Source organism: Calonectris borealis, chromosome 10 (assembly GCF_964195595.1).
Source record: "Calonectris borealis chromosome 10, bCalBor7.hap1.2, whole genome shotgun sequence".
Lineage (NCBI taxonomy): Eukaryota > Metazoa > Chordata > Aves > Procellariiformes > Procellariidae > Calonectris > Calonectris borealis.
The window spans coordinates 5,020,842-5,092,930 of record NC_134321.1 but is presented as its reverse complement, the minus strand read 5'-3'; the positions used below and the strand labels follow the sequence as shown (position 1 = coordinate 5,092,930).

The 72,089-nt window shown below is 46.2% G+C and overlaps 1 protein-coding gene across 1 annotated transcript; it reads right to left on the bottom strand.

Annotated features, from left to right (window-relative positions):
* Positions 1 to 26,966: 26,966 nt before the first annotated feature.
* RYBP (RING1 and YY1 binding protein) lies at positions 26,967 to 70,618 on the bottom strand. Its single transcript, XM_075158617.1, has 5 exons — positions 70,386 to 70,618; positions 69,329 to 69,454; positions 33,178 to 33,354; positions 32,965 to 33,063; positions 26,967 to 28,745 (listed from the first exon to the last, which is right to left on the bottom strand). The coding sequence occupies exons 1-5, from the start codon at positions 70,415 to 70,417 to the stop codon at positions 28,493 to 28,495; spliced, it is 687 nt and encodes a 228-aa protein (XP_075014718.1). The 5' UTR covers positions 70,418 to 70,618; the 3' UTR covers positions 26,967 to 28,492.
* Positions 70,619 to 72,089: the final 1,471 nt, after the last annotated feature.

Genomic DNA, 72,089 nt, shown 5'->3' with positions numbered 1-72,089 from the left:
TGCTAAACATATCCAGTTTGTTGGGGTTTCATTCAACTCTTCAAATCACAGAAAGATTTTTCAAAAACTTGAGTCATCTTATCTTGTCACAAGCTATTATATTTTTATGCACATGAGAGTTTACTAGCAACAGAACGTATAAATATATATTCCACTCTTAGGAACATTGCTAGGATCCTTGTCTAAAGCTCTCGAAGGGACTGATAGGGTCAGCAGGTTGTCATTTGGAGAATTCCATCTGCAGACGCCATCGGGGGCAGCTTTTTGGGGGCGATGACTTGGTTGCTGCACGTTCTGCTCACGCCGGGATTAGCACAAAGCGGATCTGCTATAACCCACGAGAAAGGACTAAAAACTTGGAAAAAGATTTCATAAAAAGTCTTGTTTCCATTTTGTAAACCTCTGGTCCACTTCTGTGGAGCTTTTCCATGCTCTCCTAATGAAAACTGGTTCCCAGGAGCCACGTATTGCTGCTGAAAGCTGGGGCTTTGGTAAGCGCAGGGAAAAATTGATATTGCATAAAAAAGATAGTGATGGAAAATTTTAACAACGTTGATTGTTTAGGCTTTCTTCCCCTTTTCAAAATGAAACACTTTTTAAATCAAACCTTTTTTTCACTGGGAGCGTTGTGAGCACGTTTTTTCACCTGGTTCCAATCTAGACACTGTTGCAACGCAAACGAAGAGCGAGAGCATCCGGCAAGGGAGAGTGCGCTTGCAGCACAGCAAACCTTGTGCTTTCTGAATTCCCCACCAAATCCTGTGACTTATCAGAAAGGAGCACAGAATAAATATGACTTGATATACAACATACACCCTCCAAGGCATGGAGGTAGCAAAAGGCCTTCCCTACAGACTGGTGGTTTGGTGGCTGGAAGGCACCAAAACCTCTTTCTCCCTGCTGACGGCTTAACGGGTTTACACCAAACAAGATGGCAATTGGGGTCCAGACCCTGCTGAAGAAATGGTTCCTTCAGAAGCCACCCAGCAAAATATCACTGAAGCATAGGGCTGGGAGGGCTCAGGGGGAGTGAAGAGCACCACCAATACCCCTGAACCCTGAAGCATCAGGGGACTTGTTGAAATGTGCAGGTGATCCAGCAAGGTACAGAGAAGAGCAAACCAACCAGCCATCCATGGAGCAATGCTGCCCAGCCTGACCTGGGACGGGGATGGGGCTGTCCTTGCCCGTCCCGCTGCACCCACAGGGCTCCAGGCCCTGGTTGCCAAGTGCCTGCCCTTGCTGCAGCCTCTCTGCAGAGCTTCAAAGGGAGGGGGCATGAAAACTAACCCTAAAAGTCAAACACCTATCTATGGTACAAACCCCTCCTGGTGCAGCTCATGACCAGGGGAAGTCTGAATCCATGGAGGGAAGGAGCGAAGTTTAGATAAACCGGGTCCTTCTCTCCCTCCAAGCCGCTCCGAATCCCAGCACTTGGGACCCAAGACACCGGTCCTGCGCGGCTCTGCGGTCCTCGCCACCGGTTTATCAAACTCCGTCCTGAAACAATTTCAGCCTCGAACAGATTTGTTAAACAGTGCAATATGAAGATCAAGGAATAAAGATGAGGAAAGGCGAAATTAGAGTAACGATGTAGATAACTTTTGAGTATAACTAATGCCAAATAGCCAGAGGGCAACATGTCAACAATTTAATAGGGCACGACGTAAATTAATGTTTTCAAAACATTGGATGCTTCCCCTTTGAATCAGATAAAGTGTATCACTACAGAGAGATTTGCTTTCATCTGTTCTGCAGCAGAAGGTCAAGGGTGTCTAAAGCAGCTATCCAGAGCTTGTGAGTAATAGAATTAAACGGCTCAGATCACTTGATACATCTCTGAGCTCTCAGCATCCTCCAGATGTGGGGCCAGCCCGCGGGGTGGGGAGCCGAGCCCCGTGCCCCCGGCTGGCAGCGGTATTGGGTGCTGGCTCTGAGCCCGGGCTGCTCGTGCCACCCCCAGAGCTCCCGCGGGAGCAGCCTCCGCTGCCCACGGAGACTGGCAGAGGTTGGCACCACAGTCACGCGTGAGGGGCAGCGCAGGGACAGTGTTGTCTGGCAGAGAGACCAACCCCAGCTCACCTACACACTCCCATCAGTTTAAACTAAATAGCAGGGAGGCGTACGAACCCCCCGTGAGGTCTCCTGGGGCTGGGAGGGATCTGAAAGTCAGGATTTCTGCACCCGCGTTCGTGCAGAAAGCATCTCTATTTCTAGGAAGCCGAGGCAGCACCTACCTTCGTAAAGGATTTGTCCTGCACAAATTAATTCACATTAGTTGTAGGCATAACTAGATATTTATGAAGCCTGATCATTGTAAGGATGATTTAAGCCCAAAGCCGTTTTCTACCCATGCTAAAGGTAACAAGCCCAAACTCTGCCATGCCTTTTGCTGCTTCTTGCAGACGAGGCGAGGATTTCACATTCGGTGACCCGTCTTTCCCTGGCCAGCAATGGGGAAAACACAGCAGTCCGCGCTGTACAGTATAAAGGAGAGCCTGCAGCCGCGGGGAGGGTGCAGCCGGGAGCCCGACCCTCGGCCACAGCACGGAGCGGCAGGCAGCGGGCGAGCAGGCAGCGGGCGAGCAGGCAGCGCTCCCGTGGGCTCGCCTGAGAAGAGCCAGGCCACAGCAGATCTTCTGTTCATATGCCCCTTGCAGAGAGCACAGGGCCAGGAGCCAGTTTTACCTGCTCTCTTATTCCAGTGGGTGAGAAAGATGCTTGTGGGGCACAGCTCTCCTCTCCCCTGCAAAAGGAAAGATGAGGTGGGGGATGAAGGCAAATAACGCGGGGAAAGATTAAAACAGAGCATCAGATATGTTTCTCAGGGCCACAGTACACAGCACCGCAGCATGCCATGGTACCTATCTCTGCTCTCCCAACTGTAAAATGTAAGTAGGGGCTGGATTAGCCCATCGACTGCACACCCAGCAAAGGAGGTGCCACACAAAACACCTCCTGAAGGTCCAGCCACAGAAGATGCCATCTCCCAAGCCAGGAGATGATGGCATCAGGCTTCCTCTTGGTAGGGACTCCATGCAGTAGTCTCTGCACTCTCCCAAAGCACAGGCACGGATTTTAAAAGCAAGATCAGGTTAAGAGCCCTTGCAAGCACCATCTGCATGAACAGGCAGAGCCACGCAGGAGTGCTGCGAGAAGCCCTCTGCACCTCGACCACCGCGCTGCCGGGGCTGCAGCAGCTGCCGGAGCGGCGCAGGGGCCTCGGGGGACTCCCTGAGAATGAAGGCAATAATAGGACTCATTTATCTTCGGGATGTCACCCTGATAGCACGCTGCTGGTGCGGCACCGGCACGCGCTGGGTAGCTGCTGTACTCGCTGGCTGGTACCTGATGGGAAAGGACAGCCAGCACGGCGTCCCTCTGCACATTTCCCTGTGGATCGGATGGCTTTTGAAGAATTATAACCTTACCTCCTTTCAGAGCTTTGGGAGTTTTTCATTGGTTTCTTTTTGCACGCTTTTATGCTCCTGACGGGAGAAGCGGGCTCTACGCAGCTCTGTTAAGGGGTACACACTTCATCCAGCTCAGGCACTTCTTGTTCAGTTTTAATTTATCTGAGACACGAGGAGTTCACCATTTCTCTTGGCATTCAGGATTGCTCTCCCATCACCCACTCATCTCTTTCCTCCCCAAATCACCTGACAGTTGTCCCAAATTGTCTGCCCAGTTCAGCCAGCATCTCTGCAGCCCTTCGGTGCCCAACAGAAGTTTCTCCCAGGAACCAGCCGTCCCACGCCTGCCCAGCACCCAGCCACCAAAAAGTCCAGGGCTTTGTCAGGCATTTGCCCAAATTCCCTCTTTGCACACAGGAGCACCCAGCCCAGTGAAGCCACAGCTGGGATGAACCTTCGCTCGCTCGTGATGCTCCTCCAGCAGCTTCTCAAAGCGACAGGTTTTGCATCTGTTAATCAGCTTCGCTTTCTCCGGAGGAGCTGAGGAGCCGTTTGCTTCCGCAGGCTGTCACGTCTCAATTAGCTCTGTACCTTTGGCGGGGGAGCGTGTGACAAGGGGTTACGGGTCTCCACAGCTTTGTAGCTTTAGCACGGAAAGGTAAATACATCTGCAGCGCCCAGCGGTGCTTAGAGCTGCCCCTTCGCTGCAGGGGCCTGGCCCTAGACAAGGGACACGGAGCGGTGGGTGCCACAAGGACCCCTAAGATGAAGGCAGAGGCCTCTCCTCATCCTGACTCCCCAAACAGAAAGACAATTCAACAGAGGGATCACCCAGCAGAGATCTGCCTGGACCATGTCTAACGACAGCCCTTCACTGCAGCCCTGTTAATGAGATGCTGAAGACAGGCAGGTCTAAACCTTGCTCCGCCACAGATTTTAGTGCTTTCTGCAGAGCTGCCTGACAAAAGAGCCTCTGCCCTGGAGACCAGCATTTAAAAGAAAAGCAAATACCAAGAGGACCTATAAATTCTCCACCTCCTGCTGCTGGAGCAGTCCCAATTGCTCGTCCAGCAGCAGCTTGTTCCAGCTCTCAGCTCATCCCTCCTGCAGCCCAGCAACCCCACCCTACCTGCCTCCCGTAATGCTGGGCCCCTCTGTGCCTCCCTCTCCATCACCAGGAACAGGCTCCTACCATTACCCCAACATCCTGGATGGCCCCACGGCTCTGACCTTAAAGCCAGGGGCAGAAAACAGGCAGGCAGAGCCGGAGGAAAGCCATGGGCTGCACGCTGCAGGGTGAGCTCGGGGAAGGAGAATAAATTTAGCCCTGACTTATCTGGGATAAATTTGCCATCTTCAGAGTGGGGCTTGTCAGGGATGCACCAGCTATGTGTAGCTCTGGGTTAACGGGGAGGGCTTGATGGCTGTGCCGGGCTGCGTTCAGTGGCCCATCGTCCCCCGGGAGGAAGCACCCAAGCTGGGGCTTCACCCATCACCTGCTTCCAACGTGGTACCCACGGGTTTTGCAGCTGTGGCGGTGAGGGTGGGACTAGGCTGATCGCTAATTACTGCAGCTTGTAATCAGTGCAAGGGTTCTCTACCCAGAAAGCTCCAACTAGCTGTCCTGACATTTCGATGCCAGTTGCTGGAATGCACGCGCTAGAAATAGCTATAACTGATAAGGCAGGCAAGCGTTAACAAAGCTGAAATTTGGACAAAAATGGAAATGAAAGTTTGTGAAAATGAGAACAATTTTTCCTCTCGCTCTAACAGTTGGATACAACTACGCATTATTTATGGCTGTTTTTTCTATTACAGATGCTGAGGAAGAAATGGATTTCCACTCGGAGGTATGTGCTCTGCAGAGAGGGGAACAAACAGGAGCGCTCCGGCTCGGCTTTCCCCTCCTCCCCGGCAGCGGGGCTGCTGCGAAATGCGCTGCTGGGTCTTCCTCACCAGGGCCTCAATGGTTGCTCCTCCGTGTGCTCCTTACCTGCTTGCTCCTTGCTACGGTAACGCCCCAAACTAGTGGAAGGAAGTAGGTAAAAGGAGCCATTCAGAGAAACTTCATCTGAGCTGTATAGCACAATTCCTGAAGTAGGGATGTAACCACCACCCCATCATTAATTTGGGGAGAACTTAATTTTGGGGGTGACAGCCCATTGCCTTTACAGAAAGGACAGACCAACAGGCACACGAGCATGAAACACTCACTCTACCAGCTATTAATGAGTAAAAGCTATCTTCTTCCTCCTGGCCTTTCCTTCCTGGCAGTTTTGGCTCAGCCGTCTCCTCCTGACGCGTGCCGTCGACAGCGCGGCTGGCAGAGGGGAGGGTGCTTGCTCCGGCAGCATGCACTTCCAGGCCCTCGGCCATCGGAGCAGGAACGCACCCTGGGTTAGGAGTGAGCTCTGTCAGCACCATCGCTGATTTGCTACTTGTCTCGTTTAAATTATTTATTACAAGAGAATTGCCCCTGGCAGGGCACGTCCCTGCCCACCGCCACCTCCTGGAGGGGCTTTCGGCAGCAGCGGCTCCCCGTCACCCCAGCAAGAACCACCTCCGGAGCCACCGGCATGGCTGCAGGGCCCTTTCCAGAGCTGAGCCTCGTCTCATCCACCTTCGCTCAGCCTCGCTCACCGGGGCGGTGCAGAGTCAGTCCCGAGCAGGCAGGTCCGGCTTTTCCCGGCTGCGCTGGGGCTCTCGCACCTCGCGGCTTCCCAGGCTCCGGGTTGGCTTCGGACCTTTGTTCTCGCAGCCGAGTTTTCCCTCCCTGTCTCCCCTTGCCTGCTGCGCACAGCGTTTGATTTGTGACGGTTTAATACGAGATCTCTGAGCGCGGCCATCGCACCCCCGGCAGTGGTTTCCTCTAACAATTCACAGCTGGAGCCGCACCAACCCACCGAGTCCAGTTTATTCCAGCATCAGTAAGTCTTTTGGGTCAGTCCCGTCTCACAGCCGTTGTGTTTTACCCTAAAAACCAAATGCAGAGGACACAAGTGAAGAGAAAGAGACGGCAACACGTTGCCCGTCCCCACCCCTCGCCCCTGCCTCCCTGCCCAGCAAAAAGGGGGGTTCATCCTACCGACTCCGCAGCATTCGACATCGCAGTGTGCACGCGGCGTAGGCGTTGCTTGTAGGGTTTTTGGGAATCGTCTAACACTTACACTTTCGATGCACAGTGTTTGGTGCAGGTGGTTTGGAAAGGTGGAAGTTGGGGGGCCCACCATGCCGAGCTGGCCCGCCGGCAGCCACGGGCTTGGCTTGGTGGCGTCGGGGAGGAACCATCTCCGTTTTGGCAGGAGCCCGTGGCTAGGCGGGTTGCGGGGGGTGTGAAGCACCAGGCTGAGCCCGCTTTCTGCAAGATGTCTGGCAGAGGTGACGCATTTTGCATCCCGTGTGCTGGCACGGACCAGGCAGGGCAGGACAAGCAAGTGCCCATGGCCACCCCAAGCCCATGAGGACGGGACAGGTCCCATCCCCTCCCATCTCACCCCGAGGTGCTCAGTGCAAGGGAAAACAACCAGGGTGGCTTTTTTCCTCCCACAAACCAACCAAGGAGCAGACGGAGGGGAAAATCCCTCCTCTCAATTCCTGCTAGACTAACATTTTACCTGCAAAATTGAGGTAGGAGGCTTTTAAATGACTTGTAGGTGGATCTGGTTCTAGAAACATTTCTGTTTTACAACAAGTCTTTCTGTTTGAAGGAGGCGGGTGTAACAGCAAACAAGGAAATGGTTAACTGCAGCCTTGGGTTTGCACTTGCTTTCCCCAGGCTGCTGAAACGTAGGGATTCAGGGGTCGCAGTCACAAATTTACCATTAAAGCAAATGCCTGTTTCATCTGTTCCGAGGGTGGGTTTTCTTTAAAGCTTTCATCCTGGCAGAGATATTTGAGGAGCTAAAAATAGGCAGCAAAGTCACGTGAAAACCTCCGGATGTGAGAAATCACATAAAAGATACGAGCGTGAGTCCCTGTTTCCTTGGAAATAATAGTAGTAGTAATTCTTGAATGTGAGGTTGTAATGGCGAGATTTGAAACCGGCCCGTTGTTCTCCGAAACCGTCTGTGAGCAGCCAGGGCAGGGTAAAACCCAGGTGCCAAGAGAATAAACCGCCCAGTACACAGCACTGTGCAGAAAAGCCTTCCCTTGCAGAGCTCCGGAGAACGAGCCGGTGCCAGAGGTTTCCACGTGTGCAGGATCAGACCCGGAGCCGCTGCTCGGAGGGGATGGGAGAGCTCAGGCAGAGGGGATGGCACAAGGATCCCCAAGACCTCCGGCGCTGGCTGGTGAAATTTGGGTTGCAGGTTTCAGTTCGGGATGAGCCCAAAGGAAACCACTCAGTCACTGCACCCCGAAACTTTGGGTCTGGGTCTGGATTTACATCCAGAACTGCAGCTGGTGCTGGGTGGGAGGGCTGGCTCCAAGCCTGGGACTTGGACACCTCTGGGGAGGTTTCAGATCAGGAGCCAAATCTGTGGCATGAGCCCGTCCCTGGTGGGAGACAGTGAGCTCAATGGCCACAGTAAAGGGCTCTCACCCATCCACATGGAAATTGCCTATATTTAAATGTTAACGTCCCCAGCCTGAGCACTTGAAGGCACTGAACACATTTAGCTCCAGCCGATCCCCGGGGACCTGGGCAATGCTGAGCATCGTTAGGAGAAACACGGCGACCTGCAGGGTGAGAAAGACTGCTTCCCGCAGCCGCCGTGGGGTGTGGGCACCGAGCCACCCTCCAGCCCCAGGAGCTGCCACGCAGGGTCCGGCAGAGGCACTACAGCAAACGACGTCCTGGGTCCTGCACCCGTCCATGCATCACGCTGCATTTCCCATTCCTGCGTTGCCAGCTTGAGCTGCACGCCACCTCCTATAAATCCTTTCTAAATGAGCATTAGCATTTAATTTATTTCAAAAAGACTTACTGCTTGGTCTGTATAGATTCTGCACGGGAAGCACGGGTGAAGACCAGTATTTAGATCCTGGAGCCAAACACTCACCGGTTAGTAAATGCCAGAATTAAGGTTTCATAACCTATCCTGCCAAGTCAAAGCTTTGCACTAAAAGACAGCGGTACTCAAACTTTCCACTAAAACAGTTCCCAATGCCAAGCATATTATTGGGCACCACTGTTAGTCACCTAGAGACACAAAAGCAGATATGGCTAAAATCCTTTCACTGCTGTGGTTGCGAAAGAGTCTACTGGCAGTGAAAAACTGCCAAATTTTTCAAATTTTTGAGCTGGAAATTCTACTTCCCTGGGCTCTTCTCCCTGCTCCTCGTCTCTCTTCCTATTGCTGCATCATCGCATTTTACCAGAAAACAAAGATGAAAACAAGAGGAGCAGAGGAGGGACCGGCCGTGCGCAGCGCTATGGGTTGCACGTGAGGCCCCACACCCGCACGACTCGGGATCCATCATTTCCGAGTTTCAGCTGGGAGGCACGAGGCCAGACACCCACCCTCACCTGCACCCCGCGTTATGCCTTTGAACTCTGAGCTGCGGCCCGGGCAGGCGGCACCCAGCAGGGCTGGCAGACAGGGTGCTGCAGAGCCCTCTCACCTGAATTTTATACTCAGGCTCACTATAAAGACCTCAAAATCTGCCACGAGCATGGATTTTGCTGAAATAACCATCGTGCCTGGTGCTCCAGCAGTCCACCACGGCCTGTCCGTCACTCCGTTTGCCAGATGCCTGCGTGAGGTTTTGTTCTGGATGACCAGAAACCGAATTAGGCTGCATCCAGAGACGGCGCAACGTTGCTAGGCAATTACGTCTGGCTGAAAGAAGCTGACAGTCACAGCGAGTTACTGATCTGTGCAGGATGCGGCGATAAGGTTATCTAATTCTGCATATGTGTCTCGTACACACGTGTGCTAAATATGACTCCGGCCCCTCAGGTCAAGAGGACTTTGGCTCAACTTCGAAACTGATGGAGCTCGGGAGCGGGGTGGGATGGGGATGCCGGCAGGGTCATCGAGCAGCGCCTGCAAGGAGAAACAAATTATGGGACAACGGAGGCTCCAAAATCAGATCCCACTCCTAAGTTTAAAAAAAAAAAAAAAAACAAAAAAAAACCTCCACCTTTGATATAGGGTGAATTGCTTTTCTGGCAAGGAAAATGGCTTTTCCTCCCCCCAAGGCAGTGTTATTTGAACAAAATCTTTGTTCTGCCTAACAGCAGATACCGCCCACGAGCCGAGACGGGCGGCGTGATGCCTTTCCCCAAAGGGCCGGTTGTCCTCACCTGGCTGCACCCGTGCTGCATCCCGCGGGACTTGCAGGACAGACACCGTCCCTGCACTGCCGGCAGGCGCTGGGAGATGCTACAGGTTAATTAGCACTTACTCATTAGGGCTGGTGCCAGAGGTCTGTGTGGGGAACAGCAGGGAAATGAAAGCAGCTGCAGGAGCGGTCAGGGCTGGAAGGGAGGGGGCAGAGGGGACCCAGCCGGGGGGATTTCAGCTGGGATTGGGGGAGCGCTCCTTTGAATTCTACCTTTTGCTCACAAAATTATGCTATGTGAGAAATTGAACTTTGAGGCTTTGACAAACATGTTTGCTTTATATCAGGGGACTACACAGAATTTCACCCTTGAATCCAGCTGGTACCAGAGACAGAAACCAAGCAGAAGTGAGAGGGCTGTTAAGGCAGAGAAGTGGGTAAAGGACATTAAAATGAACTCCTTGGCAAGCTGCGATGCACCGAAGCCTTGAGCACGTGCAGGCGTGCAAGCTGCCCCGGTTTCAGTGGCAGTGCTGGCATTTTCAATCTTCCCGGGGACTGTGGAGACCTTGATTCAACAGGTTCCTCCTGGGCTGGGGCAGACGAGCAGCCGGCGGTGGCCGTGGCACTGCAGCAGCAGCCTCAGCTCTGAAATCATGCACCGATAGTTGTGGCAAAGGCAAAGCAAGTCCTAATTCATCACGTCTCACTGTGCAGGGCACATCCAGCTTCCTCAGGGACCCCAGCTGAGAGGGCAGGAGAGTATATATGTATGTGTATATTTTTAAACAACATACCTCGTTGATGACTACATCAGTGGACCTGGGAAGAGCTACTGATGTCGTCTATCTGGACCTCTGTAAGGCCTTTGACACGGTTCCCCACAACATCCTTCTCTCTAAACTGGAGAGGTATGGGTAGACTGTCCAGTGGATGAGGAACGGGTTGGATGGTCGCATCCAGAGGATAGTGGTCAATGGCTCAATGTCCAGATGGAGATCGGTGACGAGTGGTGTCCCACAGGGGTCCGTATTGGGACCGGTACTGTTTAATATCTTCATCAATGCCATAGACAGTGGGATCGAGTGCACCCTCAGCAAGTTTGCAGCTGACACCAAGCTGAGTGGTGCGGTTGACAGACCTGAGGTACGGGATGCCATCCAGAGGGACCTGGACAAGCTGGAGAAGTGGGCCCGTGTGAACCTCATGAGGTTCAACAAGGCCAAGTGCAAGGTCCTGCACCTGGGTGGGGGCAACCCCCAGTATCAATACAGGCTGGGGGATGAAAGGACCGAGAGCAGCCCTGCCGAGAAGGACTTGGGGGTACTGGTGGACGAAAAGGTGGGCATGAGCCGGCAATGTGCGCTCGCAGCCCAGAAGGCCAACCACATCCTGGGCTGCATCAAAAGCAGCGTGGCCAGCAGGTCGAGGGAGGGGATTCTGCCCCTCTGCTCTGGTGAGACTCCACCTGGATACTGCGTCCAGCTCTGGGGTCCTCAGCACCAGACAGACATGGACCTGTTGGAGCGGGTCCAGAGGAGGCCACGAAAATGATCGGGGGGTGGAACACCTCTCCTGTGAGGAAGGGCTGAGAGAGTTGGGGTTGTTCAGCCTGGAGAAGAGAAGGCTTCGGGGAGACCTTATTGCGGCCTTTCAGTACTTAAAGGGGGCTTAGAAGAAAGATGGGGACACGCTTTTTAGCAGGGTCTGTTGTGACAGGACAAGGGGTAATGGTTTTAAACTAAAAGAGGGTAGATTCAGACTAGATAGAAGGAAGAAGTTTCTTATGATGAGGGTGGTGAAACACTGGCACAGGTTGCCCAGAGAGGTGGTAGATGCCCCATCCCTGGAAACATCCAAGGTCAGGTTGGACGGGGCCCTGAGCAACCTGATCGAGTTGAAGATGTCCCTGGCCATGGCAGGGGGGTTGGACTAGATGACCTTTAAAGGTCCCTTCCACCCCAAACTATTCTATGATTCTATTCTATGATTCATCTGCACTTTTTGGGTGGAGGAAGTTTGACACCGATGCCTGGGAGCAGAGGATGCAAAGCACTGCCTTAAAACCATCTGAAAAGCTAAAATGTGTTCCTTTGCCAAGATACCGTAAGGGCAAGCTCTCAGGCGTCCCAGCGGCAGAGCAAGCATGCCCACGCGGCACTCAAGCGTTCGGGGGAGCTGCGCAGCACCTCGCTTTCTGCTCCAAACCTCAGGCTGAATGGCAGAGGCCTCCAACTGCTGAGGAAGCAGGAATGCGCGGCTCGCTGCCTTGCAGGATCTTGGCTTATAATAGCAATTGGCGCAGAGTCATCCTTATCAGCTAGCACATTAATCTTAATTAACAGATCGACAGCAACAGTTCCTCCCTGAAGCTCCCCTGAGCATTCGCAGCCTTTGCTGCACCACCGCTCCAGCGTCAGCGCCGTTCCCGCCGCCGGGAAGAAGGTCAAATCCTGCACAAAACTCAAGCGGCTCCGCTGGCTCCAGCCCTCCAACCGCTCGTCCCGGGAGACCCCGCTGTACCCAGCCGAGGGCCCAGAAGCGCGTCCCCCCATAGCTGGGACCGGGACCAGGCATCCTCTCCATCCCAGCAGCCCAGGTCCTGGTTTTGGCTGTGATGTAGCACCCACCGTCCCCGAGCTGCCCCACCTCCTTCATCTGGGGACAGGCCCGGGAGAGGGAGGGTTTCCCTCCTGCATGTATGCATGCTTCTAGAAAGGAGGATTCTTTTTTTTTTTTAGGGAGGGTAAAAAAAAAAAAAAAAAGCAAAACCAAACCAGATGATCTAGGAAAATGTGGTAAGATCGCTCTAAATCAAACCCGAACAGCAGGGCCCCTCTCGCCTTCTGCTCCCTGCTGCTGTCAGGGCTGGAAAATCGGTGCTGACTGTCCCAGGATTGATTCACGCCCTTGTGGCTAGAGCTGATCAGCTCTTCATGCACGAATAGCGCTATCGGCTGAGAGCTCCAGCGAGCAGGGACCCCGGCGTGCATGGGGCCCCGGACCCCACGTCCCTGCCACCGGCCAGGGCACACGTGTGGACCCCTGGACTGGGGCCACAGGGCAGTACAGCTCCAAGCAAGCCAAAGTCCAAATGAGCAAAGGCTCTAACTGGGCGCATATGAGTAACGAGAAGCAATGAAATGGCTGAGGCTCCATCGCAGGCGAGAAAAGTAACAGCCCTGGCTGCTGCGGTGTGAATTTAGGGCACAGTCATGCCTGCCAGGTAATTAAAGGGCACAGGGACAGCATCCATCGTGCCTCGTCTAAGGACTGCCCGGGTCAGATGCAAAGCCAAGACAGCTCAGACTTGGCAGAGCTCAGAGGAGAATGTCATTTTTTCTAGGGAAAAAAAAAAATAACAAAACCAAAAGCAATTCCTTTGTCCAGGTCAGCAAATCCCATCGACTCTACCCGGACTGGAGCCACACACACCACAGCTGAAGGAAGTGGGAAAGCAGCACATTTCCCAGAGGAGCAGGAAAAATTACCCCCGTTTTGCAAAGACTGGGCCCCAGCTGCCTGGGGTCGGGCAGCGGCAGACGCTGGCACGCACGGCCGCAGCAGCGACCTCGGAGGACCAAAATCATGACTGCAGTGATCAGCACACTGGAACCGCCTGAACAAACACTGTTAATTCACTAGCGAAAGCATCCCCGGGATTGCGAGTGGCCCCTCCGCACCCCTTACCCCCCTCCCTTCGGATGTCACCGCACTAAACCCTTGCGTGCGGCAGCAGCCGGGATTAGGGACGCGTTGTTTATTGAGGGCACCCGGGGGGGGCTCGTTTTGCCTCCTTGCTTCTTGGCATGGGGCTGGAGCCAAACCTGGGGTGTCTGAAGGACACCCCACGTAACCAGCCGAGTTTGCTGGCAACACCAGAGGGTTAGGCAGGGCCGTGGGGACAGGCAGAGGAGGCAGTTTCGTTGGAGGGTAACTCAGACCTTGCCATATTGCTTTCAACTCCTCATCATTCCCCTTTTCCTCTTGGCAGCCCAAGGCAGGGCTGAGAAAGCGGGGCCAGAAGCGCGCTGGAAGAGTCGCTTTATGGCACGTTACTTTGGCTCAGCACTCAAAACGCAGCCAGAAGGAACAACCCGGGGAGGGAGGCTCCAGATCTGCATCAGGGTCCCTGCGGGTTAGGAAAGGAGGAGCCGGAGGGGTTAAATTGGAGGCTTAGACCCAAGATTAAGTTATAGCATCTTAACGAGTTGGCACAAGCGAGCGGAGGTGCAGAGCCCCCTCTGCCCGGTGCAAACCGGCAGTGACGGGTGGTGATGTGCTCCTGCATCCCGGCGCCAGGCTGGGAGCACAGCCCTGACTCCCTTCTGCACCCAAGTCCTTGAGCAAGGCAGGCTTTTTAGTTCACCTTACACCGATTGCCTTACTGAATAAACACACATTAACCCTTGAAGACGATTTTGCAACTGAACAAGAATTTCATTTTCTTAAAGCCATAATGTTATAGCACAGCTTAAGGTCCAAATATTTTAAAAATATTAACCTGAAGTTCAACTTCTCCGTTTGTGCAGATGCTACCAGAAAAGCCGCCTGGTTTTCAGAAGTTCCTTTCAGGGGATGCTCAGTATTTGCAGAAGTTAGACCACCACAGGGCAAAGAGGTTAGCTCCAGGCAGTGACTTCTGAAAGCACTGACCTAAGTGTTTTTCCAACATAGGGGGGAAAAAAAACCCATCTCAGCTGAAATACCAAGGCTTTAAAAATTAGTTGCTGTTCATGTGCAGTAGTCTTGTTATTAAAAACACCATAAAAGTTTTACTGTGCTGACTTAGGGTACACGTAAAGAACCTAGCTTGTCTTGACAGACCGTAAAGAAACTTTTATGACCTATTGGGTCAATGATTTGCTAAGAAGGATTTATGCCGCTGTCCAGAGCTGGGATGCACTGCTGCAGGAGGAGCACATCAAAATGGGGTGCAGGCCTGAGAGGTGGACCTGCTACAGTTTGGCTGGGTAAACAACATGTATATCCAGCATGACTACGTGTATCAGCATACCTGCTTGTTATATAGGTTGTGTCAACTCAGAAGGGCACGGGATTATGTGCTGTGTGGATTTAACTGATCAACCTTTATTATTTTGGGGTCACAAGCGGAGCTTTAGAAAAAAAAAGAAAACTTACCCATCCATCAGTTCGGTTCTCCCCCAGGGCTAAAGCTTTGGAAACGCAGGCTGAATCCCCAGTGTTGCAATTGCTTTATCTTCTATTGCACGCTGTTGAGAAAACATCAGCTTCACCGGTCCAAGGTTCAGTCTCAACACACTCCTGGAGTAACTCAAGGAAGAGGAGGACCTGTCAAATAATATCACCTTGGAATGATGCTGCCAGGTCTGTTCAGGACGGATGGCATGGTGCAAAGGAAAGCCCCGTCACGCCGGTGGCATCATATCAGCGTCAGGGCGCGTTTACCTTTATAAAGCACCAGCATCCACGGACCCGCACAAGGGCAGAGCCTTGCAGCTGCAAGCAAAGCGCTAGGGAAATCCAAATCCGCGGTGCACCTCCAGCCTTAGGGACCGGTGAGAGCGGCCCAGGCCCACTGCGAGTCACCGAAGCTGCCCCGGAGAAGGGACTAAACCCAACTGCCACCCCCCTGGGGCGGCACGGCCAGCCGCACAGCCGCTGCTCTCCGTGGCTAGCGCAGCCCATGTCACCCCGGTCCCCTCCGTGGCTTTTGGCTGACCCCCAGCCCAGCCTCGCCTGCCCAAATTCGTTGTGGGTGTTGGAGCCATCCCCAGGGCTGGGCAGCAACTGGGACAGTAACCCAGAGCACCCAAGCCTGTCCCCACCGAGGGTGCGCTCGGCCGGTGCCGGCGATCCCCCGCCTGAGCAGAGGACAGAGCAGGACGATGCCCGGCAGTTGCGGACCCCCGGGGAGCTGCGCTCTAGAGCCCAGCGCCCGCAGGAGGGAAACGGCAGCCCAGAAAGATCAAACGCTTCAAATGTTTCTCTCCCGAGCACCGGTGTGGGCTGAAAGGAAAACTAGTAAAGTCTTTTAAGTGCCAGAGGGCTCTCGCAGCCCTCGCTGCAGGCGGAGCTGCTCCCCAGGGGGTCTCCGAGGGATGAGGAGCTCCTTCGGCCTCCGCTCACCCAGGCACCCATGCGGCCGTGGGGATGCTCGTGCAGGTCAAACATGCAAAGCTGGCCGGGACCCTTCAAGCCTCCCCCAAGGAGCAGCACCCACCTTCCTCCTCCAGCTCCCGGTCCCATCCCTACGGTCAGCATCGTGGGTATCGAGGTGGCTGCACTCCGCAGACTTCCTTCCCCAAAGCCCTTTTCCTTCGGCCCTTGACATCCAGATGGATTGAACCAGATTCGCTGCACACGTGGCAACCAAATGAACTGGTTTCTTTGGCAACAATAATGAAAGCTCAGAAAAATTTTTGCTTTCTGTCTCATGCGACTTCAGCAGCCCAGGTAACGCAGACTGGGAAGGAGAGAAACTGCAAGCATCTGACTTGAATTACTGCCTCTGATAGGAATCAGACATGCACTCCAGCATGTCTGCTGCACGTTTATTTATTTATTTGGGGGCTGATTGATTTAAAGACTCCCTATTGCCCGAGCAGCAGCATGGCACAATAACTCACTTGATCTCTGGTTTATATTTCATGTTCAAGTGAAGCAGGATGCTTCTGCCCAGCACAAGACTAAGCTGTCTATGCCAATACCGTGCTTGGCAGCTTCGGAGAACTGGGCCATGCACAGAAGTAAAAGCCGAGGCTGCAGAAAGGGGTAAGCACAAGATAAAAGCCCTGTTAAGCAGCCAAACCTGCACGGCCAGGTTCACAAACCGAAACAGGGACTCACAGATCCCGGTCCCCATTTGCCCCCTCGCATGATGCTCAGTCCCTGGCTGCGTTTCCAGCCGGGGTCCATCCCGTCTCACCCTCTGCCCAAACCGCTCCCCTTGCCCCGTGGCTCCAACAGCAATCCAGGGGTCAGGGATGTTCAGGCCTGAGCTCTCCAGCCTTTTCGGGGCATTACGCTGGGAGCTTCTAGCCTTTTGCAGCTCAGCGGGAGAGAGCAGAAGGACTAAGGCACCTCCCACCACATCTACAGTTCTGGCCCCAGTGGGCCTTAGATTTCCTATTTGACCCTAAGCCAACTACCCCGGGAGCTCTGGCTGCGGCGGGTGAGGTAATTGCACCTAATTAAGTCCCTCTGCACTTCTGTCTCCCATATGGGGAAAGGATCAAAGTGCTCCCCACCGTAATGCAACGGCGAGCGAGGCCCTGGGGAGGGTGAGCCAAGAGGGGTCTCCTGGCCTGGGGGGGGGGGTGGTGGAATCAACCAGAGACCCCCCACTTTCCCCCTGCCAGCATCGCCCTTCCCCTGCAGCCCCTCAGAGATGTCCCCAGGTGCCTGTGGCTCCAAGCAGAGAGGCAGGAGCCTGTGAACCTCACGGGAGAAGGGGCTGGCAGTGACCCCCCGTGTCCTGTCACCCACAGAGTGCCAGGGGCTGCAGGTAATTCGCTTCCACACTGCTGGTGGTATTAAAAATAGATATAAGCTATTTCAAACATTTCTCCCTCCTTTTTAGGGAAATTGTTACACGGAGCAGAGTTAAGATCTGCTATTCTCTGCTCTGCTTCCCACTTGGAAATACCCTCTAGAATTTAAGGAGGATAAAAATAGTAGCATTCAACGGGAATAGGAGCGAGCTCTTCAGAAGGTACCGTAATCACGCAGAGCCGGAGCCCAAGCCCTTAGCCGTCGTGAATAGCACTGCCAGTTGATCTCCTTCAAAGTATTGTTGAATGAGGTCTTAGCCTCATAATTTAAGGGGATGAAGTCCTTCCTAAGGTTGTGAAGATTTGGGCTTTCCAGATCTATTATTTTACATTAACTTCTCCTGGACAGCCTAATTAGACAAGGGGGCAAGGGCTGGTCCCTCCTTTCCCCATTATCCAGGGCCCTTTCTCCCCCCATAAGAGATTTTATTTGTGCTGCACGAAAGATTTATCAACTGCCTTTAGAGCCCTCCCTGCACTAAATCACACTCCTAATGGATAGCCTGAGGTAAGAGCACCACTGTTTATTTTATTTTTTTTTTTAATCCATTGAATAGCACGGTTCCATGCACACAGAGCTGGCAGGCTGAGCTCTGCCTCCCCCTCCTCCCCGGACAGCACCGTTTTAAGACTCCCAAGTGGCATTACTTGCACTGGCCAAAATCTCAAGATGCAGCTTGTGAAAGCCTCAGCAGGAGCATCCCAAGGTCCATGAGAACCCAGGGATGGCCGGAGTGGAGAGGCAGCCTCCCCTGCTCACCCTCCGCTTCGGGGGGGAATTCACAGTGGTGTCACCAGCGCCGGGCTCCCAAGTCTCTGTCCGTGCAGGAACAGATGACCTCTGTCTTTGCCAGTGACTTGGAAATCATCCAAATGCAGAGGTTAAGTTAAAAAATCCCCACCATTTACCCTAGTCCAGATGTTAAGAATATTGTTGTTAGTGCCAGATAAAGGTGAGGGGAAAAAAACCCCTCACTTAAATCCAGTGATACTTGAGATCCGCTCCACCATCCCGGCTTTCAGGAACGCCAACATCTTTTTGGCAAACCCAATTTGCAGGAGAACCCATTAAGCACCAGAAGAGTCATTAATTCACTACAAATAAGCTCCCAATCTGCTGTTGGGAAAACATCTCCTGTTGTCCAGCAGGGCAAGGCGCAGACCCCCTTCTCACATGGAGTCGTAACTCCTAACTGGAGACGTAACTCCTAACTGGAGACGTAACTCCTAACTGGAGACGTAACTCCTAACAGTGTGTAAAATACAACAGTCAACACATCAGCAAGGATAACTCATTACAGGCTCCTCCTCGAGACTAGGGCTGATGGTGGTCTAGCTTCTCCTGGTCTCAGCCAGGAGACCAGAGGTCTAAGGGCTGCATGTCCTGCTCCTTCCAGCTCCTGCTCCTCAGCCGGTGTATGGATTTGGGATGGAAAGGGACCACCCACCTGCAGTCCTTCTTCAGATAAAAAGCTTTTCTCCGCTGGTTACAACTGTCTGGCTGACAGGCAGAGCATGTTACAGCCAGCTCAGGGGAATCACCGTCTCTGCGTATCGGCTCGTCACTGCTCTCATCTCCACCCGCGCCCAGCCAGCCCTGACCCCCCTGCTTTGCACGGGGCACATCAGGTACCACAGCCCGCTCATCCCACAGCCGCTCCACAGGCAGGGGAATCACGGAGTCACTTCCCAGTTGTTCTAACTCATCGCCTTTAACTCAATCGTTTGATTGATGAAGCCTTTTGGCATATAAATCTGTGGGATTTATAACTTTTCACAGAAGGAAAATGATAATTGGCTTCTCTAATAGGACTTGCAAGAGGATAGATGGGCCCAGAAGGGCCCAAAAGCATAGCTGGTCCTGCTCGGTATGACAAACTGGTGCAGAAAACAAGCGTAAAGGTTGGCAAATCTGTTGGCGAGGGGTGGCCAGCGGGGCCACCTCCCCAAGCCTGCTCCACGATTGCTGGAGCGACACGGCGGCGAGGAGCCTGCTGCTTCAGAAGGCTCCCGGCTCGCGCCGCGAAGGCCGAGGGGATGGCAGCCCCTCCTGGGAGCAGCGGGAAGGTGGAGGCAGCCACCACAGACAGCAGCCGGGGCTGAGTCAGAGCCACCAGCCTGCACGCAATTCCCAAAACCCGGCTCCCCCGGCAGCCTCGCTGTGCACCCGCCTCTCCCGCTCCCCGCCCCAGGCTTTCTCCCCCTCCGAGTGTCATCACAATCCGGAACGTTTGCAATCGGGGAAGTTTCCCATCACTCATTTTTCCCCGTGCCATTGTACTGCAGTGACTCCCAATTAGATCACTGTCAGAGGCTGTCACACACCCATCACGCCCCACACTGCGGCAACAATTCAACCCCTCAGGAATCACCATATTCCTTTTCCAGGGAGCGTTTCTGCAACTCCAGTCCACATTTTCCTTCCTTAACTTCACAGCAACAAAACTTCGGTTGAATAAGGAGAACAATAGGAGCAGCTAAATACATTTCCATCCCCTCCGTCTCCTGGTAGCAAGCACAAACCCGGGGCTTGCAGGGATGCTGCCGGGCTTTTCGCCAGCTCTCTATCAGGTTTGTTAATGTCTGGATGCAGCCCTAGCTCTCAGCCAAAGCCTCAACCTCTCACAAAGGCTGCACAGAGAGATTTGGAGATTGCAGAGGATTCTCCTTGCTGGGAAGGAAGAACAGGCACATGTGCATGTGAGAAATGTTGAAAGATGCAAGGCGCTTGCTCCTGGGCAGACACACGCTCAGGGCTTCCCCCGGCTGTGGGGCAGCTTCTCCATCTGGGCTCCGCGAGCCTCTTTCAACAGCCGTTGGGAGGCTCGAGGCTGATGGACATCTCCTCAAATCTGGGAAAAAATCTGGACGTATAAATAAATTGTCCCTCCCAGAGAGTAGCATCAGCCTCGAGCCCTAACCAGGTTCCTCCTGCCACTCCATAATTTTGTCTTTCTTGGATCAAAAAGAAATGAGCTTAATGGAAAGCTACGTTTTTCTTGCCCTTTCTTCATCTTATTTTTATAAACCCCATTGGGAAGTAAAGCATATGAACAGAGGGAGACAGCCTACTTGCTGCTGAAGTCAATTTGCAGAGTAAGACAGTAATAACCACCTAAAGGGGTGGGAGGGATTGTTGGCCCTATTCATACTTGGCTTATGCTGGCGATTCCTCGAGAGAGTCAACAGGAGAGCAAACCCCTATTAGAGACAACTTTTGACAAGCCATGCTTTTAAACTTCACCACATCTTTAGCCTGTCACGTAGAATATCTCTACAACCTATGTAAAATCTAACATATATTTAAGATTATATATTATAGATTATATGTATTAGATAGGTATTAATTTCTGGGTGAAGGCAGAATTAAAATTTCAGTGGCTCTCCTGCTTGTCTACACTCCTCCAGGCTTTAATCCCTCTTAAAATACATATACAAACATGGAAAACTCCTCCTGCCAGCTCCACGCCAAACCTCCCAGGCAACATGAATCATACAGCCCCGACAGCACAGCTTGAAGAGGAACAAAAATCAGCTTTATTCATTCCCTTTCTTCTTACCTGGGCAACCATGTGCTGTTTCTGCAGCGTGCCAGCTTCCTCCTGCTCACAGGGATATTTCGTACCCAAATTCAGCTCCCGTACTTGCTCTTTCCAACCCTTGAGAGCAACTTAGAGCAGCTTAAACACTTCAGACCTCCTCCCTCCAACTCCAGCCAGCTCCAGCAGCTATGGCCAATTAGTACTTCCTAAAAGCTTTTGATGTGCTGTTATCAAGTGTGTATTACACTGGGAATTTCACGGTATTTAAGTGAACGCTATCGGCGTTACAGGCTTTGGACGCCTCTGCCTCACCTGCTGGCAGGAGGAAGGGAGGATCGCCAGAGCGGGGAGGCAGAGCCACGGGCATTCTCACCCCGTAACTTCCCCGTGGTTACTGCGCAGTTTTAAGTCCTTCTCAGAATGGTTTTGGAGAAGAGGTGATGTGCCTGCTGGAACAGCCTCTCAAGTATGTCGGAACAGTTTTGACAACTCCTAATGCTGAAAAAGAGAAGTTGGAAAAAATTAGAAATGTTAGAAAGTCATGAAATCTTCAGGATCCTGGAAACAATAAATAGGCATGGAGGAGAGCAGTTTCTCTCTCTCTGTTTTGGGGGTTTTTTTTTGGTATAGAGACATAGAGGAGAACAAAGAAGTATTTGTTTCTTGATTCCTCATCTAGGAAGCATAACTGGCTCATGCCTTCCGTGTTTCCTGCGCAGCCAGGGCTGCTCTGGGAAGCGCGATCCCCGTTTGAGGAGCAAGAGGGGACTTCACAGGCAAGTGCTGTGAGATTTGCAGTACAACAAGACCTGGCTGCAGGAAGACACTATTTTCTAGGTTCAACATTAATATTAGGTGAAGATCAGAGTTAGGTAGAGAGTGCTCTTCACCGCTGCAAGCTTCCATGCTATGCCACAGGAGAATTTTGCAAATGGGATAATTGCACTGGTATGGCTTGAAATGCTTTGATTAGGAATATCTGAAACAGCCTTTTGATGTTATTGCTGATTTCTGCATGCAGCTTCTGCTTTGCAGATACCTAAATCAGCAACGAGAAAACACTGGAGAAGTTTCCGATGTCTTCCTATTGGATGGGTTCAGCCGGGATCAGCATTAGCCTCAACCCTGTCTAGAAAAGGGCTCCATACAGAGACCAAGCAATCAGCCATCGCAAGGCGGAAAACAGCAAACAAGCCTCACTGCGCCTATCGACACAAGAGCAAAAAGACAAGCAAGACTTACGCACCTAAATATTTCAAAAAGAAACAACTGAGAGAAAGGTAGGTGGAAAGACCTGACATTTCCCTGTCCTTATTACAACTAGGGAAAAAAAAAAAATCCACGTGTTGAAAATTCTCCCTCTTCCTTCCAGATCCTGCTGGTTTCCTACAAACGATGGGGACATGCTGGCTCCGCAGTGGCTCCCAGTGCTCCCTTTGAAAGGCTTTGAACCGTGCTCGGGCTCCGAGCTCTGGAGTCCGCACAGCCACAGCGCCCGCCCCACAAAACCCAGGGGAGCGCCGGGAAGGGATTTAAGCAAATAGCAAATAGCAAATGCATTAAATGCAATCTCTACCACTGTGTACTTAGTTCTTTTTTGGGGGGGCGAAGGGAAAGAAGGACAGGGAAAAAGAAGAAAAAAGGTATGCAAAACAAGGATTCATGTTGGGAACTGGGTTTTTTAGGGGTTTTGGTGGGGTTTTATTTGGGGTTTTTGTTTTAGCTTTTCAGTTTGTGAATCACAAATGAAGTTTCACAGCTCTGCTCTCTTTAAAATGTCGTAGACTCAGATTTACCTCTAAACAACCAAATAAATGGGGCTGCACCAGTCCATCCAACCTGCGGCAAGACAAGACACTTGCCTGAAGCCAAACATCTGCACCCTGGAGGAACCCACACTCAAAACCACAAGCACAGCAGTACATCCTCTTCATACCCCTCTCCTGCAGTTTTCCAGCCAGTTTTTTGGAGGTCGGCTTTTTTGTTTGGTCACGCAAACAAGGAAAGACGGGCAGGAGCTCTGCAATCGCAAATGCAATTTCTTCTTGATGTAGCTGCCTCCGTGAGATGGGAAGGAGTTTGCCCACCGTCAGGATCCAAACACAAGCCCTGCGCCAGGGCGCTTTGCTGACTCAGCACGGCACTCGGCAGTCGCCTTCCCATGGGATACAGCTGGACCAGCACGGCCCTTAGTCACATCTATCGTGTCTTTTGCAGACAATTTTTCGCTTCAGCCCTGGAAACTCCCATCGTGACTTAAATGCAATGAAATGCTGCCGGACATATACAGCTAATCACTGCGAGGGCTGCGTGTCTGGCAGGTAAGGAACATGCACAGTCCTGCCGTGGGTTCCTAAAGCTCCTTCCAGACTGCAGGCTGTTAGCGTCTTCGCATTTTAATTGCCCCCAAACTGCTGCATGAAGGAGGTATGTTCAGATTTAAATAAAAATAGTTTTAAAAATTAGCTGACACATAAGCCTTACAGAGAAGAGGGTTTTTTCTTCCCTCTCCCAGTTACACAAGTGGGTGCCAATTTTTAGAACACCTTCAAGTCTTAAAACAATTCAGAGTTTAGCCCAGAAAGTTTACAAAACCCTAAGGAGCCATGAAGTAGAGCTCCCATCTCCCCAGCTCCTTCTGTACTCCCTATAGGTACCAAACACAAGCCTTCCAACACAAGATGCAAGTCCAGCACGTACCTTGAAGCAGCCTCGGGTGCCCTTATCCCTGCAGCCTTCACCCTCCTTCCCCCACGGCAGGGCCAACTCCGCAGCTCCAGCACCGAACGTGGCTCTCGGCTCATGGGGCTCCAAGGCAAGGGATTTCCAGGAGACCGGTCAACCAAAATCCCGGTGAAGTGGTACTGGCAGGTACCAGCGCTGCCGTGGAAATCATTTACTGGCTCCATTCAAGCCTCCACCTGGTGATGAAGTAGGTGGAGGCTGATGAAGACGAAGCCCGTCTCCTCCACTCCCCGCAGCTCTTGCTGCTTTGCCCAGGCGGCTGCTCTGGCACCTTCGGCTGGTTGCAGATTGAGCACGGGGACCTCTTCGAGGCAAGGGCTGTTTCTCTACTCACTCGTCCAGCATGCCAAGCAAGTGCTTTTCGGGTCTGTAGAACAACCACTACCTTTCCTGTTTCTTCTTATTCTTGGCACAAAGGATTTTGAATCGTTTCCAACTGAGGTTAAAAGCGTTTAAGAGTCTGTTTGCAAAGTGCTTTTTTTAAAGTGACCTCTGGTTGTAACACACACTTCCCCCCGCATACACAAAAATATCCAAATGGCTTTTAGTTTAGTAGCTGTCCTCATATTCCTCAGGAAATATTCTACAGTAAGTTTTTTTCCCCCTTTGCATTTTACCTATTGCTTGGTTTTGAAATTTCAACTTCGTATTTGAGCAGTTATATCATAGTCTCCCACCTCAGGTGGGGGGGGAAATATGAACTAGAAAGACCACAGTAATGCACATCACCTTGTTAGTCAGGCAGAGGACCAAAATACTGCTTGCAAAATACCCGTATTTTTACACTACAAAAATACAATTAGGCTCTCAATTAAACTTTATTAATTTTACTCGTGGGAGTTTGTTAGCACAAGACAGCTGAAGGAACTCCCAAGGGCTCTCACTAAAACCCTCTGCACTAAGCCTCGCCATTTCTGCAACTACAGAAAGGGGAAAAATTATTATTTCCAAGTGCCAGAACCCAAATTCTGCAGACACATCCGCCACAAATCTTCCGTATGTCGTTAGTCCCAAGCAACAAACTGGATTTACTCACTTCACTGAATTTTTCGATGTGCACAACCCGGTGTTTGCAGAAGTGGGGTGCTCGAGCAGTGGCTCACGGACAAGACGTACAGACTGACAAACTGCTTCAACAACAGGACTCTCCGCTTTTTCTGAATACTGGCATCTCCCAAAAAAGAGAGCTTTCAAATTTAATTAAATTTTACTATTTTATTTGTGAAAAAACTACAAGCAGAATTCATAAATAGACATTTCTATTTAAAGCAGGAAAATGATAAAGTGGCTTCTAATAACAGTCGTGCACATGCCAGTAACAGGAATATATTAACATCTTTTATTTGCTAGACAAAGAGCAGTGTCCAATATAAATTTCCCGAAAACATTTAAGACCTGTGAATTTCTGACCAGTTCACAAAACCACCATTGACACTTTAGCATGAAGATTAAAACAAACCTAACAGGACTGTCAGCTCTAAAGACTTTACAGAGCGGAAAAACTTTCAAAAGCGTTATACAAGCTGTCTTTCTGGGCAAATGAAAAATATAGCTCGTATAATACATTAACATAAAAATCCACAAGATAAGATTATGTTTTGACATACTTAAACAAGCATTCTATATTTGTCTCCAACAAACAAAGCTAAGGAAATAATGTAACCATCTTTACACAGTAAATTAAGGTTACAAGTCATACACAAGAACAGAACTGCTTGCGCATTAAAAACTGTTCAGCTCCATTGTCATACTCTAAATGTTGGCTCTTAAAACCATTCGGTTACATACAAGCAAAGGTTATTATATAGTCAGCAATTAATAAATTTTCAATAATTTAAGTTCATGGTAGAGCTTAAAAAAGTAGACTGAGAATGATCTTGGTAAGGCAGGTGAAAACATCTCAGTGGAAAGAAACTCACGGAAGCTGCTGCCAAATTTTCGATCTGTCCAATTTGAAACAAGCAAAGTGTTCCAATTAAAATAAATAGCCTGGTGGTGTAAAACGCTGTCATTTTCCCTTTGCAGAACTACGTCAAACTGAGCAAGTCAGGCAAGCTGTGTTGGTGTCTGTGTGTGTGTGTCTGTGTAAGAGTTGAAACTTCGCAAACGTAACACTGTGCTTTACTTACCTGCTTTCTGTGCCACTGAACACCACGAATCTGGTCCTTCCCCTACACTAGTGTTTTGACTAGTTTGGTTTGGTTCTTAAACACGCTCCCCACCAACGGCGGGATAACCCACGGACACAGCGCGGAGGGAATCCCACCCGTGGACGCGTGCCATGGGGATGCTAACTTCAGAAATTAAGCGTAAAAGCAAACGCTATCCTCCAAATCCACAACACAACAGCTACAGATGAGGCCGGGGAGGTTCAATGCTTAGCTAGCAATTTCTACTGAATGCAGAATTACAGGTCACTTGTTCCAAAGAAATTTTCCCACTTATTTATAGCAAGCTACTTTATCGAGGAGGCACGCCCAAAGAGACAGATGTTACCGACTTTACCAGTAGCCATGAGTAGCTGGTTATGGCGTTAAAGCTTTTTCAACTGATGTACAGGTCCATTTTCACTTGAAAAAGAAGCAATTTCCTGGTACACACAATGCTTTTTTTTGCACAAATTCCCAGATCCAACGAAGGCGGCGAGCGTGCAGTTTGACTTGAAGCACCAGAATTAGCCCCGCTGAAGCCAGAGGGACTCGCCACTCGCTCACACTCTTTGCTGGATCACGGCCGAGATGCACGCAAGCCTAATTGATAATGGATCATTTATAAAGCAGTGCAAAATATACAAGTTCAGGGGCATCTTCAAAAAATCTCTCTTAAAAAATTATTCCAATACATTTCAGTAAAATAAATAAATATGGCTGACCAGTTTACCCTCCCTGAGACCCTTAAAGGAATAGTAAAAACTGGAAAAGGAATGTCTTTGCAATATCCCACTAATGTTAAAATGTGGATTGAGAAATTCATAGTATTTAAAACTATGTATAATAAATTGTCTTGATGCTCATAGGAAGCATCTGGTTTCCTTTGGTTCTTTAATAAATACTTTAAAAATGCTTAAAAAGGTAAAGACAGCCTATACCGTGAATATAAGCAGAATTAAGTCGGGGTGCCCATGTTAACGCATACGGAATAAAACCACTGCTGCAAAGGCACCGCCACTGCATGTACCTTCGAGCAGGGGTTGTAACGGATCCCTTACTCACACATTTCTGTCGCCAGTGTGAAAGGAACCTACGTCTGCTACTCAAAACCACACAGATTTTAAAAGAAATCTTAAATCAGTTGCCTCCACAAAGAGAAATTACTCTTGCTAAGCAAATAATTCACAATATAACAAGCTGGCACAAAGTTGTCAAAATGTGGCCCTCTTTCATCATGCCCAAAAGTTATGCATTTGATGTCAAATGAAGCCACAGCCTCTGCGCCTGAAATTACTGCAAAGCACCCTGGGGCCACTAAATAAAGATGAAAAGCCAAAGAGGTTTGGGGTTTTGGGGTGTTTTTTGTTTGTTGTTTTTTTTTTTAAAAAAAAAAAAGTTTGTTTCACCTCTTCAGCCTAGTGTTTTAGCAGGATAATGCATGGAAGGTAAACTGTAAAGCAACACTAACAGGCCAGGAAAAGAAATTACAGTCTGAATAGCTTTAGAGCAAGAATGAAGGAGATGCTGGTCACGAGCATGAGCCACACGTGTTGCTCACTTGCCAGCGTGAAAGCTTTTCCCTACCTCTGCTCCTGCAGCAGGAGACCAGAAGCATCCAAATGCTGACAAGCCCAACGTCATCACCGGACGAGATGCTGTTCAGAAACCACTCTTGGAATACGGATGGACTTCAAGGAGAAGAGCCACCCCAACAGCACGGACGGGACAGACGGAAGGGGGCTGACAATGATCGACCCACGCACCGCTGGCTGGAACGAGCACCAGCTTGCTCCCTCACCCGCGATCACTCCCAGCCCTACGGCTCCCTGCTGCCTTTCAACCCAAAGCAAACCACTCCAGTTCTAAAGTTACCTTGGTCACTGATGCAGGTGGACGAAATTCATTAAATCTAAGAACACCAAACATCTGTGGGATTGGCTATGCACAACATAGCGATGCTCACATTACCAAAATACATGAATCCATGGCATGTCGACACCAGTCTGGTTGTGAACGCTTACGCTCCAGCCGGGCACGAACTTGCGCACCGCCAATCTGAGTTACCCTAGTGGAAATACAAGCGACCTGGAGCAATCTTGTTTCATTTCAGATCCCAAGCTATAAAAATCAAAACCGCGTCTCCAGTACATTTTAGCCATTGTTTGGGAAGAAACAGGGAAGGAACAATAGAGAGAACGGGTCCCAGCCAGGTTCAAACCTTCAGGAACACTCTTCACCTAAGACCAGTTCCATTTCAGTTTCAGTACTTTCACAGAAGGGGACTGTCCCAGATCTTGAACTGTTCAATTTTTTTTTTTCACTTCACAGTGTTTCAAGCACCAGCGTTTCCATGTATTGGTTTCAAATAACCCTTTATATATATTTATTTATATATATATTTATATATAATTTATATCAAAACTGATAGTACACAGTATAACTGGAAGAAGAACTGAACTTAAAAAGGATATGTTGAAAGAGGATGGAGTTTGTGAATGCAATAAATAAAGCCCCCTTCCCTCCCCACCCACTCCCTACCCCAAAACAAAAAGTTGTAATGTTCATGGAAAATTGTGCACAGCAGATATTATAAAAAAGTAGATTCAGGAGCACATCCAATTATAAATGATTGTTAGGAAAATCATATAAAACAATGGAATACATAAAAGTGTCAAGAGTAATCGTTAGGGTGAGAAATTCCTTGGTGGCCAGGTGCCCACGGCAAGCAGAAATTATCCTGGTTGCATCAGTAAGAGGTCGATGTCCGAGAAAGTGTGTGTTCAAGCACAGAAGAGGCTCTCCAGGATTTGAACAGCATGGGCAGGTGGAGTGTTTGAATTTCATACCCTGATTCATAGTTTCCACAACTCCATGTGCAATTTTCAGAAAGATTCGTCGTTGACTGCTGACATGTCCCCCTTTGGCGTGGAGGAACGGGACGAGCCCTTGTCTGTGCTCTCAGAGCCCGAGCTGCTCTGATTCTGTTGTTCTGATCCTGCACTGGAGGTCACTGTAGAAGACGACGTGGAAGAAGAGCGAGTCTTTTCTTTAAAGTCTGTGATAATTACTGTGACATTTCCCACTGTGACTGCCAGCTGCTGTGCGGTACTTCTGTCCACATTTTTCAGTCTGGGTCTAAAATAAATGAAAAAACATTTATAAAAAGAATAAAAATAAACAAGAACGAAAAAGTTTATTAGAAAAAACATTTGACAACAAACTCAGTGTGACCTGTCCTCCGTTCGCCTGCGCAGACGGCAATAACTGGGAGGAGAACCTAAGCAGCAGTAAGTGCTGCACAGGGGAGGACGAAGGTTTGACCTGCTCCCTGCGACAGCCCGGGCTGCGAGGGCTGCAGCAGCATGCTCAGCCCCAGAGGAAAAGACCTGTTTTGCAGAGCTCTGCAAAGGGTGTCTGCTGTAGACTTATACCTAATCCAACTCTGCCAGAAAGGAGGACACTAGAGCAGAGCCAAGCGGACAGGAGCCAGACAGACCGAAGGATCTCCTCCCCAAGGGGCAGATGAAAGAGTTCTCTTATCTAAATTCACCATCTCATCATGTGCCCTGATGTTATGAGACAAGGCTGTGACTCTGCAATACAAAACCACATGAAAGCATTTGACCACAGCTCTTTCATTCCCATATTGGAACTCTGCAGCTGCAAACACAGGCACTGGGACAACTTGGCTTCTCTTTCAACTGCTTTGAGCTTATACAAATCAGATGCCCAGTCAGCCTATGTATAAAATCGCTCAAAATGTTCCCTCTGGAACCGAGGCTATTGTAAATAAAATCCAGAATGTACAACGGTATTTCTTGCAGCTAGCGCTTTTGGTTAGGGGAAGGGAAAAAAAAAAGAAAAAGAAAAAAAAAAAAATTCAAAACCACCAGAAAAGAACACACTAGTATTTATAGCTCAGGATTATCTCAGTAATTTGCATGCTATGCTATCATTCAATTAGTAACGTAACTAATAAGGGTCTAGACTCTAGGAAGCTGACATTCATGCACATTTCAGGGGCTGGTCCAAAGCTCTGATACAACAAACCTTGGACATTCCTCCAGCTACCAGCAAATTCCAAGTCAGCTGCAGTGACTGCTGCAATTTACAGCTTTTGCTCCTAATTAAGGGTCAGGCTTAAGCAGTGGAATATTCCCAATAGGGAAATAAAAACGGAGTCTTTATACATCAGTGAAAAGTAGCTTGCTGAGAACTGCCTTATTCCAAGGGATGGAGGGAAGGTTGGTTTACTTTGGGATCAAGTTCCAGTTTTTAAACCAATCTGCCTTTCCTCCTCCTCGTTTGCAGCACACTAGGCTAATGCAGCCAAAACAAAATAAAAAAAGGAAATTAAGCTGACTTTGTATTTGCTCTGCCTACTCAACGGCTTGCAGTGTAAGTTAACAAGGGAAAAGTCCTTAAAAAGTAGTTATCCAAGTGGTATTCTACAACTAGACAGAATAGAATAAAGTATTAAGGACGGATGTACAGCTTCAAAAATAGAGCAATTGTATTTCTGCAAACTTCCTTACCAAAAATGAAGTTACTGCACCAAAAATAATATTTGCATATCTAACCTAGGAGGCTGTTTCAATTTTTAACAAGTACCACAGGAAAAGCATTTCTGATAGAAAATACAATTAAAATACTACTGTGCCGGGATAACCGTCAGTAAAACCTCCTACTTGAAACAGCCCCGTCGTTTAGTGACCAGCCTTTTCAAACCCATAGCTGTGCTTAGTGAATTCCCACAGCAGCGAGACACGCGCCCACGCGTATGCGTTGTACGTACGCGCTTGCAGGAGTTGGCAAATTCAACACATAACCACAGGCTAGATTAAATGATGTCACCTGGTTCATGGGTAACAAGAAAGGCCAGCTAGCTCAGCAAGTTTTGGGGTTTCCATCAGCTTTCAGATAGCATCTCAGCAGATGAAGGCTGCCCTCAAAGCATCAGCAGCAAACACAGCAGCAAGCATTCCCGGAAGCGTAGTATGCATACGTATTTTCCTCCCTACGCCCCAAGTTCCTCTAGGAAACCCAGTTCTTCCTGTAATTTGCCTGGGTCATTTGTTTTCTCCTGTACTCAGAAACAGCCAAAAAAACGCTGGCCCAAATAGCGGAACAGACCTTGCTGCCTCCACTTTTCTACAGGGTTGAACATGCACGCCTGCTATTGCTTGTCAAAAGTCAGCATTGATAGTCATATTTAGAAAAAGAAAAAAAAAAAAACAAACCACCACCAGGAGTTCATATGGCCTAAGCTGCATTAAGTTTTGCCCAGAAAAGCTCCCGCTACCGGCAGCCTTTGAGATAAGCCATGCCTCAAGCGCCTGAATGCAACTACCCATGCATCTTTAAATGCCATGACAAAGTAACATGGAAGGACTGGGGAGAAGCAGTGCAGGATTTCTCAACAGTCCCTCTCACAAACATATTCTCAGTGTCAGTTTTAGAACTGAGCCCTCCAACCATTTCCGAGAGATGTTTTAGGGGTCTCCCTTGTGCAAAGAGCTGATTAAGCGCAGATGGAAACCTCCAGACAATCTCTTCAGCACACGCATACAATTTTTGCTTCCTATAGGAGGCAAAGGGATTGGCCCATTCACGTTATTTTGCAAAATTAAACACCCTAATGCTTCATGTTCATAGCTAAAAAGGTTTATGGCCAAATAAGAAATGTGTTTCAAAACAATTAATCTGAAAGTGCACAGGAAGGCATGGAATAAACCAAGATATTTTGTCAGAAACAGGCATAGTATCCAAGAAGTTCAAACAGGGTTTCTTAAAAATCCAGAGATCCTTAAAAGACAATTTGAAAAAAAAACAGTTAAGAAATCTGGGCATGAAAAAAACCTGAACAGATAACTTGCGACTCTCTAAAAATCAGATCCTTTAAAAAGACTCTTGACAGCACTCCTGAGCGTAGTGAATTGCAAGAAAAGTTCCACTAAACTAAACACTTAAAAAGACAGTTTAAGAACTGAAGGAGATGATGTATTCCTTAAAAATATCCAGCTACACCTGATACTATTAAGGATTAATTAGGAATGACAAAAGCTTGCCACAAAACATGGACTAAAAGGCTCTGCAGTAGACAGAGTGACTCCTTCAAGGAGTAAAAACAATTATTTGATGTAATCTATCAATTTAATACTATGTAATTAGTCAAGCCTCTTGCATCCTAAGTCCCAAAATAAATACCATTTCAAAAAGAACAGGACCAAAAAAAAAAAAAAAAATCATTGCAATAAAGCTATATTTCTCTAATCAAACCAGGAATGGACACTTCAATCTTTGGGGGCTGAGGAAGAGTTAACAGCAGTCCCTGCAAACAGCTCAGTCTTCTAGCCCAGCAAATCTCACACTGCCCTCACTACATTCAAGTGAATTGCTGTGTAAAGGATATTCACTTACTAAAGATTTTCATGCTATTATTTAAAAACTTCCAAAACAACAGTTTTCTGCAGTCATGTCTTGCCAACCTTAATGCTAATAGCAGTGCAAACCATATTTCCCACATGCCTTACAACTGTTTGCAGCTAACTAATATTGCTTCAGTTCATGTGGCTTCACTATAAAATACTTATTACAGCACATTTTAAGAAGAGATGCAATTCTTGTATAGCCCACATAGGAAAGCACCCAGTTGAATTCCACCTCTTGTAGCTCTGTAAGTTTAATAATATAAAAACTGTACTTTGATACCAAATTTTTTATTTAAGAAATAGAGCACAAGGTACCACCTAAAGAAAACAAGCATAGAGTATCAGTATAGGCAAGACTAGGAATGACCTCTCTCCACAGACAGCTACTTATTTGAAACTTAGACAAATACGAAACCAACCATTCATGCTTTTTGTTGATAGCAAGATTCTAGCAAATCTGTTCATGCAGTCTTTTAATTCCCGTATACTTGGATAATTGTCTTGACAATTACAGTGGCTGATTACGGATAAGGAAGTTAAAAAGTAACCTTTGTTACTGCTATCGAGTGACGATAAGAATTTGATAAAGACCACTACGATTGCCAGTTAATTTTTTCTCCCACTGTGTTTTACAGCCAAAAGCATTACTGCCCAATTGACAATACAATTATTTTAGCAGAGGAACGAAAACTGAGTGGACAACAGAACAAATATTTCCCATGCCTGAATCTGTCCTCACCAGCAGAGTGTTTGCGTGCTTGTACATGGAGAAGGCTCCTAGCCACTGGTGGTCTTCCCATACTAACACTGACAGACCCCGTGGGTTAGACAGTACTCTGTCTCTGTCAGTCCATCAAAAAAACAGTGTCTGCTATTTAACACAGTTCTCAGATACTGAGAGCTTAAGTTTAGTATAAAGTTACCTTGAAGTGTGATTTGAGTCGCTGGTCTTTGTGGTAGTATTCCCAGACTGTATACTGTTCGCTTCGCTAGGAGGATCTTTCACAATATCTGACTTTGGTCTGTAAGAATTGGAGGGAAGAGGGAGAGTATGATGTTAGATTAACTGCACAATTAATCAATGCACAGTGCTACTGAAACCACTCCACATTTAATAGTGCATCCTTCAAACTTACTTAGTCTTCTTGTTGGTGTTCTTCTTTGTAACACTTGGACTAATTTCCTTCTCTTTGTCAGGTTTTTCTTTGTCTTGTTTTTCCACTTTCTCCTTCTTCTCCTTCTTAGGTGGTGGTGGGGTTGCGTATTGCTGGGCAACTTGTTGTGCCACCAACTGAGAGTTTATTCTAGGTTTTCTATAATGACAATAAAAAGAGAGATCTATAGTCAATTTTACACAGTAAAAATGACTTCACCAAAAGCAGTATGAAGATTTATTTCAGCAACTATGGAAGAATACTCCACTTACAAAGAACCAAATGGATGTCCTTATTTAATGTGAAGTACTACTGCTGGTACCAACAAGACAGAAATTTTAATATTAAGAAATACTCCAAACTGCTGTTTCATCAGTTTTTAGCCTCATCTAACATTCTTAAGTATAATGCTCCCTTTCTTCCATCCATGTCATGGAATCGCAGCCAATTTTGGGGGGACAATAGTGAAAAAGCAGCTTTCAAGAAGCTGCCAGCCCCGCACTGTGGCTACACTTTAAGAGACATGACAAAAATAAGTTTCCTGATAAACATCGTCTCCTTCATATCTTTCAATTCAATTTTTCAAATGAGCTTCTGGTTCCCTGAAGCAGCAAATCTCACACAAATAACAAAGAACAAGAGAAGGTAACTGAGATGACTTTGTCCCAAGGCCCGGGACTGAAGCTCACTGGCAGGAGCACAGAAGACAAGCGGGCATTCACACTTCCACGGGGGAACGGCCGTGCCAGCCTCCGACACACCGTCTTCGCACAATTGTCTGCAGTCCCAATGGTGCTCGGACAAAATACACAAGCCAACTGTCTTTCAAAGACTACTTCCATTTCAAATTATGATTTATAAAAAAAAAAGTTACTGATCCTCAGGTAATCTCACAGAAATTTGTACCTTCCTCTCTTCTGCATTCTTCATCCAAACTCTCATCTCCTCTCAGCTTAACCTGAAACCTTTCCATCCTGGCATATCACCAAGCAGTTTATACTCTGAATACTCTGACTATTCATGACCTATTCAGCCCTTCAACACGCCAGAAAGATCTATGCTTCCCCACACAGCTTGGGGGGGGGAAGAAAACCAGGTTATCAACTCCATTAGTCTTCCATTATGAGCTGAACACTAACTGCAACAGTTGCTCATGCTTCTCCATAGCCGTTACATTGGTCATAAATACGACTCAAATTTTCTGCACAGGTTAGACTACAGTAGACTGTCAATGCAAGTAGTACGCAAGTATCATTGTCTACTACTGGAACGTGGGAACCCAAGGGTTTCCGCTGCAGAGCTCTGTACCTGCACCCAGTTTTTACTACAAACATCTAGAGAGACTTTCTTAAGAAGCTACTTAGTGCTTTCTTGTGGTTTAAAAAATAAATGTACAAAACACTAATTGCTCACATGTAACATCTGCATTTAGAGACGATACATACAGATAATGGAACACCCAGAAAAGTTCTACTCCCTGTCACAGGAAAAAACCAAGTATCTCTTGGCGCTGGTTTTCTGTATAATGGTACCAAGATGCTTTTACTGAGGCCAGATATACCCAAATTTTTCATTTCACTACCTCAGCTTATTATAAAGTCTATGCAACAGGTTGTGATCAGGCCCCTGATCCACCTCAACACCACTGGCATTTGGATTTTTCACCCAACGCAGAAACTGTAATTTGTTTTATGCTACAATCTGTGTATATTGCTGAATGAACAAGTGATGATCTAGTGAGTGAACAAAGATGATCTAGCGTTCAGCCTTAAATAACTATGATGCTGAAATGTTTGGCAGATCAGATCAAGCAGTTACCTGTTCCACAGAACAGAAGATATTTAGCATCCTCACATTTAAAATCCCATATATAGCAATTTCTGTCTGTATGACTGAGAATAAACACATAAGAAAAAATGTTTTGATTACATGGAAAAGTTTTTTCAGATTGATGCAACCACACTAAAAGCTGACATTAGCTTGTATCAAGCAACCTGCTAACCGCCTACTCAAAAAGAAAAAAAAAAAAAGAAAAAAAAAGATAAAGTGTCAAGAAATCTTCAAAGAGAGGGCAGATACCATCTCCCTACATGATTATACATGATTAACCTCACTGCTCAAAGCTGCCACTTCTGCCCAGACTTACAGTTATTTGCTGTTTACACAACCAGCTAAGTCAGAAACCCAAGCAATTCATGGGAAATCCCAATTCAAGAATTTGAGAGCACCTTCAAAGTTTTTCTGCTTTGCACGACTCTGATGTGCCTGCTTGCAACGTTATTTCCAAGCCTTACGTCCAACCTCTGCAGCTACTGAGCTGCCGTTCCTGTTGCAGGAGTGCTGCACTGCTTGAATGAAGATATAAATTTTAAAGTGGAAACTTCAACTAAACTAAAATAAAAAAAATACATAAATAAGTCAACTGCATTTCCCTAGAGAAGGCTGGAACCCAAAAAAGACCAGCCTTCAAGTGCTCCTGCAGAGACACCTCCCCCCGTGTTCTCCCGCTCCGTATCTGTGCTGTGACGGCACACCACATTTATTAAGTTTTATCATTTTCTGGCCAGCCACTGACGTAACTAGCACAACTTCTCCAAACCCCGTATTTGCGTATTGCTTCTTAGACGCCACGATGGCTCGCTGGTAAGGGCAAACCCAAAACCGAAAGCCAAGAGAGCAGGCAGCAGCGTGCACAGGCAGGGGACCTGCGGGAAGGGGGGCCAGCCCTGCTGACGGGCGTTCTCCTGCCGCACCGAGGAAGGGAGCAGAAAGCTGCTGAGACTTCGGTCAACACCGAGCATGTTTCAAGATCTGCTGTACTACTAGAACAGATTTATTTTGTTTTGGGTTGTGTTTTTTTTTTTTTTTAAATAATGCAAATAACTCAATAGTTTTCCAATTCTTAATTTGGACATTTTGCTCACACTAGCAGCAAGCTTAGGAAGGTTAAAAAGCAGGTAAGTTAAGCAACTGGCATACTAATAGTAAAAATAATCAGAGTAATAAAATCCTTCAAATAACACCCACACTGCCACTACAGCCAGGACACACTGGTCACAAGCCCTTTACAAAAAAGCCAAGCAAAGCAAGTAGAGCAGCACATTTTTACCCACAGCAAACTATAACCATAGTAACCACAATCGAGTAAAGTAGCTGCAGTATCCAAAACTTGCTCCAAGTTTCCCTGCCTACCAAAAAACACACTTCAAGGGCTAATGCTGATGATCTGATCTATCAACCCTAGCACAGGCCATCCCTCCGGACACCGCTCCTGCAGCTACAGCCATCCGTGCCCTATCCTAGTTACGCTGTTTGTCAAAGCAGCCACCCTCTTTGTGAGTGTTGTGAATTCCTCCCCAGCTGCGGCAGCAGGTAAGCTTGCATTGCCATCTAGAAACAAGGAAAAGCATAGATTCAGTAATACTTTGCAGTGGATACTAGTTGTCTTCCCTCTGAGAATTTGAACAAGGAAGGGAAAAAAAAAAATCAGTGGAGAGAAACAAGCCTCATTCCCATTTGGGCTACAACTATTTAATGTGCTTCTGCTTCTACCACAGAACTTGTATTGAGAAGAACAGAAGGATCCCTTTCTTCTTCTTCTATTTTTGAACACTGTAACAGGCCCAAGCCTCCCTGCCCCAAATTTTGGTGCTGGTGGTTTTTTTTTTTTTTGCAATCTCCAAAGAGAATGTTTCAACCCAAATACGCAATTACTTTTTTAATATATCTTTTGAGCAGAATATCCTGAACAGAAACTTGTAATCCCTTTCAAATTTTTTCTAAGACTAAACAGCCCCATAAACAAGTATTACAATTACAAACAACCATTTTTACCCCCAAAATCTACTCATCAACTCACTTTCTGTAATATTAAACAATTCATATAAACAAAGAATACATCTAAGTGACAAAATCAAACCCCAACTCGGCCTCTTCCTAGCTTTCTAACCAGCACCCACACTTAAGGAACAACTATCTTGTCATTTAGTAGAAGGTTTAAACTAACATTACACACAAACCACACTTAACAAGTCTCAACTTCCAAAAACATTATTTGAAGAGACGCAATACTTAATATTACACTTGGTTCTTGAATTCCTAAGCAGACATCAAACGGTGAGCCACAGTGCTCTGCTTCTTGCAGGCCAGCAGGTCTTCCCGACGAGAGGAAGAAGATGCACGATTTCCGTATCTGTTCCCCAGTCCGTGCTGGGTCCCCTCTGCCACCAACGGGGTCGGTGGCACCACAGCTACTCGCCCAACACCTGCTACAAGAGACTCTGCTTGATTCCCCCCTACCTGTGTCCCTACAAATAGAAATGTGGTGTTACACCTTGGTGGCCACCACTTACGCCTACTCTGCACCTAGTGTCAGGTGAGTGCTTTCAAAAACAAAGACGACAGTATTGTGCAATAACACCTGTCAGCAGATAATGCCAACAGGTGAACATTATGAGAACAAATTTTCCATGAAAGTATCTGAAATAGGTATGTTTCCTTCCACCTGAACATTAAGGTAAAGTTATGCTTTGTTTGGACAATTTTCCCCTAATTTAAGAAACAGCCTGGGCAAAGACTCAACCACCAAGATCCAACCCTGATGTGACAAATAAATGAACATTATCCTTTTTCTTTTTTCAATATAAAGAGGATTATCTTCTCCCTGTCTAAAACTAAGAGCAATTAAACTAAACTAACTGTTTCAAAATTATGTTCAGCCAAATAAATTGTTTCACATTAGTTAAACTGTAGTTTACTTCACAGGAGCAGGTATTTGTGCAACGATCAGTGATCTCTGCAGCAAGGACATACTGACGCATAAAAAAGCTGCAATATATTTGTCTATTCCAAGCATGGGTTTAACACCTAGGTCTTTACCATCAGCTATTGTAAATGATACACACAAATACTCTTTACTACCTTTTAGTAACAGACCCACACAGAATCATTATGCCTGCAAATACTATACCCCAAGATTGTCATATTAAGTGACACTGGGATGTCTGGCTCACGGGAAGTGGAATAAAAGCAAGACGTTTCATGAAGGGCTCACTGCCTATGTCACCGTACTCTTGAAAACAGAAAAAATACGTACTTTTAAGGTTCTGGCAAGTACCTCGCAGTGCTTCTCTACCTGCATCTTCTTCTGCATCTCAAAGCTTCCCTTTAAAGCCTGTCTTGGGACCAAATCCAAAGCACTGATGCCCAGGAATTCTGCTGCTCCACTCCTAACCCCTGCAACTGGGCTTAAGAGTAGAGCAGCACAAATCACATCGCACATCCAACACATGGTAGTTACTCAGACCTGGATTTCAACAGGGATACAGGAGGATAAGTTGCACCATATTTTTCATGTGACCCTAATTTCTGTATCTGTTTGGGATTTCTTTGGTCCCGCTGCCTTGAGAAAAGGCAAGTCACCCACCTCCTGCATATACTCTGGAGCAGAGACAGCGGCTTGCTTTATACCCACAGAGACCTTGAGGGACTCCAGCAATCCCCAGAAATGTGGATCTAATTACAATTGCTCTTACTTTCCTACAACTATGTTATCAGAAGAATGAAAGTGGCATCAAGTGGGATTTCAGAGTCAAAAGCCTCATGTAACATGAAGTACCAAGGATTTGGATAATTTCATGCTGTTCTGGCTTTGATGGAAGTGGCGATACCGGCAGACCTCTGTGTAGCTCACCGTTTCTTTGAGAAAACGTGTTGCATATGCTGTGCAGTGTGAAGTACATAATTATTTTAATAATCCTAGTCATACATGAATATATCTTTGCTCAAAGAAAAACAAGAAAACAAGACAAGAAGTATTGACGTGAGTGTTTATAAAACAGTTAGTACCAGAACAACAATACAATAAGCATACTTTGGAGCAAGATTGTAAAGCAAGGTTAGAAACTAACCCATAAACACATTAAAAAAAAAATTAACATCTCCTTAAAAGAAGAACCAAAGATTTGGCAAAATTAAGCCATAAACATGACGGGATAAGCATTCATTCTTGCATGCATTTTTTCCAGCTCATTTGTGATGACCACCCGGTCCTTTTTAGCAGCAAGAAAAAGGATGAATGGACAAATTGTCCTTAGAGTACAACTGCAAAGCAGTATGGAAGCTGTATACATTTATCAGATAAGTTCTCCATGTAATACAAGACCACAAAGCAATAATAAAAACAGTAAAAGACAACTAGAAGGACAAACAGCAAGAAATATGTGATTAAGCAATATTTTGTTGAAAGAACAGAATTTTACTTTATCACTGATGTGCTAATGCTGTGCTTCTACTTAGAAGACAGATGTTTAAAAACAAATAAGTTAATCTAAGGAACATCCACTTCTGGGCTGCAGGTGTTGGTGTTTCACAGCATTGCCAGCAGGACAGGGTTATCTTTCAGCTGGAGAACAGTATTTGCTACTAACCTTATACAGAAGGGCACAGCAACGTGTTTGAAAGACTCTGAGTGTTAAGGCTGAACATTTTGGAAAAAATGTGAACAAAAATAACAGCTTCACACAAACAAAACAATTGTTCGCCACAAAATAAACTATGTACATTTAAAAATGTACGGCCACCTCCAGAAAGCCTCCAACAAACTGTTCAACGTCCTCCTTGACCATCCAGCCCGCTGTCTCCCATCTCCTTGGAAAAGCCAAGAGTAGGCAACGCAGAGATAAAGGAGCCTCAGCTTTGCGATAACTATTCCTGGCCATGACAACAGACCTTGAGCTGTTCAGATTTCAGAAGAAGAGTATTTTAAACTTTATGTTTGTCCACCAGAAGTTTTTAGACTTCAGGTTGTTTCTCACCTCCCACAGTACTTATGTTTTTAAACTTTAAAAAATTCAAAATTATTAGCAGTACTTAATATTTAGTGGTCCCTCAAAGCTGCCAGCTCCCCTGCCTTTTTGGGTGAAAACCTGCTTTTCTTCAATTTCTCCCCCCTTTTCCTTTTTTTATCAAATTAAGAATTGGAAAGCTATTAAATGAAATGCAAGCTGCCACCTCCCTTTACACAACACAACAGGCATTACTGTGTGCTGGAAAGCGGCTAGTCCTTGCCTCTGTGCCACTACAGGGTAGAGCCTCTTTGAATAATGCCTGTAAAAAGAACACTCAATTCTTACTTGTTACAGGAGCCTTAGCATTGCTTACTTTTAATTATTTGGGTGCATTTACAAATCAAAGTATATAAATCAAGAAGTTTTATTCCCAGAGTTGCCACTGCACAGATTCTGCAGCTCACGTTTCTGATTTTTTTTAGTGAAAATATGCTAAAAATCACAAATCCAGTACTAAGCAAGTTCCAGAACTGATCTATGAAACTATTTCAGTATGACTGCTCAATAGCATAGTGTAATAGGTTTTTCAATACTTTTACAGTTCTTTTTTTAATATACATTATTTCATACAATCCCATTACAAAATAGTTTAAAGTCAGGGCCATAAGATGTTTTTGGAAGCAGTTCGACCAGAATTTTGCCATGCCGAAGCTGCCAGTAGTCACGTAAGTTCTCAAAACACCCATTCTAATACAGTACAGAACCCAAAACTACAAATAACATTTCTTGTAATTGGACATAGGCACTACCACAAATCCAAACGTGAAAGCAAACCGGGACCATTAATGTCATACCAAATCAAATAAAAAACATCTTATATGGTGCTCCTTGCACAGCCGGACTTAGGACCTGGTGGGCTGCCAGCAAGAAAAGAGCCTCAAGTCGAAGAACAGGGCGATTTGGGAATTTGTTGGAAAATTTTCAGTGGAGAAGCACCACTGTTTGCATTTTTGCAAGTATACAGAACTTGCACAAAACCTCTTCCCCCCACTCCAAGGGAAATTGATAAATCACAGACTGGGCTTTCTGGTTAAAAAGTACTGAGCCAGAGACTGATCATAAGCCCGGGTCTTCTCCACCCAGTCTCACGGGCTCCGCTTACCTTACTGCCCTGGGTCTTTGTGCTTCTCTACCACACACCCTTATAAAAATAATTCAAAAAAAGTTGTCTAACATTGTACAGTGCACATGTTTTGGACTACAGGTTTATTCTGATACGCCTCTGTGTTCATGATACCAAGTAGCGTAAGACAGTAGCAAACAAAAGCTCCTGTACACTCTGGAGAACGAAGAGCCATCCGTACAAGGTCTCCTGCAAAACAGCATTTCTCAAGAGCAACAACTCTCCCCTTTTGCAGCTATTTAATTTGAAATCACAAGATGGCAAAAGGAAAAGTTAAAACACAAGTTCTTCTTCAGGCTTCTTTGACACCAGAGCATGGAGGGAAAAAAGCGGTGATGGTGAATAACAATGCTGAGTATCAGTGATTGGAACAGAGCTTGAGGTTTACTTAACCACTAATACCGTAAAATTCACTTACTATGTCTGCAGGAGGCAAAACAAAAGTCATGCTGAAGTTTTGGAAGAAATACTGCTCTGTTTCTCCTTTTAGAGTAAGAGCCTGCATGGAAGCTCAGGCAGCACTGGCAGTCTCGCCCATCCTTTCATCTATAGCACCTATCTGAGCTGCTATCTGAGCTGCAACAGGAGATAATTTCTTATCTAATCTGCAGCAACTAACGAGTGCCAGCGAAAGCTCTGAGGCTGTCCACCAGATACTCACCCTGCCGCTGCTTTCTCTGCCCAGCCTGAATCCCTGGCAGAGACCTGCTCCGGCGATGGCGACTGCTCCCGGCCGGTCTCGGCTCCATCCCTGGAGCTACCGGCGGAGGGTGCAGCCCCCACACCTGTCCTCGCCGGCTGTGCGGTGCTCACCTGCACGGCTGCCCATCAGCGGGCACTGCAGGAGCTTGTGGGTATGGGTATATACATTATATATATATTTATACACTATAGCAAGGCAGCGCTGAAGAGCTATGTACACTGCTGAAGTTGCACCTGCATTCATCTGCTGGAATTATTTCCAATAGAAACATCCTTTAAGGATTAGAATGGGAAAAAGTCTGAATTACCTTTTTCTGCTTTCATTACAAAATAAAGCACATTTCCTTAAATAAGGAGTTCAACGCACTTCTAAATAAATGTAAACTGAGTAAAGAATTGGCAAAGCACCAAATTTACCACATTTTAAGCATGTTTTGTCTTGTTTCATGGGGAAGCAGAACTGTCCAAATGATCACAACTTCATTATGCTTACAAATATTATAAAGCTACTTCTGATTCATGACTATATATAAAATCTAAGACAAAAGTACACAGTCAGAATTACAGTTTTTCAGATGCTTTCTTGCTCCACTATTTTACATAAAACATAATTTTCTAAGATTTTTTAATGGCCCGTCTAAAAAATAATCAGAAATTAAGAAAAAAGAGCACAATATATCTCCTGCTTAAACCAAAATTTGCAATGTGTAATAGATTAAAATAGCATCAATTCCCAATTGCAACATCACCCTAAATTCCAGCTGAACAAGAACTTTACAAGTCCCCTTCTTGCTCTCTGCCTAAGCATTTGCTTACCACCAGCAGCAGTTAGGTCTGTGGCTAAGCATTCAGAAAAAAAGCATTCCCTCCTATTCATTTATTGCATTTGTAGGGAAGAAGTTCTACAACAGTAGAAAAATTGTGCTAATATATACAAAATCCACAAGCAAGTGTTTACAAAATGAGATGCAACCGTAAATGTAAAGCTCACACCAAGCCTGAACTTGAAAAGATGGCCTTGAGATTACTAAATCATTTTTCTTAGGTATGTGAATTTCTTTGGTTACCAATAATTTCAGTCTTATCTTGCAAGTGCTGCACAAGCTTCATTTCTAGAAACTTATTGCAGCCTCATCACGCTATTGACCCATCCGCTGATCCACTCGGAGCTTCCGGTTAATCCATCACTGAAAATTCAAATCAGTACTTCAGCAGGTTGTACACCGAAACGGTAAAATTTGTTGTGGAGCTGCTTCTGGTGTTTTCATCTATGGACACACCTTACTGCAAAATGGCAAAATACCAAATGTTCCATGATTTACGACGACTTATAAAATTGTTATGGAAAATTCACTGATCTCAGCACAAAATTTACTTGCCTACTACCATCAGCATGATGATGAAACTAAGGTGATTTTACTTGCTTGTCAAAAATAAGCTGCTCTCACTAGCAAAAATTTGAGAACAGTTCATAAAGCTGGCAGCAACCAAGATGTGTATAATAAAATACTCAGATTTACAACAAAACCAATTACTTAAATACTTCTTCCTACTTGTCTGTTTATTAAGATATGTATGATTCTGAGGAAAGCAAACAGGCTCAAAACTTCCTGTTGAGTAACAAGGTGCAGTTGGCAGCATGAGGGTATAAATGAGTCTGATGAAAATTTAACATGTAGATTCCCCAAAGCAACTGCTTATGGTTATTGTGTTATAAATTAAAATAATGAAAATATGAGGAAAAGAATAATTATAGCAACTCTAACTACAGCTATAAACTAGGAATACCAGACTTGGTGTTATAAAAGTACCTTATCACTGCTGCTAACATATATATTTCCATTTCAGACACTGAAATCTTGAGTAGTAACAGAAATTGTCACGTATACACCATCCTTTAACCCAGCCTCACATGTCCCATTCCGGAGCATCTGCCTCCAGGTTTTGAGATACCTAAGTTTCACACTTCAAAATCACAGCAGGAGAGACACCAAACTTGGAAAACAAGCAAGGAAAAAGGAGAGGTGCTGAGAAAATGAGTTCCCTACCAAACAAGAGATGTCAGTTAAATTCTGAAGTTGATCCCCTCCCTAAAAGTTACTAAAACTAAAAAAGTAAAATACATTTCCAAAAGCATCCTCCTTAAAAGTATGCTACTGGGTAAGCACAAAGAATAACCCATACTTTTGTAGGAAGATGAGTTATAAGAACATTCTCTCTTCAAACATGCTCAAGCATCTCCAAATTTGAATACTTATCAGCCATACAATGCCTAATAATGTAGCATCACATATAATACCATTCTAAAGAAGCCTGTCAATATTTTTTTTTCCCCCAGGAAGAGAAATGGTCTAATCTATGTATGCAAAAAAATCAACATTTAAACAATGGGTCTAAAACACCACCTGTTGTATAGCTAGAGCTGAACGAGATTTTAAGGTTTTGGTTTTGACAACACATTTCCAACATCCATAACTTTTATTAGCAAATGGAAGGTAAATTTTAACTTTGAAACAAGGTGGATTTCTATAAAATCGGAGACTGAAATTTTAAAACTTAGAGCCTAAGTTTTAAAGTCGGCTCTGACGCAGAAAGATCAAGAGTCAGGTTTTTTGCAATCGCTGTCACCCTTTCAAACATTGTCCTAAGATCAGTATCGACAGGACTGAAACAGCCTCTGAACCTGTGAGCAGTGGTCACTAGCAAGAACTACATAACAGGTTTCCAGTCACTTAAGCATAACGCTTAAATTTACATAATACTTACACTCTGAGAAACGAAGATAATCTGAATACCTAACCTGCAGATAGAGAGGCATGATAGCTTTGCTTAAAAACAAAGAAGCAATTTCTGAATAACTCTTTTGTGGAGCCCCCGACAATGCAGGGATGTGGTGGTTTATCAGAGTAAAATTTCACTGTGCTTGCATGACACTGGAACACTGTACACTTGGTGGAGGAGGGGGGAAGACTTCTCTATCATTTACCAACCAGGCTAAGTTCACATAGAAGCAAAATGAGAAACTACCAATTCTACAAGAAATGCTGAATAGTCTCAACAGGCCCTAAATCTCTAGGGATGCCATTAAAAAAAAAAAAAAGGCATCCAATTTGAGCAAGGCAGTAATTTTAATTCAGCTACATCAAAAACTGCAGGCTTTACCTACGAGACAGAAATTGAGTTTTTCCAGCAAACAAAACCTCCTTTTTATTAAAAAAAAAAAACCAAACACATCTATGATAGGATTTCCTTTCATAAAAAGCGACATTTCAAGAGTCCTTGAACAACCAGGAACATAGCTTTGCCGATAAAGCTCCAGCCTGCAGCAGCTATGCAATTTGAGACACATCAGGGCTGCTGCAATGTGGAGCGGACACTGCACCGCTGCTCCCAGCGCTGTTCGGGAAGCCAGCACAGCACCAGGCTGCAGCACGGGCAGCTGGTACCCACTGGTACCAGTAAGTGGTACTCCACCTACTCCTTCATACCTCTGTCCCAGTACAATCTGCGGTGAAATAGTCATTGTCAATGGTTTAAGAGGAAACTTTACTGTTTAGAAAATCAGTTTGCTTTCCTAAACACAAGAAGAAAAAGACACTGAAGGACAATGAGGCAGGCAGATGTATTTTCAAAAGGCCACCACATGCTCAGAGGAGCTTTTTCTCCTCGTTGTGTCCTCTGAACACAACCTGATAACTGAACACAGACATACAAGTGACATTTCGGGGTGTCTGGCTCCATCCAGATGGCACAGCACGTGGCAATCCTGGACGTGCATGCACTGCTGCCCAGGAAAGCCGGAGGAGAAGTCAGGTGCTGGGCTACCATTGATAGCTGCTGTTCAAGCACCGTGGGAACAACGCTGCCGGAGAGCACAGAAACTTTTGCTTTCAGAATTCTTTCTCCTGGGCGTGAGGAACTGACCCAGATGGTTTCAAAATTTGCCAGGAAATAATATTACAATACTCAGTTCAGAAGCTCTTCCTCCCCCTAACTAGAAAACCTCAGAAGAAACCTACTTAGTAAACTGTTGGTTCCCTACTTGGAGTACCAGTGTGAGTTATCTACATGTGCCTGGCACGCTATAGGATAGGGAAACTCAACTACCTTTATAAATAAAACTAGCAGAGCGCACTATCCTACATAACAAAAAGTCAAGAATAATTAATTCAAACAACAGAAACATTTCCAAGTCCGTCCTCTGTAAGCCAACTTCTGATCTGCAGATAACAATGGTAACGACTTGTCCAGACAAAAACATCATTTTTAAAGAAAGTTCTCAGATAAGGTAATCTTGAACCTAAAATGCTCACTTTATTGTATTCTCAAGTGTCCTAACACTGTTATCATTCTCATGACTAGTATTTTGCAGTTTTGCATAAGCTCACATGGCTTGCATTTATCTGTATACACACAGACATCCATGCACAACCAAAATCCTGAATTGTCATCATTCTGGTACAAGCCCTAAAGGGGGAAAGCAGGCAAACTCAGTTAAAAGTTCACTTTTTTTTTTAATTCTTCAAAACAATTCTGGTGCTCCATCCTGAAGAAGTGGTTAGTCTCGCTGAAAACTACCAGTTACACTGTGAACCTGTGCCAGCTGCAAATCGCTCCAACCGCCCTGGCACCATCATTTAAAGTCATTTTCCATTTAAAGAGTCTCACATCAGCGCCAGCACAGCCTTTCATTACCCATCCCACTTAATACCCACAATCTCTCCACAGCTCACTCGCTCAGTCTCCACTGACCAAGCAGCACACAGAGACTGATGTGTGGATTATTGGGATTCCTAATGCCTTTTCTCCCCGCTGGCTGAGCGCTTGGCAGCCTGCCTGACCCGCAACACGTGTGGGTTTGTCAGCCTAATGCACTATGTCATCTGGAGAGTCTCGGGACGAAGCGGGACCCAACGGCGTCCACATAGCAACGGCTGACGGCTCCCAAAACTCCCAGCTACTACACTTTCCAGCACTGGTGGAGAAAGAGATACAGAAGTGAGTGCCTGGGTGTTTGCCACCACTTGCTTTCCGGGAGGCAAATATGCAAGGTAAGAGCAACAGCATTCAGCACAATCCTTTAACCGAAGGCTGGAGAGTCAACAAGGGCTTTCCCGTACAAAACATCCATCCTCACTTGATTATTGTCTTGCAATGACTCAAAATTCGCACGTAAAGATTCTGGATTTGAGTAATTTTTTTTTCACATAACGCCCCTTCCGTTAACTAAATAATGACAGTGAAAATTCAGAGACACAGGCTCAAAAATGAGTTGTGACCAAGTCAGTTCTCACTCACCAGTTTAAGAGATCGCTATTGAACTCTACCTATGCCTGGCATTTAGTCAGGGCAGAAAGAAATGAGGCTTGGGCATTTTTTCTGTATAAAAGATAACTGAGATATTTTCAAGTGTGAGGCAATACATCAGCCCTGTAAATCCCGCTGTAAATTCTTACAGGATGAACATACAAAAGGAAATACCACACAACGTGCAAATATCATATAAATGCAAATTTAACATCATGCCTAACTAAAAAGTGTAATGAAAGTGAAACTTGTTTGTAGATGAATGAAATACAGAAGCCAGCGGAGATCTTACTTGGAAATGGAAGAAAAGAATATGCAAAATACAGCTGAAGTTTCACTTCCTCTATACAACAAAATACAACAGAAAGCTCAAGCACAGCACATGGCACGTCCTCTACAACCTCCTCAGACACCACACGCTGTCCATAGACACCAAGATTTTCTACTTTATATCTGATGTCAGATAACAGGTTTTTTGTGAATTATCATCTGAGCAGAGAAAGATAAAGATTACCAACTATATAACTAAATACAGGGATTTATAGACAACATATTATAAATCTATTTTTCTGCTAATAAACACATACTAATTATTTTATAATAGCAAACACAATAACAGACCAACTAAAAGAAAGTCTTGAAAAGCACTACTAAGCAGTCCAACTGCATTGGGTTTAGTTCTGGTTTAAGCTTATCCTTCAGCTCTCCGCATCGCAATATATCCAGGCACCTCAGTGTCAGGTTTATTTATCAAGACACCCCTTGGTTAGGTTTATTTCCATTTAACTACAGGGAAACTGTGACAAACAGTGACTTGCTTGCTTGAGGCTGACCACAGCAGAAGAAAATAAATGAAGTTTTTCTGAGCCCCAGGACTACACCACACTGGTGATACACATCTACCAGATTAGAGAAAGAACTTGCTTCTGGAGATTTGCAAAAATGACTCAGTGAGATTATACTATTTTATGTTGCTTCCTCCTCTAATTTCTTCCTGGATTTGTGCAGCTAATTGCTTATCACCAGAATTTCCAAGTTAAAGCAAGCTAAAAACAGAACCTTGTTTTTACTCAAACGCATTGCAGAAAACAGTGGGGACTGAGTTGAGCAACCACTTCCTAAGGAGCTCGTATACCCTCGCTCTGCACTAAGACTGAGGAGTGAAAAGAGCAGAACCTTTCAGGGCTAGCATAACTTTGTGAACAATTACACGCATACAAACCACCTAGAGGAAAAACCAGAAAATATTTGCTCATCATCATCGCTCTTAATAATCTCTGGGGTCACTTGCAGCCGCAGCAAGTGCCAGGATTCAAACCATCGCAAAACTTCCCCATCCGCCTGCACCGCCCACGTGAGACAGCCCTGCCCCACTCCCCATGAGAGCCCTGCTCCTGCCACCAGCTTTTCAAACCCACTTATTCCCCCTCGCCAGCTCCCAACGCAGCCACAAAACCAGCTGGGTTGATACCAGTGCAGCGGCTGCTCCGGCACTCACGGTGAACAGCGGCGAGGAATGTCGTGAACGCTGAAGCCCCAGCACAAGTATTTGCAGCCTGACCTGGAACCCCAATAGTCTATTTAACGTCTTTAAAGACTGAGTGGCAACTTAGAAAGTAGGCTTAAGTTCACTACCTGAAAATGGTCACTTCTGCTAGAAAACTTGGGGGTACACAAGGTAGGAAAGGTTGAAGCAACCACCTTAATGCTGCAATAACACAACTGCTCACTTTTCAAATGTTTCCTCAGAAGAAACCGAAAGCAATCAAACAACACAGAAAAACGCATGGAAATTATCATTATGGCACAAAAACAAAAGCAGAAAAGCTTTTATGTGCCTCCTTTTAACAAAGGAAAGTCTAATTTTGAAACAGCTGCTTCACTGACTCAAGCCCACGCCCCGAGGCAGGGGCTAGGTTGGGTTTTGTTTCTGTTTATTTCACAGTTTCCCTGTTTACTCAGCTTCTTTCCTCTCCCAGTGGCAGCCAGGGCAGTGCGGGGCAAGCAACTTCATCCAAAACCAACAAGCAGTCCTTGCCCCCGACAGCCGCTCCACACTGCTCTTCAAAATGCAGGTAGCTATGTCCTTCTGAACTTGGAAGAAGCTTCAAGTCTTTTCTAAAGGAAAAGGCAGCAAATCACCTCAGAGCTTGCTCGGAGAAAAAAAAAAAAATCCTGTTTCTTTCCAAGTGTCATATCAAGCTGAAAGAAAGTAGTGAAGGTGAAGAGGGAAAAGCCAACGACTTACACAGTCTAAGCTTGATGTAGCTTAAATGCTACTGACACAACTGTTAAAAAACCACCAGCACAAGTTGGAAGACAAGTCTCTGCTCCTTCCCTGGAGGCTGCAGACATTTCCTGGAGATGCTGGTACAGTCACCAAATGCTTGGGAAGCATCAGACTTCTCTGCTTATGCACAAATGCACTTCGGTAGCGTTTCAGATGATCCATCCTACACTGAAGCTTATCCCCAGTGATACCAATTCCACCAACTTCAAGTGAACGACTTTTGCCTTACGCAGGCGAAGGACTGACCTACTGAGGGACCAGGGCTGAAGGAAGAGTCACAACATGAACCTTTTAAACACACATTTTAGCAGGAAACTGGATACCGAACATCCTTTGCAAACAAATATGCTCATTTTGACATCAACAGCAAAGCTCTTCTACAGGGATTTCCATGGAAAGCCAGCATTTTGACAGAGTACAAGTCTTGCTCGACTTCCTTTGGGAACGGTGTGCTTGCATTAAGGTGTAAATCCAGGTCTATCGTTCTCCTAATCTCAGGTACACCTAGCCAGCAAAAAAAGGAATGCTATTGCAATGTGTATAAAACACTGTGCTACTTGTGATACTGTAACGTGGCTAACAGTAGCAGTGCTGGGATCTAACACATCTGACATCAGGACAGGACTTCAAAGCCCCACACTGACCACAGCAGAGCCTGTGCCAGCGTGTGCTCCCACCGGTGCTAGCGCTGGTGGCCGTAGCCAGAGTACAGGCGAGTCGTCACCCGGCTGGCTGAGCACATCCGACACTCTCAGCAGGCTGCAGTCCACATTCACGGTTGTGTTTTACACAGCATAATAAAGCAGTAATTGTCACATGGGACAAAATGAGCAGCAAGGACTTGATGGTCGGGGACGCAGCACGGACTGAAACGGGAATCACACTGGCAGGAGGACATAGGATCCTGTGCCGCTCCGCCTTCAGCATCATCAGGAATTGTTCTACAGCCACGTGTGCATTCACCGTGTGAATACACCTTCAGCCTGAACAGTGCTTTTTCCATCATCATACTGCACCAACAGTGCCCCTGTTCCTCTTGAGTAAAGGTCTTTATAGTAGCAGCTAAAACAAGAATTTCACCAAAACAGACTCCCATCAAAGTATTTGATAAAAGAAGTCACCAAGAGATGGTGTTTCTCAGAAAAGTGGATTTTCAATTTGAACAGACGTTGTCTCTTAAAGGCTACCATTTCAATGAGTGACATGTAGTGACATAAAATACCTGAAAATAAGCTTATAAAAAGAACCTTGAATCATCAAGTCTAATGAAGCTGGCCCGTTAACAAGCAGCACACAAAGCATGCCCACGCACAGTGCCTACTGCAAAACCAGGACCCAGGCCTTTCACAAATTATTTCTTCACTGCTTCAAAAAACAAGTAAAACCACCACAGCAGCTTCACAGGCACACTCATCTGCTGCTTTTATAAGACAGGTTCCAGCAACAAAATCTTCTTTCGTGTGTTTTTTTTTATATCAGCAAGAATTTTGGGTCATTTATTCCCCTCTGGTCCATTCATAAGAGAAAATCACTCACATAACATGGAGTCTAAGGTTTTTTCCAGAATTTTACAGATGGGTGAAGCAAAGTTCTCTGTGCAGTTAAACTATTTCAATCCTATATGCGCACACCCTCCACACTGTAAACAGGCGCACAAACAACTTGCCTGGGTTACAAGTGCTCAGTGATGAGCAAACCTTTTGGATGCCGCAATACCTATAACTGCATTTTACAGAAAGCAACAGCAGTACCAGGGTCGTGATGGTTTTAAGTTCAACAATTTCTACAGGGAGATATAAGCTTAGACTAAACCAGCCCCATGTAGTTAAAAAAAAATGACCCTCAGACTTGCAAGCTCACTTTCAGGGCAACCATGCAAAACTGGACAAGTTATTCTAAATACTTCATGCACTGTTGCAATCACGGCATCTCTCAAATTCTTTCAACCTGGATAAGATATTTTTACATCAGCTGGACTGATTTTTGTACTCATTTAAACTTCCCCCCTTTTCACAACCCTCAGGAGCAGCCTGCCCATCACACAGGCCTGAGTGGGTAAGGATCATCCCCGATGCCTCGGGACGGAGGTGATGGCAGAAGACTGGTAGGCAAACACTCCTGGAAAAGTAAGAAACAGCGAAAGAGCCTATGAATAACTACCACCTGCCTACGCACTGAAGTACGCTAATTATAGAGAATAATTGAATGACTGCTTTCCTTACTCAGGGAGGTGCAGATAAGAGTATGGGTCTTCTCATACCTCGGATGCAAGTTTAAAATGTTCTCGGTTGGCAGCAACGCACAGGAAAAAAGTCACCAGGTGTGACAATTAACAGCTTCATTTGAAGTCTCTCTTGTTCAAGTGAATAACTCTTCTACCTCAGACATACTACATGAAATAACCCTTCCTCAACTAAACAGATATATTCAAGGCACACAGCTAAAACTTGAATGTAAAACCTGTAAGGCCCCCAACATCGGGAAGCAGCCATACTGTATTTTAACGTGGTGGAGTCCGAGCCGAGCCTCCTGCCTGCACACACAGAAGGTGCAAAGGGGACAAGGGCTGCCGTGTCCTCCTACAACCCCAGCAATACTCCACTGTATCAACTCCTGCTTTTTTAAAACCAGATTCTCAGGGAAACTCAAAAACAAGACCATGCACCACCCTGCAGAGGAAAAGGAGAGATGTCTACAAAATGAGTTATTTCAGGACATGCACAGACATGTGAAAAAGGACCTAGAACTTAGTACAAGCACTAAATCCTTAAACGAGATGTTGTAAAGTAAGGTACGGATAGATTTCACATCAGATGTCGTTTACTAGAAATATTGCAAGAAACATGTATTTCAATTTAATAGACCTATGTTGATTTTATCCACAACACAGTCTGTCCACTCAATCACCATTTCACAGAATCAGATGCATGGTGTGAATTGAATTTCTTTGTGGAAACAAGTGTGAATGTTTGCTGGAGCTGCGTTCAGTTCTGCCTTACCTCTGTTATAAACAGAATACAACCTTCATTAAAACCTCTCTTCATTAAAACATATCAGTTGCAGGGTTTATTTTGTGCCACTTGCTGCCTTAATTAAAAAAAAAAAAATTACACTTTTTTCTATAGTATGCTTTACACAGTGGCTGAAAAGAGATTGCTTGCATAACAAGTATTATGCAATTTCCCAAATAAATAATACCCTCGTAGGAGGGGGAGATTACAAAGTCCCGAAGATTTTCAAGGCTGTAGATTTGGCTTCAAAAGCAAGGAGTCTGTAAAAACCACATGCCATCCCAAATCTTCCTGATAATTATTGACACCACCTCAGCACCCAAAGATCCCATCGGGAACAGTGCATTTATTGTGTATTAACAAAAGACAACCTGGCAAAATACACAACCGTCTCTGAAGAAGGTAAAGAGGTTGACACCAGCTTTAAAAAAAAAAAACAGCATGGATGCAGCTACCCTCATAAAGCTGTGCTTTGGTTCGAATAGCTTCTTCTAGTCCTAAAACAGTTTTATTAAATAATAATTTTAAGAAAAAGACAAAAAAAACCCCACAAATGCAACTTTTAGCCATCTTCAGCCCGGAGTACTTTGCCAGCGCAAATATAGTAGTAGAGCATCTCAAATGGAAAACCTACCCTAAGAAAAAAGCCCACCAAAATACCACACAATTGAGTGATCATCATGGCGATGTTTAAAAAACAAACAGCCCTCGCACTGTAAACAAGCATGTACTCCAAGTCACAAATGATCCAAGTAACTCATGGAGAGCAAACACAGAAGTAAAAAACGAAGTCCAAGTGGCAGCACAGAGAAAAATGAAAGACCAAGGGATTTGGCAAACAGACCCCAATGCCCACCAGTCCCCTACCTTCAAATTTTAACAAAGAACTTTCACAGGCCTGAAAAAATGTTGCTTCCCCTTAATTTTTTTGTTGCTTTTATGATTCAGCCTTTTCTCTCCACTGGTGTTTCTCTAACCTCCGCTTAGACCCTAGCACACAGTGCTGGTGGCCCCAGCATGCTCCAGCTCTCAACAGCCAACACCGACACCGACCCGGTTCTGGAAGAATAAAGTCCACGTGCACCAACCCCTGCTCCAGCCACTGCACTGGCCAGGAATCTCAAACCCCAGCCAGTGCACAACTGCAGGCTTGTATTCGCACTGGAAATAGGCTGAAAGTGAAAAAGTGATTCAGTAAGTAAAAGAAGCCCATATTAGTATAAATTCATTTTCATTGAAAATTGAAGAGGTCCATTGCAAGTTTCAGATCTTGGAGTCCTGGGAGATTTTCACCAACAACTTCAACTGGATATCAGGGAGCAGAAAAGAGGGACATCAAGTTTTGCAAAGGCAGCATCCATCCTGCCAGAAACAGACATAAAATTACACTTTCACAACTGAGCTAATCAGCCATGTTCCAAACATAAGCTGCTTTTATCTCCTCAGAACAGCGAACTTTTTTCTTATTTATCCAAGGTCAATGGCAGTGAATATTGAGCAAACTGACACTCGGGGAAGCACTGTAGATAAAAAACTGGAGGGCAAGCAGCCTTACCTTTGCTTAGCAGTAGTATCACATTTTAATACAAAGTTGCTCTCTTTAGATGTGAGAATTACTTTCTAATTAGTCACCAATCAATACGTTTGATAAGGTACCTTTTTAGAAACAGAAATGTCAAGTTCTGTACCAGCATAATCCTCTCTTTTTCATAGAATCATTTAGGTTGGAAAAGACCTTTAAGATCATTGAGTCCAACCTAACCCTGCCAAGTCCACCCCTAAATCATGTCCCTAAGTGCCACACCTACACGTCAACTAAGAGAAAAAAAATATTTTTAAATGGAGTTGGAGTAGAGTGTAAGGGTTTAAGACAACTGAAGCATCCAGTCAGCCAAGGGAATAATAATTACATTAATTTTTTATCAAACTCATCCAGAATTACAGCAACACCTCAGAATTTTGATCACCATCTCTGTGCGCTTAAGATATTCACAGAAGTTAATATAAACAACTTGAAAGCATTACACCTCCAGTTCAATACTTACAAGACAGGAGGTCTCAGGCGCACAGTCTCACCTGCTGCCTTGCTGAAATACACAGCTTTTCCAGACAGGTTCGAGCTTGTCACAAAACAGAAGCTACTTTGGAAATCTCAATAACCATTTCAGCTTCCCCAAAAACACAAGTGGTAAAGGGCTGTCAGAGTTTTACTAGCACTGTATAACAGAAAAGTATGGCATAATTTTCCTGAAATTTCTATTCAAAAAGCGCAACAACAAAAATGCATATTATTCTCATGAGCTGAAGAGTTATTTCATGTAGCATCCATAATGACACAGCAATTGAAGATTTCTGCAATCACAGAAGCAGAAAATAGCTCCAACAAGCCTAAGGTGAGCAGGATTCTTGGTCTGACCAGGTCCTGATGAGAAAGACATCAGAGAAAAAGAAGGGAAGGGGAAAGGCACAGAAAGGTGCTTCCATACGTCTCGTGATGGAGCCAACGTAACAGCAACATAATGGTCCCGGGAAGAAAAGCATCATCCTTTAAATGCACGGTGGTCCTTAGGCAATGCAAGGATTGCATGGGGCTGTATTTCTTTCCAAGTTATATTCTAGTTTCCTAAGCTTGTTGGTAACATTATATAACTATTAATTACACCGCTGTTCGGCATGCTTTTAACTGCAATGATTCAAACTGCTTCCAGCAGCTCACTAATCCAAAGTACAATCCTCTTGACAGCAACTGACAGATTCGGAGTATTCAATTCCAGCTGAAAGGAAGAAAAATCAAAACCCTCATCTGTCCACTCTAAAAACAGCCAATATTCCTGCTGACCAGACTTACAGCTCAGTCAGGGGCTGGGTCACACTGCTGATGGAACTCCAAGCCTTGCATTAATAGGCTAAGTAGCGCTCTCAGCCCAACGAACAGCAGACGAGGAGCAGCCCAGACCTACAGAGTGGTAAAATGCAGAATGTGTGTGAAATACAGAGAAGTTAAAAGCGGTGTGCCAAGCAAGGCCGCTGGGATCGGCACCCTGGTGCGGTGCCATCTCGGGAGTGGGTGCTCACTCCACTCCTCTGAAAGGCGACCCCCCAAAGGATGGCCATGCTCCCGCCCCAAAGCCCAACATCCACCCGCTCAGGACCAGCTGGGTGGCTCCAAGAAGCAGCTGGAGTCAAGCTGTGCTAACACAGCAAAGGAAGATTTCTTCCCAAAGGCCATCTTGAAACTGTGAGAAAAACAGAAAACTGGGTCTCTTTTGCATCTTCGTTACCACAGGCACTGAAAGGTTTCAATCACCAGCTATCGGGCCCAGCAGACCCCCTCCTCGGACGCGTGCTCTGCCCTTCCCACCCACTCTGCCAGCATGAATCTTCCGTGCAAGCTCCAACACAATTCTACATGCATTATTTATCCCTCTTGCAAAGTCATGCAGTGGGATAATTACTTAACTATTGTAATCATATTTTGCAATGGCTGTACTCTATTATTCTAATTGATTTTCATGGGATTGCTTTTGCTGCATGTTTTGAGCACAACAGCTTATTTTCCTGGAGTATAAAAAGCTAAGTTTTACATTCATTTTAAGCCTAAGAGCTGAATGTCAAAAGTGAATTTTTAGGAGAATATCAATGTATTTTTAATTAAAACAATGCTGATGTATTACTCAGATTTTTGCCATCTCTGCTAACAACCACTGAAGACATGTTTTTTTCATAAATCTAATGAAATATAAAAAGTTATTAACTATTTGCAAGTGCTAATCACAAAGTTTTCTTTTCCTTCCATTAGGATGTTGTTTTCCTTGTAAGACTCTTCCTTGTAAGACTTCAGTTAGCATAATTACCAAACACTTGAAAGGTGAGAGATCTGCAACATTTTTATTCACAAACTAAAAGCTTAAGTCAAAACACATTTGCATGTCTTGCTTAACACCATATTAAATTTTACAAAGATAAACACTCAGCTTAGGACTCGGAGAATTGTTACAGTAAAACACTAAATAAAATCAGTCCTTTCCATATACTCAACATGATATAAGCTACACAGCAGAGCAGCCCAATTAAACAATTATTTATGTCTCCCTACCCCCAGGATATTCTTCAGGCTATGCATGATTCAAGATGTACTTCTAACAGTTTTGTGAAGCGATGAATAGGATTTCAGAAAAAACAATAGTCCCAGTAGTTCAGAACTGGTAAGAAAACTTTTTCTGCCTCAAGCCAGAAATTCTTCCAGGAGGAGCCTTACTTTAAAAGCTGCTAACGATAATAGTCTGAACTAGAGCAGGGAGGAAAACCAGCAAGCCACTGATAATCGACCCATCTTACCTACTAATAATCTGCTGGCTATGTAAGTAAAGGCATGGATACAACTCCATGGAGAAGGAATATAATCTTTTTGATTCAAGTGAGCACATAGGTATATAAGGACTAGCATATTTGTACACTAACATCAAAACCAATAATTTTATACAGTTGGCAATAGAAAGACTGAACTTTAGACAGATGAGATTCATTGAGAACTACAGCCCTGCAAAATTTGCTGAGTATGCTGGACTTTCTGGGTATTTTGTTTCTTTCTGCTTAAAAACAAGAAAATATTTGATCACCATCTATGACACTTTAAAAAAACAAAAACCAGATCCAAAGCTTTATCAGTCTCAGCCCCTGTTCAAACTTTAGAGGACGACTGAGAGCAATGAGCAGCCTGAGGACTCCTCCGCTTACACGGACACAGACCGAGTTCCCTTCCTGAGTCTCATTTAGGGCTTTATACAATACAACTCATTTCTCAATTCTTTTTTATCTATTAAAAAAATCTCCCTGGAAAAAAAATAGTCTTGAAACAAAGCAAGATCACAAAAGATAATCCTGTTAAGTTTCATGTCAACTTATTCCCTTTCTTCTCGATGCATCGGTCTCGGAGGCCTGATCCAGCCCTTGCAGCTGATGACAAAGTGCTGCATTGACTTCTGCAGCCTCTGGACATGATTCAGAAAAATCAATGCAAAGAGCAAAAGGTCACACTCTCCACAAGCATCAACCACCTGTCGAACCAATACAGATTTGCAAATGCTAGCACACTCAGAAATACAGCGACCAACTGTTATTAAACTAATTTCAGTGTCCATATCCCCACACCCGTGACTAAGTAAACCTGTTCCTTACACTATACGCCTTCGTGTAAAAAAAAAAAAAAATACCACTCATGCTTGTGACAGGCTTTTAAAAACAAGTAAGTGTAGTACATAGCTGTACAATTTCATAGTTTTGAATTCAGAGTGCCAGTGGGAAAGTCAGTCTGGCTTACAATGCAAAAAAAAAAAAAAAAGCAGAAAGGGAAAAACTAAAGAGATGGAAATAAAACCAAACTACTGCTAGGTGTTATCCCTCACTCTCCCTGCACATTAGGAAAAACCCTGAGAACTGGCACAGGACTGTAACAGGTACCTTATTACGGACCTTTTTCCATTACTTGCTTGACATGTCTGGCCGTTGGCAGAAGTAATGCCTCTTGAGGCACAAGCGGTGAGACTGTCCTCACATTTTACATCTTTATAAATGCACACGCTGAACATGAAGGTGTGATCTCCCGCACATTTACAGAGTAGGCACACGGGCATAATGTTCTACGGCCCTGTTCGTTGTTGATTTCTGTATCAATTGGTTAATTTGTAATTGGAAAAAAATGTCGTCCTCTTCATACAGACAGGGAAGCTTTTGTTTATGATAAAGTTTCACGATCGCTTCTTTGAATGCTGGTTAAATAAGTGACTCTCAGCGCAGCAGCGTGAATTCCCAGAACACAATTGTACATTCCCAGCCGATGCAACCCAGGAGCCTTAAGAAACTCTTCACAGGTCTAAACTTCAGAATGCAAATGCATGGTCGCAGCTTGCAGAGATGCTGCGAAACTGTCACTGTCAATAACTCATTTAATGAACCTCAAAATTTCAGTTTGAGCTCTGGTTATTACAGACCGTCCCTGTGGACAGCCCCGCAGTCCCATGGACACTAATAAGGCTTGTCTCGGATGCATTAGATCTTCTTGACCTCAGAAGTTAAGCAACTTACAACTAACTTGAGTCACATCCGGTAGTAAGTACTTCTAATTAATGACTCTTAATTGCTGCCAGAGCACTGTATTCCCACACCCATGATTAAGCATGTTCCTTACTCTGCTAACCCACATGTAAAATTGTGCAACTCTAACAATCCCATGCCTTTAGTACCCATACAGCACACAGCTGTGCCATTCCTCCACTGCTTTAGAGGCAAAGACATCCTTGTACACATCGGTGAAACGAAGTGTACAAAGTCTACCCACCACACCGTTCCAGCAGTCACATCATCATTTGCTTTCTTGCTACTCTTGCTCTTATTTTTAAATGATTATCTATACAGTTCAGAGAAAGGAAGATAAACATTGTTTTTTAAGTCTGACCTCATGTGCAGTTTTTGAGAAGACATTTCAGAACTTCAAAGCATTTTCCAAAAATTAACTTTACCTCCTATAAGCCATATGTAGTAGGGACTTCTTACTACATTTGCTTTACAGATAGATAAACCTACACACGTGAGTTACCTAACTGTCCAGAGTCACAGCGAGTTAAAATGGGGGAGAAAAAAACGTCCCCGCAACAAGGAGTGCCCCGGGTGCCACCTCCCTGCTCGCAGCGCTGGTGGGTACACAGAAACACCCACCAGCCATCCAGCATAACGCTTTTCTGCCAACATTTATAGTTTCATTGTGTGCGACACGGGAATTAACCATCTCTGGACACCGAGATACTGCTTATGCAAGGTTTGCAGCCCTGCATCCTGTAATAGGAGCACTTCTGCCCACCCCGCGGCAAACCCATGCTCGTTCCTGATGGGACCACCGCTATACCACCCCTGCCGAGAGGTGAGAGCCCGGAAAGGAGCAAAGCAGCCATGAAGCAACAGCTACTTGCAGGTTAACTCGTCCTCCCTGGGCAAAGCTGCATGATGCTCACTGCCTGGAGCACACCAAGCTACCTTTACGCTAACTCATTACTGTCACCGCACAACAGCATACCACTCAGCCATCCCTCGGACAAGCCACCCACCGTCGCTACCACGTGCTTTGCCTTTCGCTTTGACGGAAATCCGACGCCATCGCAACTCACCAGCTTCACTTTCAACACTTCTCTGCCGATTAAGACACACTATCCTTCGAATCCCACGCTGGCATCAGGCAGCTGCCAGTCTTTCCTACGCAAGTCAAGCTACTTGTGTGTAAAACCAATAAAACACACATAATTCCTCAAAAATAATTCACCATTTTTATGACAAGCAGTTTTAGGTGATATAGGTTTACAAATTGCTAATACCACGCTGAATTGGAAACGTTTCCTAAAGCTTATTAAATATTTTTGTTAAATTGATCCACACCCATGACGGTTACAAATAAATGAAAACGGTTTTGTTTCTCCATAAGGCACCTGTAATAACTGAGCAATAGCAGCAAACAGGCACCAACCAGAGCCTCCTCACCCTATTAGCATTACAGAGGAAAGCCTCCCCTTCTGCTGCTAATGATGTGCTCTACCCTGTATCCCCAGGAGACAAATGACTGCACTGGCTGATTGACTCCATCATAGGGCCATCGTCCATCAATGTATTGCCTCTCTTATTGAAATCTCATCTCGGGAAGAGAAAGTGCTCAGTACCACTTCTGAAAAAACAGTGAAAGCACTTTCAGAATAAGAGCTCCGAGATGTATAATTAGAGCCAAATGTTTCAGCAGAAACACACATTTCCAACAACCTGAACATATATGCATGCTTTGTCCAACCAGGACAAGTAAGATTTATGTCCTTCTGCTAATCTAGACGATTTTTTTTTTTAAACAAAGGAATGAAACACCTACCATAGACATAAGTTTCTTTGTCAAATTAAAACACAGGCAGTGAATACAACCATACAGATTAAAGAATGGCAACTCGAGGATATTTAGCTAGCTGATTTGCTGAAACTGAGTTCCAGCCTCTTTTACACGGGCTTAAATCACACTAACATCATACTATCCCCACTGACACCTGCAAATAGAAGTGAAAGAAAATACAAATCCTTCCATGTATTTATTTAGTGCACAGATAATAAAATTTTAAGAAGGGAGTAATCCTATTCAATTAAGAACAACCCCTTTAATTCCAAAAACACTGCACATTTGGGAGCAGGACCAGTGCACTGGGGGTAACCCACGCTCACCACTCATCGGGCAGCATCCTGATCAATTTTGCAACATCTCTGAAGCCACCAAATCCTAGTACTTCTACATCCTCTGTCCACCTCCTCAATTCAACCATGTTAAGTTGCACATGAATTACCCGGGCATAGTTCCACCTGCACAAAAATAATTTACTTCAGGAAAAATATTTCAGATTATAATCAGTCTCACGTCTGTCTACTCAACAATATAAATCTGAAGGAGGCAGCTTTATCTCAGGCAAGATATTTTGTCTCACTTAGCACCTCTGCATGTTACAAGCAATCCATCATAACTGAAATCCTGGAGAACAATCTGCTTGAGAAAACACGTCTAAACATTTATTCCTTGCTTACCCCTAAACAGAATCCAAAACTGACTTGTTTTGCTTCCATTTTATTTAAAGACAACCAATCTGATAAGATCCTCAAACGAAAGTTTCTAGAACTCCTGAACAGATTCCCATGTAAGTTGTAAATATAGTTTCTGGAAGTTTGCACCTCCATATAGCAACTGACATAAAGCATACACTGTGCTTACTTAAACATGGAACATTTCAGCTCTCAGCAAATTACCATAAAATGTATGCTTCAAAATGTTTATCAGTCAGAAGGTTAAAATCAATTTGACTATTACAAGACTTCTGCTTCTGCGGTAAAGAACATAATTATAATTACAAGTTTTTAGTACTTTGATCCTTGTAGCATAGGAGGTTACTCCACAATCCCAGGCCAGTGTCTCAAATAAGACCACATACGGTTCAAAATCAGGTCTTGTGGTTTCATGATCCATACTTTAGATCCCTACAACCCCTTGGTCTCCTGCATTTCCAGTATTACTTAACAGAAGATTGATTGTGGGTGTACTTTTAACTTTCAGAAACACAGGCAGCACTTCAATAATAAAATACTATCAAAACAATACCCAATTTTAGCCAGTTAGTTTTGTTTTTTCTAGGAAGGAGCTGAGATTCACCTGACTCTAAAGGTACCGAGTTACTGAACAGTCACACAAAACCCACCAGGCCAGCAAGGAAAAGTGATGCTTTTCCCTCTCATTTATATTTCAGCCAGTCAGAATTGCAATCTTTCCCATGTTTAACAGGCAGTGAATTTGCTGATGTACCAATTAGCACTCTGCTACAAAGAACATGCTCCTAATTAATAGCTGGCTTATGGGAAGAACGATGTTAAGGATTTGGTCATACCTCCAGACGTATTAAAAAAGTGTGAAAGGAGCTCTGGTTGATGTAAAGAAAATCTGTCTGCACAAAGAGACAATCAATGCATTTAGCATGTGTCAGCCGTAAAAGGAACTTACGTAAACGTCATGGAGGCATTTCCACATTATTTCTGTCATTTTGGTAATCCTGGACATCTGCTTAGGGGGGCACGTACAGGTTACTCAGTATTCATGGTCTGCTTTTTTTGCTGTCCTTTAATAAACATGAAGTGGCAACAACAATAATTTGCCCTTACCTGTCTGAAACATGCACACTTTAAATAAATCCTCACAAACCCTCCTGTAAGACCCCCTCCCTCTGGAAGCACCCAGATTTCTCCTTTTACCTTGTGAAGGAGGAGGCCAGTGTAAAGAGAGATGTGAAGTACAGCTGCAAGACACAGCCACAGAAAGAGTTTGTATGAATCTTATTTCAGGTCAGAGCTATGTGTTACGAAACTCCAGTACACCTTGCGAGTGACCTACATTGCAGGACTGAAACCCACTAACCTACAGAACCACCCGAAATCCCGCAAAATAGGTCAGTGGGTTTCCTCGTAAGAAGAATTACGCAGACAAGGAGAGATGCACATAATAAAGGACAAGCAGAGCGCATTCTTTGCCTAATGCAGGAGCACTCTGCAAGCCATACCTCTCGCCCCTGCTGTCATATTCCTGCACACTGGCAGGACTCCCCAGAAGTGCTGTGAACTTCTGTGTTTCTCAACAAGGGACCCTGGAAGGACCTGTCTGCTCATTCAAGCCCGATGGAGCAGGAAAAAAAGGTGCAGCACCACAGCAAGAAACAGCGAGCCTACCAACAGCAAAGCTGTTTAATTCGCGTTGCTAATGCGAAGTGGGTCTCGCAGCAGCCGGAGTACAAGTGACACCTGATTCATGATTAGCCTGGAGTTACAGCAGGGGTATCCGGGCTATTGCACAAACGCTGCATGTGGCCAGCCAAAATAACCCATCCAGCCCACAGCACATTACCTGCCAACCTTCAATCCTCATTGCTCTTGGGTCCCATGCGTTGCTTTCAGGGATCTGACACTTCAGCCGAAACAGAGCCCCACAGCACTACGAGCTGCTGGGGAACACTAACAGGCAGCACAGGACAGTCAGCCAAGATCCCGCAGGAGCCGAGGGTGGCCGCAGAGAACCGTGCCTCGCATCCACCACCTCCCTCCTCAGCTATTGCGCCAGTCAACACTGTACAAACACACTTCTATTTCCAGTTCATACAAGGTTCCACTTATTAGACGAACCCACATCAGTGTGCAAATACACACGCCAATCGTGCAAATGCAGCAGCCCCTCCGCAGCCAGCTGACGGGAACATGAAACAATCAGGGCAATGAAGAAAGGCACGCAGAGAAAGTTGCTCGGCATTCCTCTGCCTACCAGTTCCCCACGAGGACCTGCCGAGAGCAAGGGCCAGTATCCCAGTGGACACAACGTCTGTTTACAGCAATAAAAGAAAGTTACATGCCCTCTCCTCCTACACGCAGATACATCTCCCGTCTCCCAGAAAAGCAGGCTATGGAGGAAGGGAAAAATGAATAATATCGATGCTGCATATTATCAGTGATAAATTAACAGGCTCAGTGTCGCAGTTTATCTATTAGATCTTTATAGAGTCTCCAACAGAAATCAGAGATCGATCTTTAAACCCTACCATCCACAATCATTCAACCCAAATGGGTAATCTACATGAAAACTGTAACACAGATTTTACTGTGTTATTTAACATGAAGACTTTTTTTCTCCCTGATAAAAAAGCACCACAACAGGTATAGCTGTTACTCCTTAATAGGATCCTATCCAAGTGGTAGAAGCAAAGTGAATCACAGCAGCAACCACAGTACCCATTGTGTTTGTCACCTGCAGCATTTCAGGCACCCAAATTTGGCAACCATAGTGAAGGGGTATTGCCAAGGTGCTGCACATCAATTCCGAGGATGCTCCCTGCTAAGAACGATTTCCCAGAGGTGCTGAGACCCAAGCGAAATCCTGGGTCTTAATGCCAGAGCCAAACACTACCAAAGAGTAAATCAGGACACAACTCTTATTTCTTTCAAATAGCCCAAGTACAAGATGCAGACCTTATGCCAGTGTTATGCTTGCTCCAGGATGACAGGTAATAGCTGATTTGAGCAGATGAAGCTGTTCAGCTTCAGATCCAGTCTCACAGATTAACTCTATGCTAGTTAAAAAAATAAGTGTAGCGTGAATCTGTACCAGTAGTCAGTTTATAATGGATCAATACCCCAAGCCACATGGCTGAGGCACCTGGGGTCCAGCAATACGAGTCATAAAGTCAAACTTAGTGTATTGTCAAACCACAGCCCTTAGCTCCCATGCCCTCGTGGATTTGCCAGACCTAGCAAAAGTACTCCTCATGTACAAATTCAGAAAGTCTCAGCTAATTACTTTTAGACAGTGCTGGTAAACAAAGTATAAGACAACAGAGGTCTGAAGAACTCCTTGCATGTGGGCAAACGTTTTGCAAATTGGTATCATGCATTCCAGCACTCAAAACTACCCAGGCAGAATTATGCTGTTCTCATCATCCATTACCAACAAAGCAGTCCCCGAGGGACACATCCCCAGGATCTGGATAACCCCATGGAGCACTGGCACGACTCCAGGCTGGTACAGACCACGCTCTGCTCCACCTGATCCAACTGCCATTTAACTTCAATGATCAACAGGAAAAATAGGGATGATTTAACCATAGATCTAAATGGCCAATTAGTAAAACAAATACTCCAGAGTAAAGGCACCAACGTCCCTTCCACACAGCTTTTTCTAGACGAGTCACATACTCCATTTTTATAGAAAATAACGCACCTAAAGGCCAGCTATGATGCTAAATAAATGCCACCTTAATGCAGGTGAAAGCTATTTAACTTGAAAGAACGGAATGAAACCACTTTGCTTCCAACCTGTATCATAGCTACACACCAAAGCAAGCATTTTTAGAAGAACAGTCCTGCAAATACATGGCAAATAAGCAGGGCATATATTAGTTGTACAGAAGTCAGGATCACAAGCTTGATTCCTCATTCCAGGAATAGCAGGACTATCTGGTGTCTATTCTGGTCAGCCCAGCTTGGATGCAGAACAAGAGAATACATTTCAGTGGTAACATGGACAGTAGTTTACGTCCTTCAAGGTGCTAGCTTAGATCCTGCAAACACGCAAAGGAATTTTCTGGAGAACTGAAGAGGAACAAAGGCCAGTATCTATCTGAGACACCTGTTCCACACAAAAGAAAATTCATTTTTAAATTATGATGAATAGTTTCAGCTTGGCCTCCCCTCAAAAATAAGGATGGCAAAAGAGTGAAGCACTACTGACATACGCTCCTTGAGCACTCCTCAATGAAACGTATGTTCAAATCACTTGATGCAAACTCCAAACCATGCACTTCAGGCATACAGGTATTAGCAACAAACACAACAGAAATGCTTATTAAGCGCCTGTCTTGCAGAGGACTTACACACTATAACTTGTTAATTTTGTACTACAAAGTCCCACTGTTTTGTTAATTTGCATGTCAGGCATCCAGTTGTTGCTCTCGCATCTTCCACTGACTTTTTTTTAGTGCATTTCTCTGTAATCAAGGCACATTCACAATAGAGGATGTGAAGTTTGGACAAGGAAAGCACTTATCCTAAAGTCGGAGAAAAATTATCATCAGAGAAGCTCCACCACATCGCACCGCTTGCCTATTTATCCAAAAGGAAAGCTTCAGAAAATAGTAACTACCTCTGTGAAATCAGAGGGAGGGGGGAAATACCCTCCTTCAAAACGATGTCTGAAAGCAGAAACATGCAGAAACACTCTGCACGGCCATGCCTAGGAGGAGAGAGGAAGCTACAAGAAGAGGTGTACAGGAACACAACGTATGTAAACCATCAGACAACCAAAGGGGAAGAGGAGCAAGAATACCATTAAGAAAATCAAATGGAAACAGGAAGCCATCACCTACCCTCAAAAAGGAGCACACAGCTCCCCGTAATGAGCTGAGGGCCAAATTCTACCCTCACATTCCTCAGAAATCCACAGTAAACGTTCCTTCCACGTTTGAAGAAGTGATGGATATTGGAAGGGAACACGCGTCCATGGAGCAAACTTCCCGGCAGAAGTTTTAATTCAAGTTTTCTCCTGTGTGCAGGAGCTGGTGGGGCCACACCAGAGCAAACCACCAGGAGAGCCACAGGACGCAAGCGGAAGTGGTGGCCAACACCAGTTCCCTGCACCATTACACCAATACAAAAACCTCCAGGAAAGAAAAAAAAGTATTGTACACCCCAGCAAACACATTACCATTGCTCACTCCCAAGCTAGCCAGTTAAATCATTGTCTCGCCCAATTGAACGTTGTGTTGAACACAGCTTTTATATCTTTGCCATGATCCTCACAGAAGGAAAATTATAGAAAAACTCAACATACTTGCCTAAATAGAGCGTAATAAAGTTTAACCATAAAATAGCAGGAATAAAGTTGAGGAAAGGGAGTTAGCGACATACTGTAACAAATCCATTATTCAAGTAAGTACTACAGGTTTAATGTAATCTTTGCACGACAACTCCCAATTCTCTTGAGATGGATTTGACCTCATTTTTATTTAAAAGTGCAAATGAAATATTTATAAACAGCCCCTTGAAAAAGTATTCAGGTGCAATTTAACTGTTTAGCATCTACAGTGATTTTGACTTGGCACGTCAACTCTAAAACTCACTGTGTTTGAAGCTCCTTTTATGAGATCCTAAGGAAAGGGGATAGTTGCATCTGAGAAAGTAAAACTTCTAACTGCTGCCAGCCACCCCTCCCACACACCAACAGATTATATCAAGTCTGAAAAAATACACACACGGTGAGAATTAGCTAACGTTCTAACTAGTTCTCAAATCAGAGAATAGTTATCAGCCAAAGTAAATTCTACAGCAAATAACTGGCTTCACAGTGGAGGTGGGGGGAAACAGGTCATACCTTAATAAAAAAACCGGACATACTGTAATTGCACACAATAATTTGATGAATATCAGCTGCCTTACCATGTCTACGATGGCTGTCTTTCAGTACTTTGTTGAGTTTTTAAAAAAGTGAGTTTGATAAATTTCCAGTAAGTGTTACTGAAGTAAGCCTTAATGAAGCAAGGCAGTTTTAAATGTGGAGAAGTGTCATCAACTTGTCAAATTGCAACTTAAAAGTCAAACTCATCAGACACCTTATATGTCAAGTAATAAATTATCAGTCATAACTCATTAAGCATCTTTACATCAGTCATTTATTTAAAAAATTCTGAAGAATTTCCCCAGCATTGACTCGTACGTCACATACTGTAACACTCAAAGCAATACCACAACAAAGAACTCTGACCTCCCAGGTCTTCTCAACATACAACGCTCACTCACAACGTTCAATCACTCCTGCTTTTGGTTATATTTATTCATAAATTGTATAAATATGCAAGAAGACATGATGGTCCATTGAGTATTTTAAATACTTGCTCAAATTCTACAAACAAAGGCAATTTAAAAAGCAGCAAAAATGAATAGAAAGCTGATGAATTAAATGAATTAAAATTAGAAGCCATTCATAAGGGTCCATTAAAAGCTAAACAGAAGTACAATGTTCTAGGCCCGAGGATCACATCTGCAAGTAAGGCTACAGCTCTTAACCTGAAATCACCAACTGCTATCCCTCTTAAGGGTCCTTTAAAAGACAAAACATCCTACTACCTCAACGAACAGTTTGAAAATTATCAATTAAAAAAAAAAAAAAAAAGGGCATGCAAGAGAAAGCTGCTGCTCTCAAAATGAACATCAGCATGGTGGCCAATGAAAATGATACAAGATACAACCCATATGGGCTCCTACATCTCATTAAGCCTCTCCTCCTACAAACACCCATGCACATGCTTGACATGACGCTGTGAGAACTCTCAGTGACTGCAAGGCTACGCTCTGTAGTAGCACAGTTAAATACCAGACGACTGCGGGATCAATGTGTTTCACCTGAGCCAACGGGGAAGCCAAGGAAACAGAAAACCACAGAAATCAAGCGTGCTGTGAAGGTTTAGTTGCATGACAAAACACGCTTGAACAAAACGAGTGAAGAATCAGCTCTAGGTGCATACAGAACACTACCGTCCCAAAAGCTCGACCTTATTCAATGCTATAACTACGCTATTTAAAATTGTTTTAAGTTCAACACCTCTGTATATTTTGTAAAAAGCGTAGGGATACTTGTAACTGACGTGCATCATAAAACACAGAGTGAAGCACTACAGCACTCTGTTCCTGCAACTCGGAGAGTTTCAATGGCCCAAAAGCACGCTCCCCATTAAAAATGTAGGCACTTCACATTGTCTAAAGCACAGTGCGAACAATAACCAACCGAACACGCTTTCACCTCTTTTGTCAATCAAGTCAAGACAGCCAAGTCATGCAAACAGCCTGCTGATGAGAGCATCTCAATACACCGCTTCACTCAAAGGAGGAAAACGATGCCTTTCACAATGGAAATCTTACGGACTACTTCCTTGGCAGAGCAGAGCAACGGGAACTCACATTTGGACGGTACGATATGAACAAAATCAGAAGTCAACATGGTAGAACATGTTGAAGAAGAAGAAAGAAAAAGCAGAGCACCACATGCCTGTTTTAGTGCCAACTGGTATTTCTAGGACAAACTTTCTGAAGCCACTAAAGCAGGAAAGCACAAGTTTTTTGGTTTTTGTTTGTTTGTTTTTAATTAAATTAACTACTGTATATCATCTTCACCATCTCATAAAGACTTCCAGAGTTACCCAGCGCATGGCAAACAGAGAGACCTGACAGCTAAAGCCTTCAGAAATCCGCACCATTCCCACACTGAGCACAAAGCCGATTCCTTTCAGATGACAACAGACACCAAGAGATCAACATCTCAGGAAGGGAGTTGTTGTTCTCAGGGCATCTTTAGCTTCAGCCGTTTCCCTTCTCGCTCCCTAATCCTCAATCATTTCTATTCCTGCAGAAAACACAGGTAAATCTCCCCCCAAACCACAGAAAACCACCCGCCCCAAACCACAGTCAAAACGCTTCTGGCTGGCTGCAGATCTCCAAGAGGTCCTCCGTACATCAGCAACAAAAAAGCACAGAACAACAGAAAGATTCAGTTCGCTGCCACATCCACGAAACATGTCTTCCAGCTCCAATTAAACGCTTGAAAGAGAATTTTTAAACTCCACAAGCTTTTGAACGGGGACAGAAGGGACTGCATCGGGGGGAAGGAGGGGTACAACCAGCCGATATCCAGGCAACAGCGAAAAAAATCAACAAGTCGGTGCAGCCCAGTGCAGAGTGAAAGCCGCGTCGAAAGGTGCGGACGTACCTTGTGGAGGTGCCTTTCCTGACATCACAGATGCTGCATTTGAAGGCTTCGGCGCTGTTCCTGAAGGTGCACACGCTACAATCCCAAAAGCCTTCGTCGGCTGCAGGTTTGGCTTGCCTTTTCGGCCTTGAGGAGGGGGAGGGAGAGGGGAAGCGTGTGTGTGTACGTGTGTGTTTGGGGAGGAGAAGGCGGCGGGAGGAGGAGGGAGAGGAGGAGGAGAGAAAGAAAACACACACACATGAGAAACCATGTTACAGAGCCCCGAAACCCAGCGCCTGCTCTCACCGCCCCTCTCCCCCCGCGCCCGGGAACAGCCGACAAACACCTACCGGGGCCGGCGCCCGGAGAGGTGCGGTGCGGCGCCGCGTTCCGGCCCCGGCCCCGCGCCGCGGGAGGGCCCAGCCGGGCCGGGCCGGGCCGAATCCAGCCGGGCCGGACCGGCCGCGTCCCCCGGCGCCCCCCGCACCGCGGCGGGGGCCGCCCCCCTCCCTCGGAGAGAGGGTGGGAGGGAGGGTGGGAGAGTTTGAAGGCTGGGAGGCGCGTTCCCTCCTCCACCTTGTTAAACCTCCCTTTGTCTGGGAGCAGCGAGTGCGCGGAGCGGGAGTGCGAGCGAGCGGAGCCGCCATGGCTGCTCTCACACCAGACCAGCCCTGGCACCGGCGGCAGGCAGGGAGACACCGGCACTCCTCCTCCTCCTGCCCTTCCACGCTCCCTCCATCTTAGGAGCCTCCCTCCCTCCCTCCCCGCCCGCAGCCCCCCCGCCCCGGCCCCCCGCGTACCTGGCGGGGCGGCGCGGGCACGCCGCCCCCCTCCCCGCGCGCTCCCTCCATCTTAGGAGCCCCTCGCCGCCGCGCCCCCCCTTCCCCCGCGGCGGAGCACACGCACGCAACTACCAGCCAGGGGCCTACCCACCGCCATCCCCTCCCGCCGCGCCAGCGCCGAGCCGGGCCCGCCGCCGCCGGCGGGGCAGGGGCAGGCAGGGGCGGCCCCTGCCGCGCTCCCTCCATCTTAGGTGCCTCTCCCCGCCCGCCCCCGCGGCCCCCGCGCCCCCGCTCACCTGGTCGGGCTCTTCTTGTCGCCCATGACCATGGATCGGGGCCGCCCCTGCCCTGCGCACAAAGAAAGAGGCGAGGGGGAGGGGGACGGGGCTGCCTCCGTCCAGCAGGCTCCGGCTGCTCCTCACCCCCGCGCCGCCGCTCCTGCCGCTGCCAGGCTCCGCTCCAGACTAGCAGCGCAGCGCAGCCCGGCGCCCTCCCTCCTCCTCCTCCTCCTCCTCCTCCCTCCTCTCCCTCCCCGCGCCGCGCCGCTCCGGCGGGCGGAGCTCGCCGCCGCGCCGCGGCCAATGGGGGCGGCCCCGCCGCCAGCCCTGGCGGGGAGGAGAGCGGGGAGCGCCCCCCGCGCCGCGCCGCGCCGCCTCCCCGACGGGTCCCACCCCCGCCCCGCGGCGGCCCTCCGCCCCCGGCCGGGAGCCCCTTCGGGCCGCCTCCCTCCCTCCCCTCAGCGCCGCGGGCGCTGCCCCCGCTCCGGGACCCCGGGGCGGCGGGAGGGCGGGCTCCTCTCAGCCGGCGGTGGCGGTTGGCCCCTTCCTTTCCCGTCCCTTCCCCCTCAGAGGGCTCGTCGCCTGCCCGTCCCCGGGGGAGCGGGGCTGAGGGCGGCGGCGCCCCGCCGGGGCCTGCTGCGGGCAGGAGCCCGTGAGGGGAGAGCGCGGCCGTGCGGCCCCGTGCTGCCCGCGGGGCGGGAGCGGGCTCCGGGCGGCGGGAGGGGCAGCAGGTACCGGCGGCAGTCAGCGGGGGACGGGGGATGCGTAGGCCCGCTCCCTCAGGGGAAGGGCGGCCGAACCGTGCCTCGTCGTGCGGCTGCGCTGGAAGTTACCCCATAGGGTTGGGCAGCCGGGAGCAAGCTGCTCCTCTGTGCCCTTTCCTCGGGCACGGGCTCCGGGTGGTTTCACGAATACCTCGGCTGCTACCTTTATGAATTTCCGTTCCGCTTCGGGTCAGGTCGCTAGCCCGTACCGAGCAGAAGGTATTTCAACAGCACTGCCGTAGTCCTCCAGAAACGTCCCCATCAATCCCTCAATGATCTATCAACTCCACCCCGAAAGCACAAGCTGTGGTTCTGCAAAACTGCCGAGGTGGCAAAAAGTGGCATTTCCCAAAAAGCAGCAGTCCTGTCCCGAGTTTCCCCCCCTGCCCCTTCGGGCCTGCAGAAATGCTGGCGTGGCGGGCTGGACGGCGATGTGCCAAGGACAAGCCCTCGCCGTCTTTGCTGAGCCACCTTTCACGCGGGGCCGGTTCCTCGGCAGCGGCTGCGGGAGGAGATGGGGGCAATGAACAGCTGCGGAAGGACAGGGTCATGAGCGATGAGTAAAGACAAAAGTTGGTTCAACCACTCCTAGCTGCGCGAGCGCAAGCCTTGCAGGGCAGACATTTTTTCACCATACTTTCCCAGTTTCTCAGTGGCAACTGAGCTAACAGCTCCCACCAGTGAAGAGCAAACTTCATCCCCAGGCAAGAAACAGCACAGACAGGAGGGATGTCTGTGGGCTGCACGGGGCTGTGCCCGGGAGCGGGGCTGCAGGGCAGGGATGAAGACAGTCTGAACAAAGTTAACCTATGGCTGAACACAAGAAAAAAATAAAGAAAATTGCTCCTTAAAAAGCAAACCAATGTAACTGGCTTAAGGCAGGATAGCTCCTACCTACAGGAGGGAAGCATAACCGTGTCCTGCGCTTGAAAGCTTTAGTGATCTGGACTCACTGACA

Bases quoted from the DNA above. Each gene is read 5' to 3' on its own strand.
- RYBP (XM_075158617.1), bottom strand. From the start codon at position 70,417: ATGGTCATGGGCGACAAGAAGAGCCCGACCAG. The intron at 33,064-33,177 runs GTAAGTTTGAAG...CAATTCTTACAG, and splicing joins AACACCAACAAGAAGACTAA to ACCAAAGTCAGATATTGTGA. The intron at 28,746-32,964 runs GTAACTTTATAC...CATTTATTTTAG, and splicing joins GACTCAAATCACACTTCAAG to ACCCAGACTGAAAAATGTGG.